Raw genomic sequence first — 72,089 nt, forward strand, 5'->3', positions numbered from 1 at the left:
TGGCGAATCATGAATTAAAGTGTGATATGACTAGTGATCCTGTTTTCCCTGCTACTCTTGTGTTTAATGAACTGAAAACGGTGAATGCCGATCATGAACTCACGCTAATCTGTCAAGATGAAAACATAAATGCGGATCATGGTAACCTGGACTGTGTAACATCACAACATGAATTCTGTCTTCCTGAAGGTCATACACAGGGTGATTTTGAACTGTTTTGCTCCAGCACCATTAACTCCACTCAGGAGTTTGAGGCTGAGATCAGGGTTAATGTGACACCGTTTTCTCCTGTCTCTGTGAACTCATCACTAGATAAGATTTTGGCCCCGACCAATGGTGTTACCTCCCACTCTCAGCCTGAAGTGTCACCTGCTTCAGTTAATGGTTCAAGTACCGTTTTACCCGTATCTGTCTTTCCACTCAATGTAGCTATCACTCTGAAGCCACAGATCACTACGGGTGAGGGTTCCAACACACACATTCATCCAACACATCACAGTCATGCTACCACGGTGCCATTGGTTAGGTCCATACCTGTGTATTCACTGTTTTTCCAGGAGTCAGCTCCTGATGATCTGAGCCTTGTTTTTGTGGATCGAGTGGCAATTCTTGTTTTCCGTAGGGTTGTACCAGCTCCTCTGAGCCGCTACCATCGATTAAATCCAACCAGCTTATGTTGACCTCTCCTGGGGTTACAGAGACAGGGCCATTAACCTTTGAGCCACTTTGGACTGATGCAGACTCTGGGTACCCTATGATTGCTGGCTCAGAACTGGTGGTCACTACCACTGTTCACTTCATGGTATTTTGTGCTAAGATATTAAGCCCTATAGACTGTTTTTCACCTGCTCTCTCTCTCTCTGGGATTGTGCCTCAGCAGCCTGTGTTTCCTCAGCTCCTAGTCCGGCCAGGGGCCTTCATGCCTGTTTGTCCTACGTCTGCTGTTGGACTCCCGGGTGTGCCTATCCGGCACCCTGCGGCGACACCACCACTTCATGCCACGTCAGCTGGGGGTTCAGGTGAACCGCACCAGCCTCATGTCTCGTCAGCTGGAGGACCCGAGGAGCCCGTCCAGCCTCATGTCTCGTCAGCTGGAGGGCCCGAGGAGCCCGTCCAGCCTCATGTCTCCGCTGGAGGGTCCGAGGGGCCCGTTCAGCCTCCTGTCTCCGCTGGAGGGTCCGAGGGGCCCGTTCAGCCTCCTGTCTCCGCTGGAGGGTCCGAGGGGCCCGTTCAGTCACCAGCTGCTCCACCAGCATCCTCATCCACGTTTGCAGCAGCCATGTCTCCGCCCATGCCGTCGCCTGGTCCGGCTTCTGCTTCAGCTCCTGCTTCGCCTGGTCCAGCTTCTACTTCAGCTCCTGCTTCGTCTGGTCCGGCTTCGGCCTCGGCTTCTGCTTCGCCCTCGCCTGGTCCGGCTTCGGCCTCTGTTTCTGTGTCGGCCTCACCTGGTCCCGCGGCTGTGTTGCCGCCGCCCAAGCCACGTTTTACCCCTCGGAATCGCCGGCCGCTTTCCGGGCCGTCAGCTGGACTTCGTTGCCATCGGGGTCGGCCGCCTGAACTGATGAACTGTGACCTGCTGTGCTCTCGACCTCCGGGTCGGCCCCCTGAACCTTTGACCTCTGATCTGCTGTGCTCTCGACCTCCGGGTCGGCCCCCTGAGCTCATGGATTTTGGACTGCTGGACCGTTGGCCTCCTGGTCGGCCCCCTGAACTGCTCCGTCGTCGCCTTCGCCGCTGCCTTCCGTGCGGCCGGCCCCCTGAACTGTTCCGTCGTCTCCGCATTCCACGCGGCCGGCCCCCTGAACTGCTCCGTCTCCTTCGCCGCCGCCGCTGCCTTCCAGGCGGCCGGCCACCGGGTCGCCATCGCCTGTGTCACTGCCGTTGCCTTCCGCACGGCTGGCCCCCTGAACTGTTTCCACGTCTCCACCGTTGCCGTCCGCATGGTCGACCCCGCCGCCCACCCTGGGTCGTTTTCTGTTTGGTTTTGTTTTCCTGTGTTTGGGCTGTCTGGAGCCAGCCCTTACGGGATGGGGGGGGGGGGGGGGGGGGTACTGTCATGGTCCTGGGTCAAGCGACCCAGTATTTGAGTTTATGTATTTTTTGTACTTCTGTTGTGCCTTAGCTTAGTGCACCTAGTTAATTTCTAGATTGCTGTTTAGTCTTGTTCCTTAGTTGTTTATGTCATCTTCCCCTGTACTAAGTCTCCCTGGTTCATGTGTCACGTCTGCGTGGTTATGTTTAGTTCATGTCATGTCTAATCTCCATGTTTCCTGTTTTACTTTCAAAGTCTGTATTCAATGTCAGTGTATTCAGTTTCACCTCTCCTGTCCTGTCGTGATGGTTCATGTGTGTCAGCTGTGCTCCCATGTGTGACCACTTCCCCAGATCATCCCTCATGTGTATTTAGTCTCTGTGTTTCATGTAGTCTGCGTCGCGTCGTCTGTGTTCACACCCCCTGTGTTCCGTATCTCCAGCCATAGCTTTTCCATAGTTTATGTCCAGTTTAGGTTTCTGTTGAGTTATACTCTTATGCTCCCCTCACTCTGGTTTGTTCCTTTTCATCAGCCATAATAAAAGGCTCGCTTTTGTTTAATCAACTCCTGTATCTTTGCTTTTGTTCGCACCTGGGTCCACCACACACATTTCTGCACGGTCTGCCTCCGCAGATCATGACACATTTCTCAAGGGCTTGTGTTGCTGGCTGATGCGATCCACAGTACACAAGGGCCTGTGCTACTGGCTGAGGACATTAACATTACAACATGGCCTGTAGTGCTGGCCAATACCATCCACGTTTCACCAGGGCCAGTGTTGTTGGCTGAGGCCATACACTTTACATCAGGGACAGTGCTTCCTGTGAGGCCATCTTCACCACACCAGGGCCTGTACTTTTGGCTGAGGCCATCCACATTTCACCAGGGCCAGTGTTGTTGGATGAGGCCATCCGCATTACACCAGGACCAGTGATTCCTGTGAGGCAATCGTCACCAGACCAGGGCCTGTGCTGCTAGCCATCCAAATTTCCCAAGGGCCTGTGTTGCTGGCCGAAAACAACGACATTTCACCAGGGCCTGTGGTGTTGCTGGATGAGGCCATCCACATTACACCAGTGCCTGTGCTACTCGTTGATACCATCCCCATTTCTCCAGGGCTTGTGTTGCTGGCTGATGCGATCCACAGTACACAAGGGCCTGTGCTACTGGCTGAGGACATTCACATTACATCAGGGACAGTGCTTCCTGTGAGGCCATCTTCACCACACCAGGGCCTGTACTTTTGGCTGAGGCCATCCACATTACACCAGGGTCTTTGGTGCTGGCCAATACCATCCACATTTCACCAGGCCCTTTGGTGCTGTCCGAAACCATCAACATTTCACCAGGGCTTGTGTTGCTATCTGATGACATCCACAACACAGAAGGGCCTGTGATACTGGCTAATGCCATCCACATTACACCAGGGCCAGTGGTGTTGGCTGAGGACATTCACATTACGCCAGGGACAGTGCTGCTAGCCTTCCACATTACCCAAGGGCCTGTGTTGCTGGCTGATGCCATTCACAATACTCAAGGGCATGTGCTACTGGCTGATGCCATCTACATTACAGAAGGGCCTGTGGTGCTGGCCAATACCATCGACATTTCACCAAGGCCAGTGTTGTTTGCTGAGGCCATCCACATTACACCAGGGAGAGTGCTTCCTGTGAGCCCATCTTCACCACACGAGGGCCTGTGCTGCTGGCTGAAGCCATTCAAATTACACCGGGGCCTCTGGTGCTGGACAATACCATCCACATTTCACCAGGGCCACTGTTGCTGGCTTAGTCCATCCACCTTACACCAGACACTGTGATGTCGGCTTCTACCATCCACATTACACCAGGGCCTGTGCTTCCTGTTAGGCCATCTTTACCCCACCAGGGCCTTTCATGCTCGTTGATGCCATCCACATTAGGGCCTGTGATGCTGGCCGATATCATGGACATTACACCAGGGCCAGTGCTGTAAGCTAAGGCCATCCACATTACACCAGGGTGTGTGGTGCTTACCAATACCATCCATATTTCACAAGGGCCAGTGTTGTTAGATTATGCCATCCACATTACACCAGGTCCTGTGCTGCTGGCTGAGGCCATCCACATTGCAACGGGGCCATGGGGTTGGATGAGGACATTAACATTACACCAGGGACTGTGTTGCTGGCTGAGGCCATTCACATTGCAGTAGGGACTGTGCTGCTGGCTGAGGCCACCTATATTTCACGAGGGCCTGTGTTGATGGCTGATGCCATCCACAATACACCAGGGCCAGTGATTTCTGTGAGGCCATCTTCACTAGACCAGGGTCTGTGCTGCTTGCTGATGACATCGAAAATACACCAGGGCCAGTGATTCCCGTGAGGCCATCGTCACCAGACCAGGGTCTGTGCTGCTAGCAATCCTAATTACCCAAGGGCCTGTGTTGTTGTCCGAAAACAACGACATTTCACCAGGGCCTGTGGTGTTGCTGGATGAGGCCATCCACATTACACAAGGGCCTGTGCTACTCGTTGATACCATCCACATTTCTCCAGGGCTTGTGTTGTTGGCTGATGCGATCCACTGTACACAAGGGCCTGTGCTACTGGCTGAGGACATTAACATTACAACATGGCCTGTAGTGCTGGCCAATACCATCCACATTTCACCAGGGCCACTGTTGTTGGCTGAGGCCATACACTTTACATCAGGGACAGTGCTTCCTATGAGGCCATCTTCACCACATCAGGGCCTGTACTTTTGGCTGAGGCCATCCACATTACACCAGGGCCTTTGGTGCTGACCAATACCATCCACATTTCACCAGGCCCTTTGGTGCTGTCCGAAACCATCCACATTTCACCAGGGCTTGTGTTGCTGGCTGATGACATCCAAAACACAGAAGGGCCTGTGATACTGGCTGAGGCCATCCACATTACACAACGGCCTGTGGTGTTGGCCAATACCATCCACATTTCACCAGGGCCAGTATTGTTGGATGAGGCCATCCGCATTACACCAGGGCCAGTGATTCCTGTGAGGCCATCGTCACCAGACCAGGGCCTGTGCTGCTAGCCATCCAAATTTCCCTAGGGCCTGTGTTGCTGGCCGAAAACCATCCACATTTCACCAGGGCCTGTGGTGTTGCTGGCTGAGGCCATCCACATTACACCAGGGCCTGTGCTACTCGTTGATACCAACCACATTTCACCAGGGCCAGTATTGTTGGATGAGGCCATCCGCATTACACCAGGGCCAATGATTCCTGTGAGGCCATCGTCACCAGACCAGGGCCTGTGCTGCTAGCCATCCAAATTTCCCTAGGGCCTGTGCTGCTGGCTGATGCGATCCCGAATACACAAGGGCCTGTGCTTCTGGCTGAGGACATTCAAATTACACCAGGGCTTGTGGTGCTGGCTGATACCATCCACATTACACAAGGGCCAGTGCTGCTAGCCTTCCACATTACCCAAGGGCCTGTGTGGCTGGTCGAAACCATTAACATTTCACCTGGGCCAGTGTTGGTAGATGAGGCCATCCACATTATACCAAAGCATGTGCTCCCTGTGAGGCTATCGTCACCACACCAGGGGCTGTATTGCTGGCTTAGGCCATCCAAATTGCACAAGGGCTAGTGCGCCCTCTGAGGCCAACTTCACGACAGCAGGGCCTGCGCTGGTGTCTGAGGTCATCTACATTTCACCAGAGCCTGTGTTGCTGGCTGATGCGATCCACAATACACAAGGGCCTGTGCTACTTGCTGATGCCATCCCAATTACACCAGGGCCAGTGGTGTTGGCTGAGGACATTCACATTACGCCAGGGCCTGTGGTGTTGGCCAATACCATCCACATTTCACCTGGGCCAGTGTTGTTGGCTGAGGAAATACACATTACACCAGGGACAGTGCTGCTAGCCTTCCACATTACCCAAGGGCCTGTGTTGCTGGCTGATGCCATTCACAATACTCAAGGGCATGTGCTACTGGCTGATGCCATCTACATTACAGAAGGGCCTGTGGTGCTGGCCAATACCATCGACATTTCACCAGGGCCAGTGTTGTTTGCTGAGGCCATCCACATTACACCAGGGAGAGTGCTTCCTGTGAGGCCATCTTCACCACACGAGGGCATGTGCTGCTGGCTGAAGCCATTCATATTACACCAGGGCCTCTGGTGCTGGACAATACCATCCACATTTCACCAGGGCCAGTGGTGTTGGCTAAGGCCATTCACATTACACCAAGGTCTGTGGTGCTGGCCATTACCATCCACATTTCACCTGGGACAGTGTTGGTAGATGAGGCCATCCACATTACAAAAGGGCCTGTGCTACTGAATGAGGCCATCCACATTATACCATAGCTAGTGCTCCCTCTGATGCCCACTTCATGACAGCAGGGCCTGCGCTGCTGTCTGAGGCCACCTATATTTCACGAGGGCTTGTGTTGCTGGCCGATGCGATCCCCATTACACCAGGGCCAGTGTTGTTGGCTGAGGACATTCACATTACGCCAAGGTCTGTGGTGCTGGCCATTACCATCCACATTTCACCTGGGACAGTGTTGGTAGATGAGGCCATCCACATTACAAAAGGGCCTGTGCTACTGAATGAGGCCATCCACATTATACCATAGCTAGTGCTCCCTCTGATGCCCACTTCATGACAGCAGGGCCTGCGCTGCTGTCTGAGGCCACCTATATTTCACGAGGGCTTGTGTTGCTGGCTGATGCGATCCCCATTACACCAGGGCCAGTGTTGTTGGCTGAGGACATTCACATTACGCCAGGGCCTGTTGTGTTGGCCAATACCATCCACATTTCACCAGGGCCAGTGTTGTTGCCTGAGGAAATACACATTACACCAGGGACAGTGCTTCCTGTGAGGCCATCTTCACCACAACAGGGCCTGTGCTACTGGCTGAGGCAAACTACATTTCACCAGAGCGCATGTTGCCGGCTGTGGCCATCTACATTTCACCAGGGCCTGGCTGCTGTCTGAGGCCATCCACATTACACCATGGCCTGTGCTTCCTGTGAGGCCATCTTCACAACACTAGGGCCTGTACTGTTGGATGAGGCCATCCTCATTACACCAGGTACAGTTCTTCCTGTGTGGCACTCATCACCAAACCAGGGCCTGTGGTGCTGGATTAGGCCATCCACATTTCACCAGGGATTGTGTTGCTGGCTGATGCGTTCCACAAAACACAAGGGCCTTTACTACTGGCTGAGGATATTCACATTACACCAGGGCCTGTGGTGGTGGCCAATATAATCCACATTTCACCAGGGCCAATGTTGTTGGATGAGGCCATCCACATTACACCAGGGCGTCTGCTACTCGATGATACCATCCACATTTCACCAGGGATTGTGTTGCCGGCTGATGCGTTCCAGAAAACGCAAGGGCCGTTACTACTGGCTGAGGATATTCACATTACACCAGGGCCTCTGGTGCTGGCCAATATAATCCACATTTCACCAGGGCCACTGTTGTTGGCTGAGGCCATACACATTACACAAGGGACAGTGCTTCCTGTGAGGCCATCTTCACGACACAAGGTCCTGTGCTTCTGGCTGAGGCGATCCACATTACATCACGCCCTGTGATGTCGGCTTCTACCATCCGCATTACACCAGCGACAGTGATTGCTGTGAGGCCATCTTCACCCCACCAGGGCCTCTGCTGCTCATTGATGCGGTCCACATTACACCTGGGCCTCTGGTGCTGACCGATATCATGCACATTTCACCAGGGCCAGTGGTGTTGGCTAAGGCCATTCACATTACACCAGGGTGTGGTGCTGACCAATACCATCCATATTTCACCAGGGAAAGAGTTGTTAGATGAGGCCATCCACATTACAACAGGGCCTGTGCTACTGGCTGAGGACATTTACATTTCACCAGGGCCTGTGGTCATGGCTGAGGCCAACTACATTTCATCAGGGCCTGTGGTCATGGCTGAGGACATTCACATTACACCAGGTCCTGTGGTGCTGGCCATTACCATCCACATTTCACCTAGGCCAGTGTTGGTAGATGAGGCCATCCACATTACAACAGGACCTGTGCTACTGGCTGAGGCCATCCACATTATACCACGGCATGTGCTCCCTGTGAGGCTATCGTCACCACACCAGGGCCTGTATTGCTGGCTTAGACCATCCACATTGCACCAGGGCTAGTGCTCCCTCTGAGGCCAACTTCACGACAGCATGGCCTGCGCTGCTGTCTGAGGTCATCTACATTTCACCAGAGCCTGTGTAGCTGGCTGATGTGATCAACAATACACAAGGGCCTGTGCTACTTGCTGAGGACATTCACATTAAACCAAGGCCTGTGGTGCTGGCTAATACCATCCACATTTCACCAGGGCCAGTGTTGTTTGCTGAGGCCATCCACATTACACCAGGGACAGTGCTTCCTATGAGGCCATCTTCACCACACCAGGGACTGTGCTGTTGGCTGAAACCATCCACATTACATCAGGGCCATTGGTCCTTGCTGATGTCATCCACATTTCACCAGGGCCAGTGGTGTTGGCTAAGGCCATCCACATTACACCAAGGTCTGTGGTGCTGGCCATTACCATCCACATTTCACCAGGGCCAGTGTTGTTGCCTGAGGAAATACACATTATACCATAGCTAGTGCTCCCTCTGAGGCCCACTTCACGACAGCAGGGCCTGCGCTGCTGTCTGAGGCCACCTATATTTCACGAGGGCTTGTGTTGCTGGCTGATGCGATCCACAATACACAAGGGCCTGTGCTACTGGCTGATGCCATCCCCATTACACCAGGGCCAGTGGTGTTGGCTGAGGACATTCACATTACGCCAGGGCCTGTGGTGTTGGCCAATACCATCCACATTACACCAGGGCCAGTGTTGTTGCCTGAGGAAATACACATTACACCAGGGACAGTGCTTCCTGTGAGGCCATCTTCACCACAACAGGGCCTGTGCTACTGGCTGAGGCAGACTACATTTCACCAGAGCGCATGTTGCCGGCTGTGGCCATCTACATTTCACCAGGGCCTGGCTGCTGTCTGAGGCCATCCACATTACACCATGGCCTGTGCTCCCTGTGAGGCCATCTTCACAACACTAGGGCCTGTACTGTTGGATGAGGACATCCTCATTACACCAGGTACAGTTCTTCCTGTGTGGCAATCATCACCAAACCAGGGGCTGTGGTGCTGGATTAGGCCATCCACATTTCACCAGGGATTGTGTTGCTGGCTGATGCGTTCCACAAAACACAAGGGCCTTTACTACTGGCTGAGGATATTCACATTACACCAGGGCCTGTGGTGCTGGCCAATATAATCCACATTTCACCAGGGCCACTGTTGTTGGCTGAGGCCATACACATTACACAAGGGACAGTGCTTCCTGTGAGGCCATCTTCACCACACCAGGGCCTCTGCTGCTCGTTGATGCCATCCACTTTACACCTGGGCCTGTGGTGCTGACCGATATCATGCACATTTCACCAGGATGTGTGGTGCTGACCAATACCATCCATATTTCACCAGCGACAGAGTTGTTAGTTGAGGCCATCCACATTACACCAGGGCCTGTGCTACTGGCTGAGGACATTCACATTACACCAGGGCCTGTGGTGCTGGCCGATACCATCCACATTACACCAGGGCCAATGGTGTTGGCTGAGGACATTAACATTAGACCAGGGACTGTGTTGCTGGCTGAGGCCACCTATATTTCACGAGGGCCTGTGTTGATGGCTGATGCCATCCACAATACACCAGGGCCAGTGATTTCTGTAAGGTCATCTTCACTAGACCAGGGTCTGTGCTGCTTGCTGATGACATTGAAAATACACCAGGGCCAGTGATTCCTGTGAGGCCATCTTCACCAGACCAGGGCCTGTGCTGCTAGCCATCCAAATTACCCAAAGGCCTTTGTTGCTGGCCGAAAACAACCACATTTCACCAGGGCCTGTGGTGTTGCTGGATGAGGCCATCCACATTATACCAGGTCCTGTGCTACTCGTTGATACCATCCACATTTCACCAGGGCTTGTGTTGCTGGCTGATGCGATCCACATTACACAAGGGCCTGGTCTACTGGTGAGGACATTCACATTACAACATGGCCTGTTGTGCTGGCCAATACCATCCACTTTACATCAGGGACAGTGCTTCCTGTGAGGCGATCTTCACCACACCAGGGACTGTACTGTTGGATGATTTCATCCACATTACACCAGGGCCTGTGCTACTCGATGATACCATCCACATTTCAGCAGGGCCACTGTTGTTGGCTGAGGCCATATACTTTACATCAGGGACAGTGCTTCCTGTCAGGCCATCATCAGCACACCAGGGCCTGTGGTGCTGAATGATGCCAACAACAACAACAACAACAACAACAATCTTTATTGAAGGGAATCATTGCCATGGTAACAACAAATGGTAGTTAAAAAAATGTAGCATTAACAAAGATGAGGAGATACATTTACTGAATACCAAATAAAGACACCTTCAATGCTAAAGATATCACAGGTGCAATGTAATGTTGCTATGGTTTAGATTTTATTTTCTATCATTCATAGACTATGATGTGTTTGTAGCCACATGGACATCTCACACTGATTTCAGGACCTGCAAAGAAAACAACATGGCCACCATGTTGGATTTTTGGAGTCACAAATCTGGGCTAACGTTAGCAAGCTGCATTCAGAGAAACTATGGATTTTGGGACTTGTGAGCCATACTTTTCGCTGGCAGCTTTATCTACATTTAAATTAAATCAATGTCTCTCCCAGAGCTCCAGTTCGGTGGCGTCTTATATGGCTCGATCACCTTACACTGGAATCAAGATCAATGCTTTCAAAGTACAGACATCTACATGCGTTTTCGATCTGGATGGGTAAATATGGTTGTCATCAGAGAGGTGAAGAACAAGAAATTGTTGTTTGCTGAAATGAATGATCACGTGTAAATCTTATATTTTGTTGACTTGGAATTTTACAGTGAATCAGTCCTACAGTTTAAATGAGCCTCCATTGACAGACTAGGTTACTGTGGAAATGCAGGGATTGGCGTGATTTGACCTGTAAGGCAGGGTCAGGAGGGGTGTGTTCACATGTTGGTGCCATATTCTACGCCCTTCTGGCCGCTGTAAAGAAACACAAAAAGGCAGCAGCTATCCGGCATTTTGGCTAAACTCAAAGACGTTCATAAGATGGCTGGAGAGCAAAGGACTGCACTACTGTTTTGACTTTCATGTGTGCATGTCCCAGTAGCTCTGATGTCACGTGAAGACTCTTTTAAAGCAAAGAAACAGATGAATAAAATACTAGCATTTTACTCAGCAAAACTGAAGTGGATGGTTTGTGGATGGTTTGTAGCAGTTAGCAGGCCAGACTATTTGTCATAAAAAAAAATACTCCAAAAGGCACCATGAGCACAAACACAGTTGAGAGGTTCAGTTCAGCCACAGTGTATTAGTGGAAGCCAAAGAGTTCATCAAAGAGGACATGCACCCAAACTTTAAGCCTCAGCAAAACTGAAGCAGTTTAGTTCTGAGAAAGAGTTCAGTTATCATAGACAGAAACTATCCATGTTTAAAGTTGGACATTTTAACATGGGACACCCATGATTCCCAGCCTCAAGTGGCCACTATTGGAACTGCATCTTTCAGCACCTCAGTGCTGCTTTTCTTTTCCAGCCCCAGATGATGTAGCTTTGTGTACCTATCTACACCCTAATTACAAACATTGGTAAAAAAAGAAAAGAAAAGGAAAAAAAAAGTTTTTTCTTAAGTTTCTAACTTTGGCTTGATTCATGACTTCCTCTTCATTGGTCCATACATGATGTAAGTATGTATTCTAGTTGTCAACTAGAAAGTGCATTTTCTGAAGAAACTGCAGTGTGAATGCTTGAATCTGAATGTATGCATTGAAATGAATTAATTGCTGAATTTTAAGTTAAAAAGTTTTAATGAGATAAAAAGAAAAAGAATTTAATCTGAAAACAAAAGTGCTGAAGTGCTAAAAGCTGACGTTTACACAGAAGAAGAAGTTGGAAAAAAGCTGAAAATGTTTTAATTGTAAATTAGAAAAACCTTAGAAATGAGAAAAGAAAATTTAGAGTCAGAAAACCTCTGAATGAATATTAAAAGTTCATATTCTTTGAGTCACTGAATGACTAAAATGTGATCCCTCCACTTGGATCCACACAGTTTAAAAATTTTAAATGTCTGAGCTTTGAAAGACAAGGTGTTGGAAAGAGAACAACGATGGCAACGTTTTGAGGGTAAAATCATACCTGTAGAGCAAACACTGAGGACACAGCAGCAGTTGAAAGAGAAGTGTTTAAGATGAATCTTGGCAGAGTGAGAGACAGAGCTAGTTAAGCAGGCAGGTGTGAGCCTGGTTGCTATAGTGACTGCACCCAATGGCTCCATACACATGCACACAGACATGCACCTCACTTCTGCTGCTTAAAATGAACAGAAAAGTCATGTGAGTGAAGTTGGCCCCCCCACCTTCTTCAAATCCAACAAAAGTGGTATCAAACGTTTGTGCTACGTTTGTGCTGGTTTGTGCTGCAAAAACTTTCATTTGTGCTACTATCATTTTAAAGATTTTAATCAAAATTTCTAGAGGTCATCAGAGGTCAACCAGCCCCCCCCACATTACCCAAATCCAACAAAAGTGGTATCAAACGTTTGTGCTACGTTTGTGCTGCTAAAATTGTCGTTTGTGCCGCTTTCATTTTAAAGATATTAATGAAAATGTAAAGGTTAAAAGGTCAACCAGCCCCCCCACATTAATGGAATCGAACAAAATTGATGTCAAATGTTTGTGCTACGTTTGTGCTGGTTTGTGCTGCTAAAATTGTCGTTTGTGCCGCTTTCATTTTAAAGATATTGATAAAAATTTCTAGAGGTCATCAGAGGTCAACCAGCCCCCCCACAGTAATGGAATCAAACAAAACTGGTGTCAAACGTTTGTGCTACGTTTGTGCTGCTAAAATTGTCCTTTGTGACGCTTTCATTTTAAAGATATTACCAAAAGTTTCTAAAGCTCAACCAGCCACTTTCTTTACCGTAAAGAAATTGAGAGATATTAACCAGCATTGGATATTTTTTTCTTATGATCACACTCTTAAACCTAGTAATCAAACTGCAATAACTTATTTAAAAACTAGGTTAAATATAGCATTTAAAATAATTAATGCATTCGGTTAGAGAAAAAAACTTTATTTGCTGGTAACAAAATACAAAACTACGAGAACAATGTAGTATATATGTTTCCTGTTAGAAAAGGTAAATACATTGAACTGTCTGAGCCTCACAAGTCTAATACAATAACTGAAAAATAACAGCTATTTCCATCATCTAACTCACAAACTAGAAAAGGACTTTCTTTCATGAGATCTTGCCATCATTCCTTTGTGTAGAGCACAGTGTGCGGACATACGCTGGTGTTTTCAGATGCTATGGTTATATCCTTTCTTAGGTCATCATACATCTCCCAGATGTACGGGGTCCTGTTACAGAATGTCATATAATGCCCGAGTGTTTCTGGTGTTGGGCCCTCCTGAAATGTAATGACTGCTTTCAGTGTGAATTTCTCTCCTTGAAGTAGCAGAGTGGATGGGAATTCAGTAAGCAAAAACCTTTTTGGACTGTGAAAACTGTGCTCCAGAGTTTCTGTAGAGCATTTTCCAAGGTCTGTGTCAATCCATACAAGCTCTCTCAGGGTGAAACTGTGACAAACAGTCCCTGTGCAAAGTTGCTTTCCTGATGAATCTGTTTTAAATGCTGTTGGAGATGCATCAGGACTTTCGATTGGTCTTAGGCATGGCGATGTTGGAAGGTTGAGCCCTTGTTCAACAGCAGACTGAAGGTGAGCTATGCCAGAAGCTGAGAGGACTGACAGATCAATGGAAACAAAAGGTATTTGCCTTGTGTTTGGTGTGTAAAGTTTGCAGTACTGGGAGGAACACTGTCTTGTGAAGTGAACACTTGGATTTTCCGTCATTGTTTTTTGAATTACTGTGGACACATGGCACTGTGCATCAACACGATGAACACCAGTCTTCAACTGAACAGGGCAGAATATTGAGCTCAGCACCTCTGCCCTCAATGAATAGGCATGTTGAGTGACACCCTTTGAAGCAAGGGATTTCACAAGCTGGAATACTTAGTTCTCCTCTGAATTATTCAACATGTTTTGAGCAGTACGACTGTCACAGTAAGCGCAGCATAGACTTTGACAGAAGGCATCAAAGGCACAGGTGTTCATGACACAGTGTTGTCCTTTGCCAAGTTTTACTGCACTGTAAAGCCCAACAGTCTACCTGACATATAAAGTTTGTGGATATAACAATTGAAATTCCTCAAAGTTGAAACAACTTAAAACTTTTGTTCTGTTAACGATTCAAACAGTTATAATTGTACATGGCTTAGAAGTTAAGAGTAAATACTGCTTTCTTAATTATGATTTTTGAGTAAAAGGACAGAAGAAAAAAAAATTCAGACTGCAATTAATTTCAGGTGGAGACAGTAAACACAGGTGAGTTGAAAGATCTATTGAAGAGTCCTTTCTTCATGGCCATTAAAACATTTTTAGGTTAAAAGACCCGTGCCATGAATCGCTGTGCGGCAGGCAGGAGTTGACCCAATTCAATTCAATTTTATTTATATAGCGCCAAATCACAACATAAGTCGCCTCAAGGCGCTTCATAGATACAGAGAAAAACCCAACAATCATATGACCCCCTATGAGCAAGCATTTTGGCAACAGTGGAAAAACTCCCTTTTAACAGGAAGAAACCTCCGGCAGAACCAGGCTCAGGGAGGGGCGGCCATCTGCTGCGACCGGTTGGGGTGAGAGAAGGAAGACAGGATAAAAGACATGCTGTGGAAGAGAGACAGAGGTTAACAACAGATATGATTCAATGCAGAGAGGTCTGTTAATACATAGTGAGCGAGAAAGGTGACTGGAAAGGAAAAACTCAATGCATCATGGGAATCCCCCGGCAGCCTGCGTCTATTGCAGCATAACTAAGGGAGGATTCAGGGTCACCTGGTCCAGCCCTAACTATATGCTTTAGCAAAAAGGAAAGTTTTAAGCCTAATCTTGAAAGTAGAGATAGTGTCCGTCTCCTGAATCCAAACTGGAAGCTGGTTCCACAGAAGAGGGGCCTGAAAACTGAAGGCTCTCCCTCCCATTCTACTTTTAAATACTCTAGGAACAACAAGTAGGCCTGCAGAGCGAGAGCGAAGTGCTCTAATAGGGTGATATGGTACTACAAGGTCATTAAGATAAGATGGGGCCTGATTATTCAAGACCTTGTATGTGAGGAGCAGGATTTTGAATTCAATTCTGGATTTAACAGGAAGCCAATGAAGGGAAGCCAAAACAGGAGAAATATGCTCTCTCTTTCTAGTCCCTGTCAGTACTCTTGCTGCAGCATTTTGGATTAGCTGAAGGCTTTTCAGTGAGTTTTTTGGACATCCTGATAATAATGAATTACAGTAGTCCAGCCTGGAAGTAATAAATGCGTGAACTAGTTTTTCAGCGTCACTCTGAGACAGGATATTTCTAATTTTAGAGATATTGCGCAAATGGAAGAACGCAGTCTTACATATTTGTTTAATATGTGCATTGAAGGACATGTCCTGGTCAAAAATGACTCCAAGGTTCCTCACAGCGTTACTGGAGGCCAAGGTAATGCCATCCAGAGTAAGAATCTGGTTAGATACCATATTTCTAGGCTTTTCAGGGCCGAGTACAATAACCTCAGTTTTATCTGAATTAAGAAGCAGAAAGTTAGCGGCCATCCAGGTCTTTATGTCTTTAAGACATTCCTGCAGTTTAAGTAATTGGTGTGTGTTATCTGGCTTCATGGACAGATAGAGCTGGGTGTCATCTGCATAGCAGTGAAAATGTATGCTATGTCTTCTAATGATGCTGCCTAAGGGAAGCATGTATAATGTAAACAGAATTGGTCCTAGCACTGAACCCTGTGGAACTCCATAATTAACCTCAGTGTGTGAAGAGGACTCTCCATTTACGTGAACAAACTGGAGTCTATTAGATAGATATGATACAAACCACTGCAGTGCAGTACCTGTAATACCTACAGCATGTTCTAATAGCTCTAATAGGATATTATGGTCGACAGTATCGAATGCTGCACTAAGGTCTAGCAGGACAAGCACAGAGATGAGTTCACTGTCAGAGGCCATAAGAAGATCATTTGTAACCTTCACTAAAGCTGTTTCTGTGCCGTGATGAGCTCTGAAACCTGACTGAAACTCTTCAAATAAACCATTCCTCTGCAGATGATCTGTTAGCTGTTTGACAACTACTCTTTCAAGGATTTTTGATATGAAAGGAAGGTTGGAGATTGGCCTATAATTAGTTTCATCAGTTGTTCAGTTCTTATAAAATGTTGTATAATTGTACCAAATCACTGAGGATACATCCAATGGGTAAATCACAATCAACAATTTTACTGTGATATTTGCTCGTGTTTAGAGAATCTCCATTATCTTTGTTACTGAGTTTCCATTTTTGTAGGGCCAAATTTGTATTAAAAATTAATATTTTCATATGATGTGAAATGACTCAATCATTTCTAATTTTTAGAAGAAACCATTCATTAAGTCCCTTAAGGTGAAGATTTCATATATTGATAATGATAAAATTAACACAAATTAAAGGTTTCACTGATAAACACACAATTTTTCCTTGCTTTAAACCCCATGTTCTATATAGATTACAGCTCTGATCTGGAGAACACTATTTTAAAATACTGTGTAGGGTTTTTGTCAAATGATTAAGAAACAGACTCTCTGTCACAAGAGACAGAAAGGTTGTATCTTAAAAGAAAAGTCTCCAAAATTTGGTAGAGTCTGATGTCATGCAGTTTCATAAACATGTATTCTCCCCAAAGAATGACACCTGAAAACTTTGCGTTAAATGAACTGAGGCAGCAGGTGAGGAGTAAGTGAGGCAGCAGGTGAGTAAGTGACGGAAGTGACGGACAAGGTAAGCGACTCATGTTGTAACTGACGTCAGACGCCGGAGATTTTGGCGGAAAATTAAAGCAAATGGTAGTTTAGATTTGAACAAATTCATTTAAGCTTCAGCATTACCAAATACACTTATCAATTGTCTTATAACTAACACTATTTGTCTAAATAATCTCCAACACCCTGGAGAACAACGAGGAGAGTTTAGAGACTCTCCAAGATTATATTGATCAGTGCTTTTAGGATCTCGTGATGAAGAAGACCCCGTGTGCAGCTTCCCCGGCCAAACCTGAGACGCCGTCGTCGAAAAGACAACGCCCGGCAGATTCCCCCGGCTCAACATCGCCAGCCGGCAAAGATATTGTCGACATACTGGAGTCAATCGACAAGCGATTGTCCAGTTTCGACGCAAGGCTGTCCTTGGTGGAGATTCTTCACCGAGAATTTAAATGCTTGCGAGAATCCCTGGAGTACAGCCAGCAGCAGGTGGAAACGCTTGCTGCTGAAAATGCCACGCTAAGGGAGTCGGTGAAATGTCTCACAGATAATGTTACCCAGCTCAATAGAGAAAATAAAAAAATAAAAGAAACAGTTATCGATCTACAAGCTCGTAGCATGCGTGATAATCTGGTATTTTCTGGTATTCCAGAAGCCGCTGGAGAGGACGCGGAGACCACGGTAAAAAGCTTCATCAAAACCCACCTGAAGCTGCCGGAGGACACTGTGAAGAACATCGTCTTTGATCGGGTACATCGCCTCGGCCCCATTCGGGCTACGGCCGGGAGACCATGTCCTATCGTGGCCAAATTCGGCCACTTCAAACAAAAGCAACATGTGAAAAGCCGCGGCAGGGAATTAAAAGGAACGGACTTCAGCGTGAACGACCAGTTCCCCAAAGAGATCTTGGAACGACGCAGGGTCCTCTTCCCAATCCGACGCGGCTTCATCCAGAAGGGCTCCCGCGCTGTCATCGCTGTGGACCGGCTGTACGTGGACGGACAGCTCCACCGCGACCCCAACATCACTCCGTGGCTGTATTAACCTCACACCAGATAAGAATCAGCTACACCATTTCCCTATCCACTCACACTAACTTGCATTAACATCTGTTTAACTTACCAGTATCAAATCGCATCTTAAAGTGTGATTTCATAGCAGAATTAACACCGTCACTCTCCGTCAGTGATTTAATTGGAATGTTTACGTTTTGTTTCTGTTTTTTTTTTTCTTCTCGTTTTTTTTTTTTTTTTCCTCCTCTCTTTTCCCCCTCTTGGTTTTATGCTGCTCACCCCTGTCCTTGGTTTCTTTCTTTATTCCTTTCACTGCCTCGATCACCTGCTTCGACACTCATCCACAAACATCCTTTATTTCGACACATACGCACCATGCGCTCAACGGCAGCACATTTACATCAGTCAGACAGCGCACACAGTCATATAAGATACACACACACTTAAGCCAAGCCTACTCATATTAGTAACTATGCATACACAAAGTCAGACTCAGGGAGCATCTCGCCACACATTTTTTCTCTCTCTCCTTCTCTTTATTTATGAACAAGTGACGTATTCTCTCCACCTGTCTAAGCGACGCACACAGCATACATCCCTAGTTATACACAAACATCTATGGGTACACTGAGGTTCATTACATGGAATATAAATGGAGCTGGCTCCAGAGAAAAGAGGTTAAAAATATTTAACCAACTCAAAAAACTACAGGCGGATGTTGTCCTATTACAAGAGACCCACAGACCTCTTAGAGGTTCGAATGAACTTAAAACACCTGAGTTTCCCAATGTGTTCTCAGCTTGTTATAATTCTAGACAAAGGGGAGCAGCAATTTTAATACATAAAAATATTAATTTCACAGTACTCGATACAGTTATAGATCCAGAGGGTAGATTCTTAATCATTAAACTATCTATACGTGATAAAAAGCTATGTATTGCAAGTGTATATGGTCCAAATGTTGATGATCCCTCATTCTTTCACGGTTTTTTCAGTGCACTCTCTGAACACTTAGATGGCACACTTGTTCTTGGAGGTGACCTCAACCTTGGACTAAATGAAGACATGGATAGGCTCAATACAGCGGGAACTCAGCGTAATTGGCAGTCAACAAATATAATCAAACAGTATATGAGCGACTTTGGTCTTTGCGATGCATGGCGCTCCCTTCACCCCACCAGTAAGGAATATACTTTTTTCTCACATGTCCATCACTCCTACTCTCGTCTGGATTATTTTTTGGTCAGCAGCTCACTGCTGAACGACATTTCAGACACTGAGATTCACCCTATAGCTGTCAGCGATCATGGTCCTGTATCTTTAACACTAATGCACAAGAATAATACTACGCCAAGAAAAAACTGGAGATTTAATATATCACTACTTAAAGATGAAGACTTTATTAAATATTTTAAAAAAGAGTGGACTTCATATTTGGACTATAATGACACTCCCGAAACATCAGCTTCTGTTCTATGGGAAGCAGGGAAAGCTGTGATGAGAGGTAAAATAATTTCTTTCTCATCACATAAAAAGAAAAAAGAAAACAAAAATATTCAGGAATTAGAAAAAAACATCAAATCACTAGAAGAAGCCTACGCGTCCCACCAAGATCAGGAAACATTGAACAAAATACGCAAAACAAAACTAGAATTAAATGAGATAATTGATAAAAAAACAAAATTCTTAGTACAAAGACTACGCCTACAAAATTATGAACATGGTAATAAATCCGGTCAATTTCTAGCAAACCAGCTAAAAATAAATAAAGAAAAAACAACTATATGTGCTGTTCAAGATTCATCTGGGAACACATTATATGAACTGATACAAATAAACAACATTTTCAGGGATTTCTATAAAACGTTGTATTCACCACAAATAAACCCATCTAAAAAAGAAATTGATCAGTTTTTGGACAACATAACTCTTCCAAAATTATTGGACACTCAAGCAATGGCACTGGATTCACCACTGACACCTGGGCCCTATTTCAGGAAGCCGGTTTAGAAAACTCAGAGTGAAAAACGATACTCAGGGTTGAGTAACCCCGAACTGTCCAACTCGGGGTTATTCGGTTTCAGAAAGGCTGATAACAATTAGTTCAATCAACGCGGAGTTGCTTTAACCCCAAGTTAAGCGCGCGCACGAGGATACATAAAGCCCTGATTAGTGGAGCACAGATTAAGCGAGTCACCATGGAGACGGAGGGAAAGAAGGCGCGGTCAATGTATTTTACAGCGCTTGAGGCCGAAATTCTGATGGCATCATATGCCGATAACATGCAAATTGCGCGGAAAAAAAGTAACACAGCCTCAGCTGCAAAAGAAAGGGAGCATGCATGGCAAAACATAGCCGACAGAGTCAATGCGTGAGTGTTAATTTAAACATTGATCTAGGGATTTCCACCCATTTAACACGTTATTATATTATATATATATGTTTTTTTTTTATTTCATACATTTTATTTTGTGATGTGATGTGAGCGCAGGTGCAACCCAACAGGCCCCAAACGTTCCTGGCAGCAAGTAAAAATGAAATATAAAAATATAGTCCCAACAGGTAAGGTGTAATTGTATTATGAGCCATAGTGCTTGGTCTGTTTGTCCTATGTAAATCAATTGCAGTTAGAGGCTACATTAACTTTCTTTCTGTAAGCACTTATTGAAATTATCTGAGCACATTACAAGTACATATTTGCTTACTCTGTATGCTCAAATGTGACCCGTTATAGCCAACAGAAAAAAAGCGGAGGCCCGAAAAACAGGTGGGGGTCCTCCACCACCACCACTCACAGAGGCTGAGCAGTTGGCTTCCACATTTGTGATAATGTTGGCAGCATCACATATGATCTTCACACTGCAGAGAACACAAATTAGCATCCATTACTATAATGAAATAATTTGTTAGTTTGAAATGCTACAGGGAACTATGTACCTGTACATTAATGCTGTGGAAAGACTTCCTGTTCACATAGTCTCCTTCATTTACTGAAGGAGCAATGATTGGAATGTGAGTGCCATCTATACAGCCAATCACGCCTGGGAACCGTGAGAATAAATGTAAAATTTAAGTAGTAGCTCAAGTATCACCACATCATGAATTAAGTTTCGTTCATCCTGATACCTGCAATTTTGTGGCATCCCTCTGATAAATCTTGTGGGTCTATGACCGGGGAACACCACAAACGAGTACAGGAGACGTTTCAGTGCAACTGTAACATTCCTGACTGCGTGACAGACGGTAGCCTTGGAAACGTGCTCAGCGTCACCAATATTATACAGAAAGCTCCCGTTTGCAAAGAACCGAAGTGCAATACAAATAATATGTACAGAACTGAGAGAATGTCCGCGATGTGTCACATGAGCAATATTAGGCCTGAGGATGTTATTCAAATAAATTATAGATTGTGCTGAAAAACGGTAATGTTCACACAGGAAATAATCAGGAAATGATAAAATGTCCGAACGCGCTCTAATCACTCTCTCCCGGCGGAGAGCTCTGTGGAGAATTTGGGCTTCAACATCTACTGGCTCTTCAAGGAAGGAGCACGCCATGTCTGACACTTCCTACAGTCAGGTTTCCGACAAAGAGGCGGAGAACGTCAGGGTTAGTTGAAGTAAACCTGCTAGGGGGCAGGTTAGCTTCACGGAGTGTGTCGTCATAGTAACTCACTCAGAATTAATCTAAACTCGCTTTGTGAAACCGAAAACCCAGAGTTTTCGTTAACTCAGGGTATACTTACTCAGAGTTTGCACTAAACCGGCTTCCTGAAATAGGGCCCAGGTGAACTCCAGGAAGCTCTGATAAGTATGCACAATAATAAGGCTCCAGGTCCAGATGGCTTTCCTGCAGAATTCTACAAAGAATTCTGGTCGATTCTAGCACCAGTTTTCTACAGAACGTTGTTGGAAATTAAAGAAAAGGGCAGACTTCCATCAAATATGAATTCTGCAAACATTAATCTCCTGCTAAAACCAGGCAAAGACCCTGTATATCCCTCAAGCTATTGTCCAATATCCCTTATAAATGTAGACCTTAAAATAATCTGCAAAGCTCTCTCAAAGAGACTGGAGAAAATAACCCCCCTCTTAATTCATCCTGACCAAACTGGCTTCATAAAAGGTAGGCACTCATCAACAAATACACGTAGATTACTTAATTTGATAGGCTACTCATACAGTAAAAACCTAGAAACTACAATATTCTCTTTAGACGCAGAAAAAGCATTTGACAGAGTTAACTGGAAATTTCTATTTGCAACTTTACACAAATTTGGTTTTGGATCCTCTTTCATAAACTGGTTAAAAATATTATATAATTCCCCAACAGCTTGTGTTAGAACAAATGACCAGACATCCTCCAGCTTCTGTCTCTTGAGGGGCACCAGGCAGGGATGCCCACTCTCCCCTTCACTATTTGCAATTTTTATTGAACCACTAGCAGCAGCAATTAGACAGAATTCAGTAATTAAGGGCATAAAATGCAAGAACGTGGAACATAAAATCAGCCTTTATGCGGATGATGTGTTACTCTTTCTCCAAAATTCACAAACCAATATCTCTGGGGTGATTGAATTGATAAACTCTTTTGCAAGAATATCAGATTACTCAATTAACTGGTCAAAATCTACAGTCCTACCGATTAATTGCTCCTTCCATAATTCCTCTTCTACACCACTGCAATCGGGAAATATAAAATATTTAGGTATTAATGTTTCTCTGCTGTCCAGCACTCATTACATCAGCTTAAACTTGTTCTCAACGCAGACAAAACAAAGCTCATGTTGTTTTCTAAATCAAGGAGACGAGCCCAAACAATCCCATCAGTAACCACTCTTGAAGGTAATAAAATAGAGTTGGTTCACACCTATAAATATCTGGGAATCTTAATTGATGACTCGCTTACCTTCAAACCACATGTAGAGAATCTTGTGAAAAACCTGAAGTTAAAACTGAGATTTTATTTTCAAAATAAGTTGTGTTTCTCTTTTATTACAAAGAAGCGGCTTGTTGCTGCAACATTCTTGCCTGTGCTGGATTATGGTGATATTCTATATATGAATGCTTCTGCTCAATGTCTTCGAATGGTTGATTCTGTGTATCATGCTTCTCTGAGGTTCATCACTAACTGTAAATTTCAGACTCACCACTGTGAGTTATACTCTCAGGTAGGATGGTCTGCTTTGGTAAGTCGGAGGAACTCTCATTTATACAGTTTTATATATAAGGCGATACTTGGGTTGCTGCCTTCTTATATATGTTCCCTGCTTGTAATGAAACATGCTGGTCGGTATTCTCTTCGTCCGCATGGTTACTTGTTGCTTTCTGTTCCATTTGCCCGAACTGAACTTGGTAAAAGAGCTTTTGTCCATTTAGCACCCTCGGCCTGGAACAAACTGCAGAAGGAATGGAAAATGACTGAATTCATTTCATTAAGTGATTTTAAATCTAAACTATGAATCCTTGAGGCCAAGTCCATAACATGCAACTGTTTCAATTAGATTGATTGTCATTTTAACTGACTTTTTATTTTATTTGAATTTTATTGAATTTTATTTTTATTTTATTTGTATTCTTTCACTTATTGTTGCATGTGTGTTGTTGCTGCCTGTGTTTGAGTAATTTCTGTAACTGTGAGACATCTGCTGCTGCCTATCTTGGCCAGGTCTCCCTTGAAAAAGAGGTTTTTAATCTCAATGGGATCTTCCTGGTTAAATAAAGGTTAATAATAATAAAAATAATCTCCCAAGCTTGCAGATCTAACTAAATTAAACCATATCCCACTTTTAAAGAAGGTAGAAGATGATCTGGCTAGATGGAAATGTCTACCCATATCACTCATGGGAAGGGTTGCCGCTATAAAAATGATGGTCTTACCAAAAATAAATTATGTATTCTCAATGATCCCAACTAAACCGCCACAAGATTGGTTCAGATCTCTAGATTCATGTATGTCCAAATTCCTTTGGAAAAATAAACCCCCACGTATAAGCTTAAAAACACTACAAAAGACCAAGGATAAAGGAGGACTAGAACTGTCTAACTTTCAGCACTACTTCTTAGCCAACAGGCTTCAGTTTATCTCAGGATGGCTAAAACACACCCTCTTAGATGAACCTTGGCTAGATGTAGAACAAGCACTTTGCAATAATCTAGAGATCTCAGACCTACCATTTATCAGCTCAAACATCCAACGACATGAATGCTTTAAAAGCATCAACATCAGCTTTTCTCTGACAGCATGGTGGGAGTTTCTAAAATTGACGGCGTCTTCATTAATCCCATGCAAACGTACACCTATCTGGAACAACCCTGACATATTACAAAACAATAATATGATAAACTTTTCAGATTGGAGTGATAAAGGAATCAAATATTTAGAACATATACTAGAAGGAACAGAATTTATTTCATTTGACGGACTAGTTACACAATATGGGATCAACAAGAAAAGATCTTTAGAATATCAACAAATTAAATCCATAGTAAAAAAGAAATTTAAACCGGGTCAAGTTGAACTACAAACACCACCAAGTGTGGTTCAATTTCTTACTCTTAAACCCCCCAAATTATTATCCAAAATATACAGAATGCTTTCTAAAACAGATGAATCAATATCACTTCCTATTGCAAAATGGGAAGCGGATTTATCAGTTAACTTAGACCTAAACTTCTGGTCTCAGATTTGCTTAAAAACCTTTCATCTAATTAGAAATCCCAGTCTTCAATTAATTCAATACAAAATATTACATAGAGTGCACTATACAGGTCATCGGATGTTCAAGATGGGCTTTACGTCTACCAACAACTGCTCACACTGCCAAACCAATTCACTGGACAATTATATCCACGCTCTTTGGTTCTGTCCACCAGTTCAGAAGTTTTGGCGCGAGATATGTGAAGACTTATCGAAGTGTCTGAAATGTAACATTCCAACTTCCCCCTTAGTGTGTTTGTTGGGCAGCTTAGATAATGTCACTTCAGAAAAGAATATAGCCCATATGGTTTTCACTGCCCTATGCATAGCCAAGAAAACGGTCCTCATGAACTGGAAAAATAAAAATAATCTTAATTCTAACCAATATAGAAATTATCTATTAGATTACATTAGTCTTGATACAGCCTCTGCCACCACATCAGATCAATTGCTCTGGGCTCCTTTGATCAGCTCCATCACCTAGTGGGGGTGGGGGGTCATAGTTTGGTCCCGCCTTCACTGTTGTGATTGGTGTGGGGGTAGGGACAGGCTTAGGGCGTCGGGGGGGTTCCCCGGAGGCATCTTCCTTGGGGGGCTCAACCGGGGTAGCGGTCATGTCCGGTTAGGGGCTCTGTTGGCTCTCAGGTGACTGTTTCCTCGCGGCTGCGTGCAGCGGGGCTAGGGGAGGGTCTGTGCTGACGGACGTGGGTTACTGACCTGGTAGCCTGGCTGCCCCTGGGTGGGTCTGGGATGGGCGTGAGGTTCTGGGGGCGCTCCATCTCTGGGCTGGGACCCGGACCGGGCCTCGGGGGCTTGGGTCCTGGTTGGTGTGTTGCCGGGGTTGTGGGCGGGTGGGTGCATGGGGGCCCAGCCCTGGAGCAGGGTGCCGCCGGTGCGTCGAGCCACCTGGGGGGCTCTTCAACTGGTGGGGGAGATTGTCACATCTTGCAGGAGCTTTCCTCTCCTCAGGAGCTCCCTCTGCAGGAGGGGGAGATACAGGAGAGGTGGAGGAAGATCTCAGCCTGGGTGTTTATTGTCTTATGTAGTCTGGAAGATGAGTGGATGGTGGGGTGGGTGCAGTTTTCTCTGTGGTGGGGTTGGGTGGACTGTCCCGGGCTCTGTGGGGCCGGGCGGCGCTGCTGCACTGGGCCCCGGTCTGGATGGGCCTGGGCCCCCTTTCCCTGGCGGATCGCGGAGTATGGGGGTGCCTACTGGGGTCAGCGGGGGAGCTGGCCCCAGGGAGGGGTCACTTGCCCCTCCCTTCCTTCCCTCCCCATCTCCAGCTGCCTCCCTCTTCCCGCTCCACCACAACCACCCACACATGCAGGGCCTTGGAGTAGGGGTATGTCACCAGGGTGCAGAGGAGGCTACCCCCCCTCTGTCCCCTTCTGGCTGCCTCTGCCTCAATTTTATCCCACAACTTAGACATTCACATTACTCACACTCTCATTACACATACATATAGGATCTTGGGGGTGGGCACGATACACGGAGTCCAAAGTACCATCAGGGTGTACACCCCACCCCTGGCATCGTTGCCCACCTCTCAATTTTAAATACACGTAGACATTGAGGGCTAGCAGGAGGGACCATGCGCTTACCTGCTGCTCTCTGGCAGGTAGCTCCAAGCCCTCCTGGGTTTTAAATGCACCTTAGAACACACATGCATCAACACTACAATGAGCGGGTGGAGGGAGGTTTGGAGTCTTCTCTCACCCCCATTCTCTGCGACCTGCTGGAGCAGGGGGGCTAGGACTAGGAGGAGGAGTTGGCCGTCCGACTGCGGTCTGGAGTGTGGAGCCTTCCTGCTGCTGCGGAGTCGGGGCGGTCTGCCTCCCCCCACCGCAGGGAAAAGGGAAACACCACCTGGGTCTGGGTGCAGTTCCCCCCTCCAGGGGCGGGGGCACCTAGACCCGGTTTGTAGAGTACGCTTGGGGAGTGTGATCGTGTGTACAACGTCTCTTTATGTCTGTCTCCACGTTGGTTGAGTGTGGAGTAAGTGCATATGAGAGCATGAGGGTGGGAATGGATGTTTGTATCTGTGTGTGCCTGTATGTCTGTGTCTATATGTCAGGTTGGGTGTCAGGCGCCACCTCTCTGGGGACATCTCAGGCCCTCCAAGGTTTGGAGGCCTATCTCCCCCTACCACCACTTCCCCTGCCAGTGGCGGACCCCCTCAGACATCGGTGCGTTGGTGGTTCTTTGTGTCCGGGGATGGGCGTCCAGGTACACACCGGCTCACTCCTTGGCGGCCGCTTATCGGGGCCTGGAGCCTGGGGCTCGCTAGGGCCACTTCGGAGGTGGGGTGCCCCCGGCCTCTCTGCCTGGGGCTCGGTCACTCAGGCGCAGCTGGCTGCCGGCGGAGCTCACGGGCGCGTCACTGCAACTCCCCCTGGCTTCTGCTCCGCGGCTGCTGAGTGAGCCCTCATCTGGGACTCTCCTCAGCTCTTTCCGGGACAGTGGCGCAGCTGCCCCTCTGTTGGTCTTCCTTGGTCTCTTGTGTTCTGGGGGCCTCTGGATGTCTGGAGTTTGATCTCCTCCACACCTGCTTCATGCCCTGGAGGACGGGGCTGTGGCCCCCCCACACCCTCTAGCAGATTATTACATGAAGGAACCTTTTAAAAAACAAAAAACAAGCGCGTCCATGCTCACAGGTGTACACACGGGTGATCACACCCACAAACTACACCCTTTTTGGCTCCTACCTCAAAGCACACTGTGTTCTGTTGATCTTATGTGCTGCACAATAATGTTTAACATTTAGTATTTACTGTCATATTCCCATATATCATTGTGATGTTGTTTATTCTATTACTCTTGTTCTCTTCTGCTTGCTTTCTTTTTTTTTTTTCTCAGCAGGTGATCCAGGTGATTGATATATGCATTTTTTTTTCTCTGCCCGTTCTGTTGGTTTTTGTCTTTTGCCCTTCTCCCCCGTCCCTCTTCTCAGCTGTTTCTCTTTCCCTCTTTCTTTCTCCCCTTCTTTCCCCCAGTCAAGTCTGTCCCGTATTCAGTAAGTGAAAATAAAATAAACAATAAAAGGTGAATCAAATGGACCATTACGGCAAGGCTGGGATGGTCAGTTTGGTAAAGTAAATCCGTTGGGCATCTTTCTTTGCCTTTAGACAACAATTCTGATGGCAAAAGAGCCAAACGGGACAGGCCAAAAAGAAAAAAAAAAAAAAAAAAAAAAAAAGAACTTTTCTTTTCCCTTTTTAGGAGGCGCCTGATATCAACGTGAAACGCACTGCAGTACTTCGTGCCCTTCCTGTATGTCTATGTCTGTGTCAATTTTGGGCTCCTGAGAGGGGTTATCATCCACTTCCTGCTCCACAAAGGCTTTGTGTGGATACTGACGCTTCACTGTACCATCCTGTCTGGCAACCTCTGCTTCTTTTCGTATTTGTTTTGCAGAACAGATCCGCATGTTCCCTTCAATAAAACCGAGATGACGTGCAATGAATTTATCTATCCTTATTGGGAGATTTTCATGCTTGAACAGACCATGTTTAATGTTCTTGAACTCTGCTTCAACATTAGCTGAAGTTGCAGTGAGTTTTTCGCTCTGAAATAGGGGAACCATTTCTCCAGTCCAGAGTGGTAGGTATCCTCCCAATCTAATTAGGTGTGGGACAAGCTCAGGTAGATAGTGCATATTGTCTCGATAACCATGATCTTCAGCATGGCACCTGCTCCCCTCACAAATATCTGCCACCCACTGCCTTAAGTCGGTGTTTATTTCTGTGCATGGATCCAATCTAATGTCTTCTTCTTCCTTGTCATCAGAAACAGATATAGTCTCATCTGCAATTTTTCTTTTCAGATTTGATTTGGACACTTCTGACATAATGGGGTTTCCAAAACTGTCACAGCCTTCTGTCTCACTTAATGCCACAATAGCAATGCTGCGTATTAGGACCTTTGCTTCGTCCAAGGATTGGGACTTGACAAGTTGTGCCATTGATCGCACGTAGAAATCCCTCACCTGATGAGGCTTTTTTCTCAAACAGTCCCACTGGCAAATCATTTTGAATAAGTGTGTCACATCCACTCTAATGAAACATTCAATTCAATTCAATTTTATTTATATAGCGCCAAATCACAACATAAGTCGCCTCAAGGCGCTTCATAGATACAGAGAAAAACCCAACAATCATATGACCCCCTATGAGCAAGCACTTTGGCGACAGTGGGAAGGAAAAACTCCCTTTTAACAGGAAGAAACCTCCGGCAGAACCAGGCTCAGGGAGGGGCGGCCATCTGCTGCGACCGGTTGGGGTGAGAGAAGGAAGACAGGATAAAAGACATGCTGTGGAAGAGAGCCAGAGATTAATAACAGATATAATTCAATGCAGCGAGGTGTGTTAATACATAGTGAGTGAGAAAGGTGACTGGAAAGGAAAAACTCAATGCATCATGGGAATCCCCCGGCAGCCTACGTCTATTGCAGCATAACTAAGGGAGGATTCAGGGTCACCTGGTCCAGCCCTAACTATATGCTTTAGCAAAAAGGAAAGTTTTAAGCCTAATCTTGAAAGTAGAGATAGTGTCCGTCTCCTGAATCCAAACTGGAAGCTGGTTCCACAGAAGAGGGGCCTGAAAACTGAAGGCTTTTATTCGATTCCATTACTGGGGGGGGGCTGGTTGACCTTTTGACCTTTACATTTTCATTAATATCTTTAAAACAGATGCAGCACAAACGACAATTTTTGCAGCACAAACACAGCACAGTTGATTGACACCAGTTTTGTTTGATTCCATTAATGTGGGGGGGCTGGTTGACCTTTTGACCTTTACATTTTCATTAATATCTTTAAAACAGAGGCAGCACAAACCAGCACAAACGTAGCACAGTTGATTGACACCAGTTTTGTTTGATTCCATTAATGTGGGGGGGCTGGTTGACCTCTGATGACCTCTAGAAATTTGTATGGATTTCTTTAAAATGATAGCGGCACAAACGTAAATTTTTGCAGCACAAACGTAGCACAAATGTTTGACATAAATTTTGTTCGATCCCATTAATGTGGGGGGGGGGGGGGGGGGGGGGGGGGGGGGGGGCTGGTTGACCTTTTGACCTTTACATTTTCATTAATATCTTTAAAACAGAGGCAGCACAAACCAGCACAAACATAGCACAGTTGATTGACACCAGTTTTGTTTGATTCCATTAAAGTGGGGGGGCTGGTTGACCTCTGATGACCTCTACAAATTTTCTTGAATATCTCTAAAATGATAGCGGCACAAACGTAAATTTTTGCAGCACAAACGTAGCACAAATGTTTGACATCAATTTTGTTCGATTCCATTAATGTGTGGGGGGGGGGGGGCTGGTTGACCTTTTGACCTTTACATTTTCATTAAGATCTTTAAAACAGATGCAGCACAAACAACAATTTTAGCAGCACAAACCAGCACAAACTTAGCACAGTTGATTGACACCAGTTTTGTTTGATTCCATTAATGTGGGGGGGCTGGTTGACCTTTTGACCTTTACATTTTCATTAATATCTTTAAAACAGAGGCAGCACAAACCAGCACAAACGTAGCACAGTTGATTGACACCAGTTTTGTTTGATTCCATTAATGTGGGGGGGCTGGTTGACCTTTTGACCTTTACATTTTCATTAATATCTTTAAAACAGAGGCAGCACAAACGACAATTTTAGCAGCACAAACCAGCACAAACATAGCACAGTTGATTGACACCAGTTTTGTTTGATTCCATTAATGTGGGGGGGCTGGTTGACCTTTTGACCTTTACATTTTCATTAAGATCTTTAAAACAGAGGCAGCACAAACCAGCACAAACGTAGCACAGTTGATTGACACCAGTTTTGTTTGATTCCATTAAAGTGGGGGGGCTGGTTGACCTCTGATGACCTCTACAAATTTTCTTGAATATCTCTAAAATGATAGCGGCACAAACGTAAATTTTTGCAGCACAAACGTAGCACAAATGTTTGACATCAATTTTGTTCGATTCCATTAATGTGGGGGGGGGGGGGGGGGGGGGGCTGGTTGACCTTTTGACCTTTACATTTTCATTGAGATCTTTAAAACAGATGCAGCACAAACAACAATTTTAGCAGCACAAACCAGCACAAACATAGCACAGTTGATTGACACCAGTTTTGTTTGATTCCATTAATGTGGGGGGGCTGGTTGACCTTTTGACCTTTACATTTTCATTAATATCTTTAAAACAGAGGCAGCACAAACGACAATTTTAGCAGCACAAACCAGCACAAACATAGCACAGTTGATTGACACCAGTTTTGTTTGATTCCATTAATGTGGGGGGGCTGGTTGACCTTTTGACCTTTACATTTTCATTAATATCTTTAAAACAGAGGCAACACAAACGACAATTTTAGCAGCACAAACCAGCACAAACGTAGCACAGTTGATTGACACCAGTTTTGTTTGATTCCATTAATGTGGGGGGGCTGGTTGACCTCTGATGACCTCTACAAATTTTCTTGAATATCTCTAAAATGATAGCGGCACAAACGTAAATTTTTGCAGCACAAACGTAGCACAAATGTTTGACATCAATTTTGTTCGATTCCATTAATGTGGGGGGGGGGGGGGGCTGGTTGACCTTTTGACCTTTACATTTTCATTAAGATCTTTAAAACAGATGCAGCACAAACAACAATTTTAGCAGCACAAACCAGCACAAACTTAGCACAGTTGATTGACACCAGTTTTGTTTGATTCCATTAATGTGGGGGGGCTGGTTGACCTTTTGACCTTTACATTTTCATTAATATCTTTAAAACAGAGGCAGCACAAACCAGCACAAACGTAGCACAGTTGATTGACACCAGTTTTGTTTGATTCCATTAATGTGGGGGGGCTGGTTGACCTTTTGACCATTACATTTTCATTAATATCTTTAAAACAGAGGCAGCACAAACGACAATTTTAGCAGCACAAACGTTTGATACCACTTTTGTTGGATTTGAAGAAGGTGGTGGGGCCAACTTCACTCACATGCTTAATGGCTCAAAACACCTTATGCAATTATAAACTGATACGCACCTACTGGCATGCCCCTTTTAATTTCTTCATAAATGTTATTTAATGTTATTATTACGGCAGCACGGTGGTTAGCACTGTTGCCGCACAGCAAGAAGGTCCTGAGTTCAATTCCACCATCACGCCAGGGTCTTTCTGTGTGGAGTTTGCGGGTTCACTCGCCATGTTTGCGTGGGCTCTCTCCGGGCTCTCTCCAAAGACATGCAGCTTGTGGTGATAGGTTAATTGGTTAATCCGAATTGCCCATAGGTGTGAATGTGAGTGCGAATGGTTGTCTGTCCCTGTGTGTTGGCCCTGTGACAGACTGGCAACCTGTCCAAGATGTACCCTGCCTCTTGCCTTATGACAGCTGGGATAGATTCCAGCACCCCCTGCGACCCTTAAAAGGATAAGCAAATGGATGGATGGATGGATGGATGGAATTTTATTAATATCTTTAAAATAATAGCACCACAGACAAAATTTTTTGCAGCACAAACCTGTGACATCAACTTTTGTTTGATTTGGGTGATGTGGGGGGGCTGGTTGACCTTTTGACGTTTGCATTTTCATTAATATCTTTAAAACAGAGGCAGCACAAACGACAATTTTAGCAGCACAAACCAGCACAAACACAGCACAGTTGATTGACACCAGTTTTGTTTGATTCCATTAATGTGGGGGGGCTGGTTGACCTCTGATGACCTCTACAAATTTTCTTGAATATCTTTAAAATGATAGCGGCACAAACGTAAATTTTTGCAGCACAAACCAGCACAAACGTAGCACAAATGTTTGACATCAATTTTGTTCGATTCCATTAATGTGTGTGTGTTGGGGGGGGGGGGCTGGTTGACCTTTACATTTTCATTAATATCTTTAAAACCGAAGCCGCACAAACCAGCACAAACGACAATTTTAGCAGCACAAACCAGCACAAACACAGCACAGTTGATTGACACCCATTTTGTTTGATTTAATTAATTTGGGGGGTCTGGTTGACCTCTGATGACCTCTAGAAATTTTGATTAATATCTTTAAAATGATAGCAGCACAAACGACAGTTTTTGCAGCACAAACCAGCACAAACGTTTGATACCACTTTTGTTGGATTTGAAGAAGGTGGGGGGGCCAACTTCACTCACATATGTTATGTCTACTGAATTCTCATTTTTCATGCCTGTGGAGTTTATTATATGGACGTGGTGACAGTGTAAAGACAGCCTGCTCTTCTGATTTAACTTTTCAAGCATTCACACTAATTAGTGTTTAAACCTCCCATGGTTCTATATCTGGGGATGTGGCTTTGGTTTGCACTGATGAAAGCTTATAGTTGAAATGTGTTTGACGGTAAATGGTCAATAAAGAAGACAGCATTTTGTTTTGTTTTTACACAATGATTTTGTCATGTGCTGTGTGCAGGCAGGAACTGTGGACCCAATGTGCAGACACTTGGAGGTAAAAGTGTGAACTCAAAACAGCTTTAACGCTAAACACAAATATAACAAAAGCAAGAATACCAAAAGAAACTTACACAGGCAGCCAAACAGAACACACAGCATAGGATGAGGGAGATCGCAACAAAGACCAAAGAAAACTCAGGGCTTACATACCCAGAGAGATCTATCAGGGAATGGGAGACAACAGAGAAACACAGCTGGGACAAATAAGGGTAGCGAGACAAGGGAAGCAAATCCAGATACATTAACATGAGACATGGACTTTCAAAGTAAAACAGGAAACATAACACAGACAACGCGGACTTGACGAGGGGATACAGCACACAGGGGGAGACAGAACAACTATGTAACACAGAGACAGAAACCAGAAGACAGAACTCTAAGAAACCAAAAGACTAGAAATGATAAATAATGGCAAAATCAAAGTTCAATAATAATGTAAAACTCAAAATTTTGGGACAACAAACCCAGGCACCCTAACAGATTTATTTTTACAGTTAATTTTTTTCTATTTAATTATTTAGTTATAGTCCACCATACCTCTGATCCCCTGTCAAGCCATCCACCCCCTTTTTAATGGTGTATCTGATTCAGGGTCATGAAGGGCTGGAGCAGCTGTCACAGACTGAGCAAGGTACACCCTGTACAGGTCACCAGTCTATGGCAGTGTCCCACTGTGTGTATTTTAAAAAGTACCGCATCTTAAAAACCACGGCTGCAGATAGATGGCCTTGGCAACTCTTCACTACATTATGAGGGGGATTTTATTATAGCAAATGACAAAAAAAATGGACCACTCATGATCTATTCAAAATACAATCTAGAGATGTTTTAGTCCCTTAAAGAGAGCTAATTATGTTTGTTTCCAGCTCCATACTTTAATTTGTGCACTACAGCAAATTTGTGTGATTCATTGCTGAAAATATGCTTATTTATCCTATACTGAGTCTTGGTGCAGTCCTTCAATTTATCTTCCATTTGAAATATGCCAGTTTAGCTGTCCTCTCTTTGAGCCAACCTTTGTCTTATTGGCTGCTCCTCAGAAGTTTTGAATAGCAGGTGGGTGGTACTTCTGTGCTTGGAGAAGGGATTACTTGTACATATACTGACCTCATTATTTGAAACTTGGCCCATGTTCGATATGAGCATTCACCATTTATATATACACAATATCTGTTGGTGTGTGTGTGTGTGTTAGAAAATATGGAAAAGGAATATTAAGTATTGGTCGAGGAGTTTGATTTCCAAACCAAATGCAAATCTTACTTTCATTCAGCAGTCCACCTTTTCTCAAAGCTCAGTTAAAGACACTTTTGACAATGTCATCTGGGTTGTAGCTTTGTTCCTGAAGATGTGCATGTCTTCAGGAATGAAAAGAAAGAAAGAAAGAAAGAAAGAAAGAAAGAAAGAAAGAAAGAAAGAAAGAAAGAAAGAAAGAAAGAAAGAAAGAAAGAAAGAAAGAAAGAAGTCCAGGAGATCTGAGTAGTTATTATGTCTGATGAAAAGAACAATCGAAAACAACCAAGGCACTTTGTCTTCAGGTATTTGTATTAGGATCAGCACAGATTTCACTCTCTGGCTTTATTTATAGCATAATAAGACATTTTACTTTTAAAAATCAAGGACACCAACAAGGCAGATAGGGCACATGCACTGGGGCCACAAATGTCCCAGGTTTAGTCCGTAATTCAATTCAATTTTATTTATATAGCGCCAAATCACAACAAAAGTCGCCTCAAGGGGCTTCATAGATACAGAAAAAAACCCAACAATCATATGACCCCCTATGAGCAAGCACTTTGGTGACAGTGGGAAGGAAAAACTCCCTTTTAACAGGAAGAAACCTCCAGCAGAATCAGGCTCAGGGAGGGGAGGGGGCCATCTGCTGCGACCGGTTGGGGTGAGAGAAGGAAGACAGGATAAAAGACATGCTGTGGAAGAGAGCCAGAGGTTAATAACAGATATGATTCAATGCAGAGAGGTCTATTAACACAGCGGTCCCTAAGCGCCACGGACCGGTTCATGCCCGACAATATTTTTACGGACCGGCCTAGTACCGGTACCGTAAAAAAGATTTATTCATAACACACGTGAAAAGACCCAGGAAAACCGAGTTAACGATAAAAACGATAACAAAATAACGCTAAAAGAACGATAAAAATCCTGAGAACCATACATTTCACACCTGAGCCTCAACTCTCAACTCTCGTGGCCCGGTACCAAACGACTCACGGACCGGTACCGAGGCCCGGGGGTTGGGGACCGCTGTATTAATACATAGTGAGTGAGAAAGGTGACTGGAAAGGAAAAACTCATCATGGGAATCCCCGGCAGCCTACGTCTATCGCAGCATAACTACGGGAGGATTCAGGATCAGTGCTCTAAGTGCTCTAATGGGGTGATATGGTACTACAAGGTCATTAAGATAAGATGGGGCCTGATTATTCAAGACCTTGTATGTGAGGAGCAGGATTTTGAATTCAATTCTGGGTTTGAAGGGAAGCCAAAACAGGAGAAATATGCTCTCTCTTTCTAGTCCCTGTCAGGACTCTTGCTGCAGCATTTTGGATTAGCTGAAGGCTTTTCAGTGAGTTTTTTGGACATCCTGATAATAATGAATTGCAGTAGTCCAGCCTGGAAGTAATAAAAGCATGAAGTAGTTTTTCAACGTCACTCTGAGACAGGATATTTCTAACTTTAGAGATGTTGAGCAAATGGAAGAACGCAGTCTTACATATTTGTTTAATACGTGCGTTGAAGGACATATCCTGGTCAAAAATTACTCCAAGGTTCCTCACAGCGTTACTGGAGGCCAAGGTAATGCCATCCAGAGTAAGAATCTGGTTAGATACCATATTTCTAGGCTTTTCAGGGCCGAGTACAATAACCTCAGTTTTATCTGAATTAAGAAGCAGAAAGTTAGCGGCCATCCAGGTCTTTATGTCTTTAAGACATTCCTGCAGTTTAACTAATTGGTGTGTGTTATCTGGCTTCATGGACAGATAGAGCTGGGTGTCATCTGCATGGCAGTGAAATTGTATGCTATGTCTTCTAATGATACTGCCTAGGGGATGCATGTATAGTGTAAACAGAATTGGTCCTAGCACTGAACCTGTGGAACTCCATAATTAACCTCAGTGTGTGAAGAGGACTCTCCATTTACATGTACAAATTGGAGTCTATTAGATAGATATGATACAAACCACTGCAGTGCAGTACCTGTAATACCTACAGCATGTTCTAATCGCTCTAATAGGATGTTATGGTCGACAGTATCGAATGCTGCACTAAGGTCTAGCAGGACAAGCACAGAGATGAGTCCACTGTCAGAGGCCATAAGAAGATCATTTGTAACCTTCACTAAAGCTGTTTCTGTGCTGTAGGAGCTCTGAAACCTGACTGAAACTCTTCAAATAAGCCATTCCTCTGCAGATGATCTGTTAGCTGTTTGACAGCTACTCTTTCAAGGATGTTTGATATGAAAGGAACGTTGGAGATTGGCCTATAATTAGCTAAGACTGCTGGGTCTAGAGATGCTTTTTGAGTAAAGGTTTAACTACAGCCAGCTTGAAGGCCTGTGGTACATAGCCGATTATTAGAGATAGGTTGATCATATTTAAGATTGAAGAATTAATTAATGGCAGGACTTCTTTGAGCAGTTTTGTAGGAATGGGGTCTAAAAGACACGTTGATGGTTTGGAGGAAGTAATTATTGAAGTTAACTCAGAAAGATCAATTGGAGAAAAAGAGTCTAATATAACATCAATGGTACTAAGAGTAGCTGTAGATAATATTACATCTGTGGGATGATTATTGGTAATTTTTTCTCTAATGATAAAAATTTTATTTCTGAAGAAGTTCATGAAGTCATTACTAGTTAACGTTAAAGGGATGGTTGGCTCAAAAGAGCTCTGACTTTTTTCTGATCATCGAGGCTAAATGATGATCCTCTAAATTTGTGACACGCCATTTCCTCTCCAGCTTACGAGTCATCTGCTTTAGGCTGTGTTTGAGAATTATACCACAGAGTCAGGTACTTCTGATTTGAGACCTTAGTTTTCACAGGAGCTACAGTATCCAGAGTTGTATGTAGTGAGGAGGTGAAATTATTAACAAGATAATCGACCTCTGTTGGAGTAGTATTCAGATAGCTGCTCTGCTCTATGTTGGTACAGGGCATTGAAGATGATAACAGTGGTTGGATTATATTCTTAAACTTAATTACAGCACTTTCAGAAAGACATCTACTTTGATAAAGTCTACTTTCCACTGCTGTGTAATCAATTATTTCAACACGTTCTCACTCCCAACTCGTCAAACGTGTGACGCATGGTCAGGCCCCCTCTGCTGCACATATGGACGCGCAGGGTACCCCTCTGGCGTCGGGAATTGACGTGAAGGGTCCTCCGATTGAAGAGATTTTGTCGGTATATTTAGACATTTTCCAAATCACATTGTAACGACCTATACTGAACACAATAAATTATATAATGCAGGCAACTATCTGAGAGAAAAGTACTGCAGATAAAACTAATTACAGGCTGTTATTTGTGTATCGGTTCTTGCATTGACGGAGTGAGCGATGTATGTTGGGTAATGGCACAGCTAGCGATTGGGTGAATTTATTGCACCGGTTTTATAAACTGTTCTACAATCCTTTTGATATTTGGAAATCTGTCGATCATTCTGCTACAGCTGTAAGATATCTTCTCCAACTCCTCTGAATACATGCAGTCATTTTACCGTCTGCTTTGGCTAATCACGCTCTTACGTATTAAATTAAATTAAATGCCTAATAAAAAAGCTGGCCTCACAGGGAGCACTGGCCCTGGTGTAATGTGGATGGCATCAGCAAGTAGCACGGGCCCTGGTCTGGTGATGATGGCCTCACAGGAAGAACTGTCGCTGGTATAAAGTGTATGGCCTCAGCCAACAACAGTGGCCCTGGTGTAATGTGGATGGCCTCAGCCAGCACCACAGGCCTTGGTGTGGTGATGATGGCCTCACAGGAAGCACTGGTAGTGGTGTAATGTGGATGGCATCAGCCAGTATCACAGGGCCCTGTGTTTTGTGCATGTCATCAGGCAGAAACACAAGCCCTGGTGTTATGTGTATGGCCTCAGCCAACAACAGTGGCCCTGGTGAAATGTGGATGGTATTGGCCAGCACCACAGGCCCTGGTGTGGTGATGATGGAATCACAGGAAGCACTGTCCCTGGTGTAATGTGGATGGCCTCAGCCACCAACACTGGCCCTGGTGAAATGTGGATGGTATTGGTCAGCACCACAGGCCCTGGTGTAATGTGGATGGTATCAGCAAGTAGCACAGGCCCTGGTGTGGTGATGATGGCCTCACAGGAAGAACTGTCCCTGGTGTAATGTGGATGTCCTCATCCAACAGTACAGGCACTGGTGTGGTGAAGATGGCCTCAGAGGAAGCACTGTCCCTGGTGTAAAGTGTATGGCCTCAGCCAACAACACTGGCCCTGGTGAAATGTGGATGGTATTGGCCAGCACCACAGGCCCTGGTGTAATGTGGATGGCCTCATCCAGCACCACGCACCCTGGTGTGGTGATGATGGCCTCACAGGAAGCACTGGTAGTGGTGTAATGTGGATGGCATCAGCCAGTATCACAGGCCCCTGTGTTTTGTGGATGTCATCAGGCAGAAACACAAGCCCTGGTGAAAAGTGGATGGTTTCGGACAACACCACAGGCCCGGGTGTAATGTGGATGGCCTGTGCCAGTAACACAGGCAGTGGTGTGGTGAAGATGGCCTCACAGGAAGCACTGTCCCTGGTGTAATGTGTATGGCCTCAGCCAACAACAGTGGCCCTGGTGAAATGTGGATGGTATTGGCCAGCACCACAGGCCCTGGTGTAATGTGGATGTCCTCAGCCAACACGACTGGCCCTGGTGAAGTGTGCATGATATTGGTCAGCACCACAGGCCCTTGTGTACTGTGGATGGCATCAACGAGCAGCAGAGGCCCTGGTTGGGTGAAGATGGCCTCAAGGGAAGCACTGTCCCTGGTGTAATGTGGATGGCCTCAGCTAAGAACAGTGGCCCTGGTGAGATGTGGATGGTATTGGCCAGCACCACAGGCCCTGGTGTAATGTGTATGGCCTCATCCAAAAGCACACTCCCTGGTGTGGTGAAGATGGCCTCTGTCATGAGGCTGAACTGAGGGTGACACTGGAGACTGAGCTGACAGTGACACTGGTGACTCTGGAGACTGAGCTGAGAGTGGCTGCGGGGTCTAAATACACTGGGAAGTAACGAGGAGAATGAGACACAGAAGGAGAGCACAGCTGGGGGAAATTAGAACTGACGAGACAAGCAAAGCAGGACACATTCACATAAGTCACGGACCTTCAAAGTAAAACAGGAAGGATCACACAGAGACGCGAACTTGACACCGTGGAGACAGCAACTAAGAAACATAGAGACATAAACCATAAGGCAGAGGACTCTAAGAACCGATAGACACGGAGGGGAACTCAAACATGCAGACACAGACTTACAGAACAGAGGGGACACAGAGAAATGAGAAGGGCAAGGGATCGAAACTAGAAACTATAGAATAACTCACACCAAGTACAATAATACAAAAATCACAAAGAACTAAAACGCTGGGTCAGGAGACCCAGGACCCTGACAGCCTCACAGGAAGCACTGTCCCTGGTGTAATGTGTATGGCCTTGTGATGTAGCATAACTTAAGCAGCAAGGAAGGTGATAAGTAAATAGCATTAGCAGACAATTGAAGTTCTTTTTAAGCATACTTTATTGCTAGCATCTCCCCTTTACCATAAAACAATCAATCAGGCATGCAAAAATCCCACTGGCTTTATACAAGACTTTGCCCACACCTGACCTCGTTAGTCCCTACCATTGAACAAAATAGGTCAAACCAAATAATACAATTCTAAACAAAGAACAGGAATAAAGTCATGCATGAAACTGACAAACTCATTTACTCAACTACATAGTTTGTAAAGTAAAACACTGCATACAATATAACTCAAAAGGCTACTTTAAAGAAAACAAACAATACTATACAAAATGAAAAACCCTCCATTTGGTTACACCCAGTGATCCAATCATTGACCTCATGACCCTATATAAACAGGAAGTAGTGGGCGGCCCTTCCCATACACCTGTCTCACATATAGGACCTGCAAGCACAACATGGACACCATGGTAAGTATAACCAAAGCAACATAAAGAAACATAATTTACTAGACATGTGCCTGTAAACAGAAGAGAATTCAGATGATCTGATGGTTAGTAGTGTTTGCTTTAAAACACATGCATTGATGTAAAGAATGTAACTACTGCTACCACAAACAAAACCCGGGATATTGTGTGTTAAGAGAAGTTACACCAGCAATGTCTAAATTAAAGCATTATGGCTGACTGTAAAATAACAGAACACAGAATAACAATATACGCAAGTGACAAATGGCAAATGAATTCTGTCCTAGCCACTTCGTCTCATTCTCCCCCCCCCTTAAGTCCGTTACTCTTCATAGGAACGGGAAAGAAAGCCTGCCACAACATTCTTTTTCGCTGCTCTATACAGAATCTTAAAACAATATGAATATGGCTGCAGTGAAAGATACCACCTCGTGATTCTTGCGTTGGTGTCTCTCATTCTGCTCATCCACTGTAAAGCTCAATGATCGGTTTCAAGCACAAATTCACCTCCCAGTAGATAGTATCTCAGAGTGTCCAAAGCCCATTTTATTGCCAAAGCTTCTTTTTCAATTGTGGAATACTTCATTTCTCTGGGGAAGAGCTTACGGCACAGGTCTTTGGTCCTCTCCATCACCTTGCAGCAACACAGCTCCCAGCCCAACTCCTGAAGCATCAGTCTGTACAATAAACGGGCACGTAAAGTCTGGACACTGCAACACAGGCTCATTACACAAACAGTTTTTCAAATCCATGAATGCAGCCTCACACTCTGGAGTCCATTTAATTTTGTTGGGGCATGATTTACGAGTTAAATCACTAAGAATAGCTGATCTGGTAGAGAAATTAGGGATGAAACGACGATACCAGCCAGCTAAACCCAGGAAGGATCTCAACTTTTTCTTTGTAGTTGGAGGAGGACAAGAGGCAAAAAGCTGTTCTTTTTTATTAGGCAAAAACATTTTCGGCAAAAAAACATTATGCAAAAACATTTTCGGCAAAAAAACATTATGCAAAAACATTTTCGGTGCTGTTAAGGAATTCACAGCGACTCACTTGTTTATTTTTGAGAAAGTTTATTTTTTTATCATATCAGATGAGCGGCAGTGACGTCAACGTACTCGATCGTTGTTCTTTTTTATTAGGCAAAAACATTTTCGGCAAAAAAGCAGTATGCAAAAACATTTTCGGTGCTGTTAAGGAATTCACAGCGACTCACTTGTTTATTTTTGAGAAAGTTTATTTTTTTATCATATCAGATGAGCGGCAGTGACGTCAACGTACTCGATCGTACCACAGGTAAGTGCGAATCTGAATCTGTAGATTTTTTAAAATTATTTTTCTTATTTAAAACCAAAAAGAAAACCCCGAAACAGTGAGCTCACAAAGCTGCTTTTAGCAGTTCCATGGGTTAAGATTAGCAATTTCGTGGAACAGCGAATGACTTAACATTTAATAGCATATATGTTACCACACCACATGTGCTGTAAGTTAGCTAAATTCATTTCTGTTAGCCAATCAAGTTAAGCTTATCATATATCATCATCCAGGGTACAGTGATAGAGAAGTGTGTGCTGACGTTTGCTGTTGTTGCCACTTTGTAAAGTTTGAGGGTTCTAATAAGGGTCAGTGTTGCCAGATTGGGTTGATGCTGAAATTGAAGATAGACGTTATCTATCAATCTAGCTCTCTCTTTATGGCTCTCTCTCTCATTCTGGCTCTCTCTCTCTCTCTCTCTCTCTCTCTCTCTCTCTCGATTTTAAACTTAATAACAGCATTACATAATCATTAAATAGCAGACCGATCATCTATGCTGCAAATGAAATACAAATGGACACTAAACAGGGTTTATCTAAATCGTTACAATAGGGTTTAATGTATATATTTATTTATAAGGTGCTTCTGAATTCTGAATACTTTTTTTTTTCTAAACAGGTTCTTCATCAATCAGCCTATTATTGATTGATTCCTTCCTACATCTGCTTTTTGAAAAACTCCTAAAGGCACTTTTAAGAGCCACGTCAGTCTGTTTGTATCTGTTCTTACTGCTGTCCTTATTGGTCTGTCTCTCTGTTTCTATCCGCATTTCTGTCTCTTTAACTCTTCAGCTTTTTTCTTGTTGTCAGTGTGCTGGTTAACCTATAATTTGCCTTTTGTCTGTCTGCTGCCTTTTCTGTCTGTAATTATTCTTTGTTTCAACATGACACGCCCCAAATTCAGGCCCTGTACATTTTGCCAGACTCCCAATCAGGCAAGCAGAAGAACCTGCTATGTCTGCTTCGGAAGTCTGTCCAGCAAAAAGAAGCTAAAAGAAAAAGTAGAATCATTGGATAGCCAGTGGGCAGAAGTTGTCTTGAAAAACAGAAATGTTTGCCGGATAATTGATTCTGCCCGTATTGCAGTAAGTAAAAATTTTTTTGTTTCATATATTATCATTAAGTTGTTATAAGATGTTGCTGGCACATTAACACAGCTCATCATATGTGCTTTTGAGAACATGCAACAATATTTTATCTACATTTTGCTAAAGACAAACAATTACTTTAACTGTAATACATCAGTGGTGGCTGTATGTATTCATATCAGTATGAATGTGTAAATGGCCTGTATTTGTATAGCGCTTTACTTAGTCCCTAAGGAACCCAAAGCACTTTACACTACATTCAGTCATCCACACACTGGTGATGGCAGCTACATTGTAGCCACAGCCACCCTGGGGCGCACTGACAGAGGCGAGGCTGCCAGACACTGGCGCCACCGGGCCCTCTGACCACCACCAGTAGGCAACGGGTGAAGTGTCTTGCCCAAGGACACAACGACCGAGACTGTCCAAGCCGGGGCTCGAACCGGCAACCTTCCGATTACAAAACGAACTGCCAACTCTTGAGCCACGATCGCTGTGTGTGAATGCTTAAATGGAAACTTCTAAGAAGCTGGTGTGAATATGGGTTAATATTGCATGTTGTATAAAGCACTTTTAGTGCTCCACGAGAAAACGCTATATAAGAGTCATTTCGTTTACCATTTAACAACAGGCTGTGTTTGACTAATTTGTGCCAACTATTTTTTTTATTAATTTCAGGTGCAGAAACTTGAGTCTATAGGCTACAAGCCCATTTTATTCATTGGTAAAAAAGACAAGAATTCACATAAGTGGGTAGCAGATGTTATTACCCATTTGGACCCCACTTCTACTACAAGAAATTTCCTGGAGAAGATGCAGAGGGCTTATGAATTTATACTGTCTAAGGGTAAGAGTGAAGTCTGTTGCATACTTTCAGTCCAGTTAATTAATGCTAATTTATATAGCAACTTTTCACAACAAATCGTCTCAACTTGCTTTCACAATCAGAATACTTCATTAATCTTTAAGCAAATTGTGTATTTTAAGGTCATTAAATAACCATTGAAGGATATGTTATCAAAGGCTTCGTTCACACTGCAGGTCTTAATGCTCAATTCAGATTTTTTTGTCTGCTCGTTCACACTACAAATAAAATGTGACAGCAAACGCGCTCTAGTGTGAACGCCCAAAGCGGCCGCATGCGCAAAAGAAGACGTCACACACATTGCGCTCTGTTTAGACCCAGACCAAACAGTATTTTTTGACTGATGGCCCTTATTATAAAGACTTGTTTGAGACTTTGTTTCCCAATTTTGCTTTAAGTTATTTTGTTATTTACATATGGCCTAATAATGATCCTTATTGCTGTTTTAGAGAGGAGCGGTGCTTCAAAGGGTAGTTTCAGACTTCTGTCAGAATCTGCAAATAAAATGTTCACGTTTCTCCAACGTTGTCTTCCCAACAGTTTAGCTGGATGGCCAGGAAGCGTTCATGATGTCTTCTGTGGTGCTTCTCTGGCGCTGATAATTGGCGTCTGTCTTGTGTCAGTGACGTGGAAGATCGATTTAATGTGACAGGACCGTTCAAACAGCAGTCGCTTTCTAAAATATCAGCTATGTATCGGATTCAGTAACACATACGAACGTGACCCAAATTGGATTTGAAAATATCGGATTTGTGCCGTTCACACTGTCAGACCATGATCGGATATGGGTCGCAGAGGGTCAAAAAAATCGGATTTGCTGCGCTTTCGCCTGCAGTGTGAACATAGCCAAAGTGTAGTTCCTGCTAAATATAAGGCCTTTTTTGAAAAATATTTTTATGAAAGTAAATATGTTTTATAGGAACCTCCACACCAGTGCACCCCAATACCCCCACAGAACAGCAGCTTGTGCAGTCCAAGAATGCCACCAAGGAGCATTGTGCCGACAAACAGACCCACATCAAAGAACACACAGAGATCCCCAGTGAAGAACAGGCAGAGACCCTGATCAACAAGCAAGCAGAGAGCCTCGCCAAGGAGCAGCCTGAGATGACCACCCAGGAACCTCAATCTTCTAGGCTCCTCGAGGAGCACCCAAAGAGCCTGTCAGACGAGCAGACAGAGACTGTTTTTGTTCTCAATCTTGTTCCTTTATCTCCTTCTTCTGTTCCATGCTCCCAGTCTTTCCAAAAAAAGAAGAGAGACAGAAGCACCTCACAAACAACCTCTCCCACCTCTCCACCACCTTTTAAACCCGCAGACCAGCCATCTCTGCAGTCTCTTCATCCACCTGCTAGCCACGCGATCTCCCAGTCCTTAAGTGAGGGTGGCCAACATGAAAATAAGAAGAGAAAGAGTAAGTATTGCTTTGCATGTTATGTCTTGAGATTTTTAAGTTTCTTACCCAAAAATGATACATATGTTGTCCTAGAGAACTAACAAACCATTGCAAAGTATTATTCACTAGTTATTTAGCTGCATTTTGGTGTACACTATAAAAAGACTATAATTAAATATGGTCAATCCCTTACTTTAGTTAAGAGGACTTTGTAATTCAACTTGATTGGATTGAGAAAACTAAAACGCACTTTGAGAGAACATTTTAGTTTCTCTCAACAAATAGTGTATGCATTTATATAAACAAGGTCTGGTGGCACTCAATTGCAAAATGAAGGGTGAATTTTTTTGTTAATTTGTTGGTCCTAAGTGAAACTAAGTTTTTACACAGAATTGATTCACAATTTATGGTATGTACTTTAAAAAAAAAACTCAACTGAGGTGGGTTCACTTTTTGACCCCAGAGGACAAATGGAGTATGGCAATCAGGAGGATATTACAGATTTTCACTTGTTGAGTGAAAACTCATATTTGATTTCTTGTGTATACAGAGTCTTATGTTTTTTTTAAATGTAATTTTTCATTTCTTAGGCTGTCGAAGATGTAGTAGGCAGAAGGTGTTCCAGTTTGAAGAAGTCACTGAGAGCAGGATAAATGAGGTAATACTTAAAATGTTTTAATTTGCTTTTCAGTAGACTTTTTACAGTAAGCCTATCTCAAGTTGTTTTCATCCATGCACTACAGCCATGAACTGTGCTACATGGGTAAATTCAAATGTACTTTTGAGATTAGTGAAGGGAAATGATTAATGGAATTACATTAAAAGATTGTATTGTATTTCATGTGTTTGTTCTTAAACAATTCTGCAAAATTAATCACAGACATTGAATACTGCTACATCTTGCTACAAAAACCTACATGGCTAACATAGAAATGACTGTATATGAGGAAGGATCATATTTTTTTCTGTGTAAGCCTATATCCTCAGTTGTTCTTGTTGAATCAGGATCATAGAAAGCACAATTTATAGATCCTGATATATGCTGACCAGCCCTGTCTCACTATAAATAGTAGATAATCATGTGTAGTTTGAAGTGTTTAAATGGACACAATTCAAACAATTCATAATGGGATGATATTGATTATGTCAGTGTATGATGTATCAAGTACGTCAAACTTTCCGAAGAAAAGAACATAGCCAGAGTCAAAAACAGATAGACGCAGTTAACTAAACCTGTGATCAAAATAATTTTTTGTGAATGCCACAATTGGATACATGCTTTTCAAAATCCTATTATTATTTTTTTTATAAACAGAAATGCCTTACATACACATACCTACACATCTATCAAAGTGTGTTTACATGGGTCTGTGTGTGTCTCAGGTGTGCACACTGGATTACACACAAGCTTTATGAAGACACCTATCCATTAACCATGTTATTTAACGATTGCCTCTCTGATTCCTTCTGTCTAGGGGAACACAGAAGTAAAAGTGCGTTGGTTGCCTTGCTCTGTTTGGTAAGAAGCTCTTGATATTTCATTCTCTGAGAATGTTCTGTTTCCATCTATTACCTTTTTGGAGCACAAATGAAAATGGAAAACCAGGTGTTTTGTCACGTCTTACTTCTCGCTTTTTTTCTTATCCTATCTCAATTATTTAATCAATTAAGGATTATTGCAAAGTTTTTTGCCATCTTTGTCGAATCATAAAATAACAAATTTAATAAGAAATATATTTGAAACTGTTCAGAAAACACACGTAGTGTCTCACTTAGATGCAAAAGTACTGGGAATAATTCCAGCTGGACTGTGCTGGGGCCATAAGAGCACTCACATTAATTGTAAGAAATATATAAAAGCTATCAGGATTTTGACAAAGTGGAGAGAATTTGTCCATGTCTTACACAGATTTATGTGTGCCAAAGGATAAATCGCCTAAGCAGTGGAGGGAGTATTCAGATTCTGAACTTTCCAAAGAAGTACTAATATCACACTGTGAAAGCTTTCAGTTGTTTTGCATACTGTATTTCTAGCATTACAATTGTGTGACAGCAATGAATCTCTACAAATTAAAGAGTAAACAACAGCCTTTATAATAATCCAAAAGAAACTAATTATCACATTTGAACAATTTTTATTTTCACTTCACAGAAAGGATATTATGAACTGTTCAACTGAAAAACAATAACTAAGTCTTTCATATGTGTCGAGTGTAACTGTACAGTAGTGTTTTGTTTGTAATCCATCTAAATTACAAATAGTGTAGCAGAAGTTGAAAATATCCATAAAAATGACAATTTGCATTTTGGTACAGTACTTAAGGAAATGTCTTTATCATGTTCCACCTCTGGTGTTAAACATAAAAAGCACGAAGTAATCCCCAACACGATATTAATGTTTTTGGTGTTGTTTCTTTCAATAATTATATTTTCCAGTGGGAAAATCTGGGATGACACGTGGGAGCCAGCCAGTGAATTTCAACACCACTTTGCCATGCCAGATGTGCCACCTCCTTCAGCCACTGAGGAAGTCTTTTTATGATGTTGTGATGTTTGTTTTTCCATGTTACAAACAAGTAAGATATAATGTCTGAAAACTGAAGTTGTGTACTGTCTACAAGGAACACTTTCAGAAATATGTGGAACCAAAGGTCCATACATCCAGATGTCACATTGATCTTCTCTGTTCACAGACTGGATATGTTCATTTTCAGCAGTTTGATTGTTTAGAAATGTTAGACAAATATTTATACTTGTTAAAATGCATTGTGTTACGTAAAAAAAGACTTTATATTATGTTGTTAACTACAATAGTAGTTCTGTGTTCTTAACTTGAATGTTTTTGTACAGCATTTATATTTGCTACATTCTTTAAAAAGTGAGTGTAGGCTGTGATAATTGTTACGGTGAATATGACCCACAGCTAGCAACTCAATCCATAAAACCCATAAGTCTGTTTCCCTTTGTTTCTCATATGAAGTTGTTATTGTAAACAGGTGTTCTGTTTAGTTTAAAGTATGAAGGCTGGTGAAATTGTACTGAGTACTGTCAATGAAAAGTAAAATAAAAAATCAAAGGTCTATTGAGATATGAGAACTTGTAGTACTGTTTGATGTTGAGACTGAAAGTTTCCATTACTAGTAGTATCAACTTTCATAATTTTCTTAGATGCTCAACATTGACTTGGCCTTGATCCACCTACACTGTTATATAACTTCATTCTCTATGCAAATATTATTTTTTCTGCTTTGCACATATAATGTATACATAGAACACAGAAAATGTCAAATTGCACTACCAGTAATCATTTCAAGTGTGATGTCCCCACAAATAATAAGCATGTTAGATTATGTACACATTTTCAAATTAAAATCAACATTGAATGTGGCTTTGTCCCATTACCACTGACAACATTCTTTTGAGTATTTTAACTACATTGATTATTAGAGGTTTAAGTCAACCCTCTGAGCTCTAACAGCACTTAACCCTGTATATTGGGACTATGTCGTTTTTGGCTTTAGAATATTACTAACAAATATTGGCCGTCATAGGAGAAAGAGAATTAAGCTGTTTCTGTAGAGAGATACGACCTGAACTACTATTTAGGGTTAGGGGCCAGTACAATAGCAAAACTGCTTAAAGAGATTGGAGCCAGAGGACAGGTGCTGCTGCAGGTTATAAGAAAATTAGCTAACACTGCTGAGTGGGCCAATCACTGGCTGTGGTTAAAGAGGGCTGAGATCACTTGGGCAGTCAGCTATCCGCAACACACATGCCCAGAATTGATCAAACTGTGGTGGAGCTACCTAAGCAGGGGGCATCAAAAGGGTAGAAAACATAACACTATAATTTGTACTGTGATAGACCTGAAGCCTTGTTGACTGATACAGCTGTTTCAGGGCTCCTGGGGCTGTGCAGTTAACCTCATGGTAGTGAAACATAAGGCAGGAATGAAAAAACGTTTTGCTTCTACCCTCAGCTCTTTTTCCTGTTTGTGGGAGGCAGTGGAGATGTAGAGGGTACAGCCCGATCTGGGCGCGGAGGTATGGGATGCCAGATCACATGCCCCAGTTCCGGCTCTCCTCTCTCCTATGTTATCTCTTTTCTCTTTCACCTTTTCTATCTCTTTAAGAAGTGAGGCTCTTTAAGCACTAAAGACCTAAATAGTACTTATCGTTTTGCAGTGAAGTGATAGAAGAAAATAAATTGTAGAAAACTAAATAGGAAAAAGTAGAAGAGAAATAGCAATTTCACATCAACCAGTGACACACCCCGGGGCCTGATCAACCCTGGCAGGGCCTCCATTTATGAGGGTGTCTACTGGTAAGGGCCAAAACACCCAATGAATCCAAGGCCCACTACTGATGATGTGTCACAATATTTTTATATTATAATCTGGATTTGGTCTTTAATCCCTAAACCTAACCAAGAACTTTAAAAGAAACTAAAAAATGGCAAATATCTTTTGATAAAAGACCAAAAGACACTGTGAAGTTGATGCACACAACGATTTGTCCTCCTGATGAAGTTTCAGGACTGCCTTTCTCCATAGTGGCCATCCATCTATTCCTTTTGTGGAATAAATGTATGTGCTGTATGTGTCACAAATACCTAAATTTGATCTGGTGTGGGCTATAGTATTGAAAGGGTTGCATAATAAGAAATTGTTTTTGTTTGTGAAATAGATTTCTACGTTCTTTTTCACAAATTACTTACATGATTGGCAGTCATTGATAGGTTTGTAGCTTGAACCCATCCGCTGGAACGTTGAAGACAATATAATTACACTGCAAAGCAAGACACAAGTAGGCAAAGTTCTTCATGTTACTCGTGCACGGGAGAGACCGGACAGAGTGCCGTTCCTTCACTTGACCCCAGTTGCTCTCGTCCGTTCTCCCGTACCACTGCCCTTTTATTGAGGTTACATGAATATGCATAGGTTCATTAACATATGACGTCTACATACACACAAAGAGTACCTTGCCTGTGTGTGTGTGTGTGTGTGTGTGTGTGTGTGTGTGTGTGTGTGTGTGTGTGTGTGGACTGCTGATCAAAATGTGTGTGGACTGCTGATCAAAGGGTCAAACATCCTTGGTCAGGAAGAGGGTAGCCTCACCCTAGATGGTTCATCCTAGATAACACAGTAAGGAAGTCCAGCAGTTCATTTATACACAAAAGCACTTAGACTAGAACAGACGTAGCTACGTTAATCCTACCATAAAACAATTAAGCAAGGTACGAACTTTCCCATGCTCCCAGGATGTAGGTGTGCATTCTAGTGTGGAATGCACACCAAGCCTCTGTAGCCTGTTAAAGATCACACAACCTATCACTACACAATTGATTATACACCTCTAAGCATCTATGGTTAAATATTTCTAAGCATAAATGACAATCAACAATACAAACTCTAACAGTCATTTTCAGTTTTTACATATCAAGTCTACAGTCATAACTATATTAAACAGAAATGTGTTTTATGTCTTTGTCATGGAAATATAAATGTTGCTAAATTTTAACTGTGGTGACAAAATGATCCATTGAAACTGCATGAAAACATCAAACTGACAGTTATTTTTCAACTTTATTTGATTGTGGTCATTGGTAATATAAAAACAAATAAACTACAGTGATACAGACAACTTAATGAAATTTGGTGGGGGTAAAATGACAATGATGTTGGTCCACCCTAAGACACTGTAGGCTTAGTAACCACTGGATCAATTAATACTCTAAATTTAAAAAAAAATATGGTTGAGCACATCGCTGTACAACTGGAACTAAACAAAAAAAGTTATATATCCAAAAGTTAATTTGTGGATCAGGGTTGTTGTGACAGAATCAGCTGAACTGCCTACTGTACTGTAGTATGATTATTTTAAAAATAAGCACAAGTACTAGTAATGCACTCAAACATTATTGATACTGTTGATATGAATGATACATACCATGAAAATATCCTTAACATGTACATCAAAATACTCAAGAATGAAAACTCTCACCTGTGACAAGCATACTTGAAATTTGCTTACAAAGTTCTATCAATCACATTTCAATATGTCTTGTAAATTCTGTGAGCCAAAAATATATTACAGTAACTTAACATGACAAAAATGTAAAAAGTACAAAATCTCCCTCTGATACATAACAGTGTACTATTATGTATTACCAAAATGCATGTTTAAAAACAGTGTAACAGGGTAGTTTTTAGCTCTACGAATGACATTAAATAAAAATGTGCCAGCTGTCTTTGTAAAAAACTATATGCATTGATGTGATGAAGTCTTGGGAATGCACTGTCAATGACTGGTCTATGGCCAACTTGAAAAAATTGGGGCCCCCAGCATTAAACCTGCAAGGTAGCAAGTTGATATAACTTTGAGGACAAACTGATATATTACAGATATTTATTACCGACTTTAATCAGAATATTCAGAGTCACTGTAAAAGTCATCGTCGGAAGTATGATCAAGGTTAATGTTCTTTGCTCCTGACAAAACTTGCATGTAACACTGTCTTGCGTGCAGCTTGTTTTGTTTCACATTCTGTCGTTTTCTGAGGATGATGCTCTGTAGACCTCTCAAACCCTCCTCACTTAGGCCACAATGCGAACCTTAAAAATAGAACATATAATTTAGTCTGCTTTAATGCCTTAAGAAACAGTCAGTGTTTTGTATGCATTACTTAAATACATACTTTTAAATATCTCACTGGAAAACAGGCCGGACAGCTCTTTCAGGATATCATCATATTTTGAAAGAGATTTCCAGTGATGGTCCATCTCTGTAACAAGAATCTTCTTTTCCTCCTCAAGTCTTCTTATTGCCATGATGATATCGAATGCCCTTCTCTTTGTTGTAAGGCTGACAGAGTCTGAAATGCATTTATAACAAAGTTATAAATCAATTCACAAAGAACGTCTGAAGTCATAAATGATTTTAGGTCAACACCTGAAGCTTAGGGTTTCATTATATGTCAGATATGCTGAAAGTAGACAACATATATGTACAACTACCGCTGTGTGCCCGCTGCCACGGCCAGCTTGTGTCACCAGACAGAATTTCTTCCAAGCACAGAGTTTCTTTGTCTGGAAACATTCTGTTGTATTTTTCCACAGCAGAAGTCAAGATTCCTTTCTCTTCTCTGATCTTGCGACGAATCTTGGCACGGGCTTTATTTCCATCGGTGTCTTTGTACAGACGCTGGGATCGTCTCTTTATGCTCGCTACGAGCACTTTGATTCTGCTCACCAAGGGATCAATATCACTTGTGCTTGTTGTTGCTGCTTAGAAGAAATAACACAGCTATACTTACATAAAGTCATTGTACAATTGCATCACATTTTTGAATCAGTTTTTGCTCACCTTCTGCCCAATCCTTTACATCACTGACCCATTCATCCAGTTGACTGTCAGTCACTGCTAATTGGACTTTTAAGGACTCCAGGTTCTGAAGCTGGGTTAGAAGAGCTTTTGTGGCCTACATTGTCAATTTGAGATTAAAAAACAAACAAACAAACAAAAAACACTAAACACATGTTTACTCCAAATAATAAGAACACAGAGGAGTAATCATCTAAAAATAAAGTAACAATATCATTACCTTCTGATATCGATGGGTCAGAGAGGTGGCCAACTGGTCTAGCTTTTGTTGATTCCAGCGCATGGCCATAAGAGTTAGCATGTCACTCCGTCCTGCAAACACAGAAAACGTAGTGTTACCACTTTCATCATAATTACACACTTAAAATCTAACTAGTGCAGGATTTGCCTTCTCACCTGCTTTGGACATATGTTTTGTGGTAACTGCAATCCTTGACAAAAAGGCATTACATTGCTCTACCTCCTCCCCTAGAGTCAAACCAGCCCCATCTTGATATGCTCCACTCCATTTCACCTGAAAAAAAAAACACACACACACACACACACACACACACACACACACACACACACACACACACACACACACACACACACACACACACACACACACACACAGAGATAAAATACAAATTACACAAAATGTTGATGTGCAATTGTTCAGATAAAGTCATTAAAGTCAGAATTTCATACCTCACATTTGAAATCGTGGGCTTTAGCATGAAAGACTGAAAGAAATGGCTTCATGCTAAGAAGGTGCTGGAGCTCTGGACAGCTTTTTGTTACTCTTTCAAGATATGGCCAATACTTGCAGGTAACATCCATACAAAAAAAAGTGATATGTCTATTGGCCAGCTTTTGTTGCAGGTACAAGGGATAAGCAAAAATTTCACCCCTGTACATATTTAGAGCACGGAGCAGCACTCCATGCCTACACACTGCAAGCTCCGGTCCCTCCTCATCCACCTTGCTGCTGGATCTTTGGGAGGTCTCTCTGGCTGCTGACCACTCCCCTCCACAAACACCTCGTCCGGAGACCTAAAATGCATTAAATAGCTGGTGACAATGTCTTTTCACAATCTCTTCAACAGAGTGTTAAAGGTTAACATAATTATGTCTATGTAATTAGAGCGTTCAATCTTACATGTCTGGATGTGCTGTGTATGTAGTCCACAAATCTTCCCACATCTTCATCCTTTGCTATGAAGGCGTCTTCAAAGATGCCCAGTTCCTCAGATCTGAACAAAATAGCAATACAGTATACTTTATGGTGTCATACAAAGTAAGTCCAAAGTTAATTGGTGCACCTTATAGTCACATTGTCTGAAACAAACGTTGGTATTACACATATTTTGCTGTACCTGGCTGCATTCTTGAAACGGTAATGCTTGCGGTTTCCATCCACTGAAATTGCAAGCATGTCTGGGGCACATGCATGACATGTGAAGGGATCCTCCTTTAAAATCTTGTCTAATTCATATCTCACGGCTTCCCACTCAAAGAAACTTTTCTTAAAGCCATCTGCAGAGATCTTTCCCGTCTGGTTTAAAATGAAAGACATAAACAGAAAACTACGCTACAAGTGACTTTTAAATCCTGAATAACACAGAAGAACCATACTGTAAAGGATGCATAAACTAAAATGCTCACACGGCCAAAGTGGAGAGTTCGTTGATCAAGCATTTTTAAAAATGCTTTGCAGGAGAGTCCGGGTGATGCCATCTTCATTTCTTCAAATGTGAAGAAGACATCTGTTGCGTACAAAGTAGAAAAGTGAAGGGTAGCGGGCCAGTAATCACTTAGATTTAGGTCATCTACTCCAGCAGTCCAAGAAGTTTCACATGTCTCACACCTCAGCTCTGGCATGCTGAGATTGTAACGTCCTAGAAAAGTGAAAAACTCATGACTCCAGAGTAAAAGTTTATTATCTTTGGGTTAGGTCTTCTTTTTGTCTCAGAATATACTGCAACAATGCTTGTGAGGGTTTAGTTTTAGGTGAATTATTTACAGATGGTTGTCAGTCAGGACAAAATGAAGTTCTTCTTACCATTCATTGTGACCACAGCAACAACCTTTCCTGGTCTGACCCTCAAACACTCTGGTGGACAGCCGCAGATTGTGACTGGGCTCTCCACAGGTACAAGTCGTGCTAAAGAAGTCAACATGTATGCGTAACATATGATTTAAATAAGTTTATTAACTATGAAGTAAAACGTTGAAATGTGACTAAGATATGGTAGGACCAACTGAGCCTTACTTGAAACAATAAAAAAAACCAACTTAACAGCTCAAAGCTAACAGTGTAGTTGAGAGCTGAGGAAGCATCAACTTTTTTAAAAAATGAGATAGAGAGAGAGAGCGTAAGGGAAATGTATAAACAGTAAACATAATAAGTTTAGTCACAGAACTTACCATCATGGCAAAGGGTCTTATTTACAATGTAAGTTGTTGGAGGCAATGACTTAACTTGATTGGCTAACAGAAATGAATTTAGCTAACTTACAGCACATGTGGTGTGGTAACATATATGCTATTAAATGTTAAGTCATTCGCTGTTCCACGAAATTGCTAATCTTAACCCATGGAACTGCTAAAAGCAGCTTTGTGAGCTCACTGTTTCGGGGTTTTCTTTTTGGTTTTAAATAAGAAAAATAATTTTAAAAAATCTACAGATTCAGATTCGCACTTACCTGTGGTACGATCGAGTACGTTGACGTCACTGCCGCTCATCTGATATGATAAAAAAAATAAACTTTCTCAAAAATAAACAAGTGAGTTGCTGTGAATTCCTTAACAGCACCGAAAATGTTTTTGCATACTGCTTTTTTGCCGAAAATGTTTTTGCCTAATAAAAAAGAACAACGATCGAGTACGTTGACGTCACTGCCGCTCATCTGATATGATAAAAAAATAAACTTTCTCAAAAATAAACAAGTGAGTCGCTGTGAATTCCTTAACAGCACCGAAAATGTTTTTGCATAATGTTTTTTTGCCGAAAATGTTTTTGCATAATGTTTTTTTGCCGAAAATGTTTTTGCCTAATAAAAAAGAACAGCTTTTTGCCTCTTGTCCTCCTCCAACTACAAAGAAAAAGTTGAGATCCTTCCTGGGTTTAGCTGGCTGGTATCGTCGTTTCATCCCTAATTTCTCTACCAGATCAGCTATTCTTAGTGATTTAACTCGTAAATCATGCCCCAACAAAATTAAATGGACTCCAGAGTGTGAGGCTGCATTCATGGATTTGAAAAACTGTTTGTGTAATGAGCCTGTGTTGCAGTGTCCAGACTTTACGTGCCCGTTTATTGTACAGACTGATGCTTCAGGAGTTGGGCTGGGAGCTGTGTTGCTGCAAGGTGATGGAGAGGACCAAAGACCTGTGCCGTAAGCTCTTCCCCAGAGAAATGAAGTATTCCACAATTGAAAAAGAAGCTTTGGCAATAAAATGGGCTTTGGACACTCTGAGATACTATCTACTGGGAGGTGAATTTGTGCTTGAAACCGATCATTGAGCTTTACAGTGGATGAGCAGAATGAGAGACACCAACGCAAGAATCACGAGGTGGTATCTTTCACTGCAGCCATATTCATATTGTTTTAAGATTCTGTATAGAGCAGCGAAAAAGAATGTTGTGGCAGGCTTTCTTTCCCGTTCCTATGAAGAGTAACGGACTTAAGGGGGGGGAGAATGAGACAAAGTGGCTAGGACAGAATTCATTTGCCATTTGTCACTTGCGTATATTGTTATTCTGTGTTCTGTTATTTTACAGTCAGCCATAATGCTTTAATTTAGACATTGCTGGTGTAACTTCTCTTAACACACAATATCCCGGGTTTTGTTTGTGGTAGCAGTAGTTACATTCTTTACATCCATGCATGTGTTTTAAAGCAAACACTACTAACCATCAGATCATCTGAATTCTCTTCTGTTTACAGGCACATGTCTAGTAAATTATGTTTCTTTATGTTGCTTTGGTTATACTTACCATGGTGTCCATGTTGTGCTTGCAGGTCCTATATGTGAGACAGGTGTATGGGAAGGGCCGCCCACTACTTCCTGTTTATATAGGGTCATGAGGTCAATGATTGGATCACTGGGTGTAACCAAATGGAGGGTTTTTCATTTTGTATAGTATTGTTTGTTTTCTTTAAAGTAGCCTTTTGAGTTATATTGTATGCAGTGTTTTACTTTACAAACTATGTAGTTGAGTAAATGAGTTTGTCAGTTTCATGCATGACTTTATTCCTGTTCTTTGTTTAGAATTGTATTATTTGGTTTGACCTATTTTGTTCAATGGTAGGGACTAACGAGGTCAGGTGTGGGCAAAGTCTTGTATAAAGCCAGTGGGATTTTTGCATGCCTGATTGATTGTTTTATGGTAAAGGGGAGATGCTAGCAATAAAGTATGCTTAAAAAGAACTTCAATTGTCTGCTAATGCTATTTACTTATCACCTTCCTTGCTGCTTAAGTTATGCTACATCACAAGGCCATACACATTACACCAGGGACAGTGCTTCCTGTGAGGCTGTCAGGGTCCTGGGTCTCCTGACCCAGCGTTTTAGTTCTTTGTGATTTTTGTATTATTGTACTTGGTGTGAGTTATTCTATAGTTTCTAGTTTCGATCCCTTGCCCTTCTCATTTCTCTGTGTCCCCTCTGTTCTGTAAGTCTGTGTCTGCATGTTTGAGTTCCCCTCCGTGTCTATCGGTTCTTAGAGTCCTCTGCCTTATGGTTTATGTCTCTATGTTTCTTAGTTGCTGTCTCCACGGTGTCAAGTTCGCGTCTCTGTGTGATCCTTCCTGTTTTACTTTGAAGGTCCGTGACTTATGTGAATGTGTCCTGCTTTGCTTGTCTCGTCAGTTCTAATTTCCCCCAGCTGTGCTCTCCTTCTGTGTCTCATTCTCCTCGTTACTTCCCAGTGTATTTAGACCCCGCAGCCACTCTCAGCTCAGTCTCCAGAGTCACCAGTGTCACCGTCAGCTCAGTCTCCAGAGTCACCCTCAGTTCAGTCTCCAGTGTCACCCTCAGTTCAGCCTCATGACAGAGGCCATCTTCACCACACCAGGGAGTGTGCTTTTGGATGAGGCCATACACATTACACCAGGGCCTGTGGTGCTGGCCAATACCATCCACATCTCACCAGGGCCACTGTTCTTAGCTGAGGCCATCCACATTACACCAGGGACAGTGCTTCCCTTGAGGCCATCTTCACCCAACCAGGGCCTCTGCTGCTCGTTGATGCCATCCACAGTACACAAGGGCCTGTGGTGCTGACCAATATCATGCACACTTCACCAGGGCCAGTCGTGTTGGCTGAGGACATCCACATTACACCAGGGCCTGTGGTGCTGGCCAATACCATCCACATTTCACCAGGGCCACTGTTGTTGGCTGAGGCCATACACATTACACCAGGGACAGTGCTTCCTGTGAGGCCATCTTCACCACACCACTGCCTGTGTTACTGGCACAGGCCATCCACATTACACCCGGGCCTGTGGTGTTGTCCGAAACCATCCACTTTTCACCAGGGCTTGTGTTTCTGCCTGATGACATCCACAAAACACAGGGGCCTGTGATACTGGCTGATGCCATCCACATTACACCACTACCAGTGCTTCCTGTGAGGCCATCATCACCACACCAGGGTGCGTGGTGCTGGATGAGGCCATCCACATTACACCAGGGCCTGTGGTGCTGGCCAATACCATCCACATTTCACCAGGGCCAGTGTTGTTGGCTGAGGCCATACACTTTACACCAGGGACAGTGCTTCCTCTGAGGCCATCTTCACCACACCAGTGCCTGTACTGTTGGATGAGGACATCCACATTACACCAGGGACAGTTCTTCCTGTGAGGCCATCATCACCACACCAGGGCCTGTGCTACTTGCTGATACCATCCACATTACACCAGGGTCTGTGGTGCTGACCAATACCATCCACATTTCACCAGGGCCAGTGTTGGTGGCTGAGGCCATCCACATTACACCAGGGACAGTGCTTCCTGTGATTCCATCATCACCACACCAGGGCCTGAGGTGCTGGCCAATACCATCCACATTTCACCAGGGCCACTGTTGTTGGCTGAGGCCATACACATAACACCAGGGACAGTGCTTTTCGCTGAGGCCATCATCACCACACCAGGGCGTGTGGTGCTGGATGAGGCCATCCACATTACACCAGGGACAGTGCTACTCGTAGTTGCCATCCACATTACACCCGGGCCTGTGGTGTTGTCCGAAACCATCCACATTTCACCAGGGCTTGTGTTTCTGCCTGATGACATGCACAAAACACAGGGCCCTGTGATACTGGCTGATGCCATCCACATTACACCACTACCAGTGCTTCCTGTGAGGCCATCATCACCACACCAAGGCCTGTGGTGCTGGATGAGGCTATCCAGATTACACCAGGGCCTGTGGTGCTGGCTGAGGCCATCCACATTACACCAGGGCCACTGTTGTTGGATGAGGCCATACACTTTATACCAGCGACAGTTCTTCCTGTGAGGCCATCATCACCAGACCAGGGCCCGTGCTACTTGCTGATGCCATCCACATTACACCAGGGCCAGTGCTCCCTGTGAGGCCATCTTCACCACACCAGGGCCTGCTTTGCTGGCTGATGTGATCCACAATTCACCAGGGCCTGTGCTACTGGCTAAGGCCATTCACATTAAACCAGGGTGTGTGGTGCTGACCAATACGATCCATATTTCACCAGGGCCACTGTTGTTGGCTGAGGCCTAACACATAACACCACTGACAGTGCTTTTGGCTGAGGCCATCATCACCACACCAGGGCGTGTGGTGCTGGATGAGGCCATCCACATTACACCAGGGCCTGTGGTGCTGGTCAATACCATCCACATTTCTCCAGGGCCAGTGTTGTTGGCTGAGGCCATCCACATTACACCACTGCCAGTGCTGCCTTTGATTCTCCATCGCACTGCACTCTGTCCTCTCACACCTGGACAACAACAACACCTACGCCAGAATGCTGTTTATAGACTTCAATTCAGCATTCAACACAATCCACCCCTCACAACTCATCAGGAAACTGACAGACCTGGGCATCAGCTCCCTCATCTGCAAATGGTTACTGGACTTCCTGACCAACCGCCCCCAACATGTCCGGCTGGATAACCACTGCTCATCTACCATCACAATGAACACCGGTGTACCACAAGGCTGTGTGATGAGCCCTTTCCTCTACTCCCTCTTCACCCACGACTGCAGACCTGCTGATGGTTCCAACACCATCATTAAGTTTGCAGATGACACCACGGTGATTGGCCTCATCAGTGACAACGATGAGGCCGCCTACAGGGAGGAGGTGGATCGTCTGGCTGAGTGGTGCGACACAAACAACCTGCTGCTTAACACCGAGAAGACCAAGGAGCTCATCGTGGACTACAGGAGGAATGCTGACCCACATCCACCCATCCACATTAAGGGGACGGCTGTGGAGCGTGTGAGCAGCTTCAAGTTCCTGGGAGTCCACATCTCCGAGGATCTCACCTGGACGACCAACTGCTCCAAGCTGGTCAAGAAGGCTCACCAGCGCCTCTTCTTCTTGAGGACCCTGAGGAAGAACCACCTGTCCTCAGACATCCTGGTGAACTTCTATCGTTGCACCATCGAGAGCATCCTGACCAACTGTATAACAGTCTGGTACGGGAACTGCTCTGCCTCGGACTGGAAGGCGTTGCAGAGGGTCGTGAAAACTGCCCAGCGCATCGCCAGAGCACCACTTCCTGCCATAAAAGACATCTACAGGAAGCGGTGTCTGAAAAGGGCTGGGAAAATCATCAAAGACCCCAGTCACCCATCACATGGACTCTTCACCCTCCTGCCCTCTGGGAGGCGCCACAGGAGCCTCCGGACTAAGACCACCAGGTACCGGAACAGCTTCTTCCCCACAGCTGTCAGACTCCTGAACTCTGCCTCCTGACATCTGACCCACGTTAAACTCATGGACTGAACATACACACACCCACAATGGACAACTGTACCCTCAAACACACAATAATAACATGGAGTGAACCACCACTCACAACCACTAGCACTTTATATAGCCTCTGTAGTATTAGATTATTCTGTTATTATATGTTACCTTATATATGTAATCAAAGTAGTTGAATTAGAATACTGCTGTAGATCACATTATACCCTTTAATATAGAGTGTGTGAGCTGTATGTAGTGTAGTTCTCATTATACTTTTGAGTTAACAGAACATATTCACATATTAGTTCATTAGATAAATGTGCATCACTCTGTATCCTTGATCTGCTGGGAATGTGTTACACTGTTTTCTTGACATGCTTAATTGTTGAATCATGAAGAGAAGGTTGTAAGCAGGAGACTCTGTGTCTAAAGACAGGGGAGATAGATAGACCACATTCCACACCCCCACCTTACAGAAAGCAGAGAAACAACTGCCGAGGTCATAACTTAGGCGCTGTAACAGAGAAAAAATGTGATGTTTTGGCTTTTACGACTAGCTGGGGGCCACTAGAGACTATAAAAAGCTGAGCAACCCGTCACCATTTTGAGACATGTGCCTGACCCTCTGGTAGCATCTCTCCCGTCCGGACGTTGTAATGCTCTGACTGTTGAATTGTATGGAAATAAATGATTGTTGATTGAGCATTGATACACCGAGTATTGTCCCTCCTTCAGCCCAAAGATTCAAAGAATTGGGAGATTTCAACAACTTGGTGCCGTGTGACCCGGATCTTTGGTGTGCTGAGGAGGTGTAGATTTGGCCTTTGGTGAGATCGTGGGGCAAAGTGAACAGAAGGCCGGCCTAAAACAGAAAGGTAAGCACAGCCTGTTGTATTATAAATACCAAATGTGCATATTGGGCTTTCCAAATTAATCTGTTCGCTGAGTCACATGTATTTTCACAGTAAATTTGTCGGTGTGTGGTTTTTGGCGCAAGATACTAACAACATAAGTTGAGGCTGAATTCCAGTGTGTTAAATAAACTGCTTCTACCGAGATACTAATAACATACTACGTTGGACTAGTTGCAGTAAACTGCTTCTACCGAGATACTAATAACATACTACGTTGGACTAGTTGCAGCCACTTTACCTTCCACATTTAATTTTGTCTAATACTGGCTTCTGTAGCAATAATACGTTAGAATTTCTTCTGAAGACGCGGCCATTAGTCCAGTACATTGAAGTCGAGGTTTGTTTATTTTGTTTATGGTGCCAGTGACGTCCTGGCTTTTGCCGGCTATGAAATAGAAGTTGATTTAAGGAAAAGCAGATGCTGGCTTCACGGTGCAGTTGAACGCTGGCAACGCGAGAGCGAAACACGTCCGTAGGTTTGGTTTATGATACGGCGTGTTCCGGTGGTGCGGCCGTGAAGTGCAGTAGTGGTTGGTGCTAGTTTTAGTACATTGGATAGAGGTTTGACGGTGGTTTGTGGCGTCAGTCGAGTTTTAAGGGCTGCGGTCATAATACAAAGTAAAATTTTAAGTACATAGAGCAACACCTGGTTTATGATGTCAGGTATAACTTCGGGGATGCAAGCATCACTTTTATGATGCGACTTTGCCCCGTTGTGGCGGTCATAAGCGCAGAGAAAGGGGTATTTTGGTCTATGGTGCAGTGTGCTTTAAGAAGATCTAATAGTTGAGCTCAGAGGTTTCTGTGCAAATTTCTGCTGATGAGAGGCGCTCTCTGTGTGTCACACTGATGGTGTAACGCGCTGTGTGTGTAAGGCGCGCTCTGGCCGTGGTTGAGGCGCGCTCTGAGTGTGCTTTTTGTGTGTGTGAAGTCTGAACACAGTGACAGTGACGGTTGATGTGTGTGATTAGGAGGACATTAGAGCAAATACACATTTTAGGATCAAAGGTTGATGCCTAGTGTACCTGTGGAACATTTTGCCCTAGGAGTGGCGACCCTCCTGTCCGTGGACGCGTGGCCAGGACCGGCGTCGTCCGGGTGCCGAGGTGGTGACTTGGGGAGGTGAGGGCCCCCGCATAGCTACGGAAATAACACTGGAACGGCCGTGTAATCACGGGTTCACATTTATTCCGGACTAGAACAAGACACATTTTGCGAACAAAGGTTGAGTCTAGATTAGTAAAGAAATATAAAAAGGTTGAATTCCTCGTTTCAGTGGTTGAAATTGTTGTGTGCCTGTCCCCTGACGAGTGTGAAATTAAAATAAAGAGGGAATTTGGAGCCACATAGAGATAGACGGGCATAATTGGGTGTATTACTCTGTGGTGTAATAAAAATAAAAAGGAGAGATAGTAAGAAGTGTGCAGTGGAGAATTATGGAGGAGTACAGAGAGGAATGTGTTGGGAGACTGGCGTACAGTTTACGCTGTCAAGGTAGGCGGGTTGCCTGCTTATCTGTTTAACAGTGATGAAAATGAAATTAAATAAATCTCTTAGTGTGTTAATACAGGAAGCTGCGGACCTGGACCAACTGCCCCCACAAGCACAGCGGCCGAAGCAAAATTATAGGTAATGGGAACCACACCCAGCACGAATCAGCGGCTGTGAAAAAGACAGCAGCGAGGAGAGAATTAGAGGAGAAATTAAGAGAAGTTTTAACACATAAAATTGGGGCCAACGGACTTGTGGAGGTTGGGAAGGCGTCCGGAGCATCACAACAAAAAGGTGAAACAAAAACACACACAAGCAGAGAAATCTGAGAGAAAGGCTCCTTTTAAGGTAACGCCTAGTTTGAGAAAAGATAAAATTAACCTGCTTTTATACAAATGCACATACACGCAATGAAGAAACAGCTTACACTCATGAACACGTGAAGATTTTCCAGCAAGGTTAAAGAAAAATTAACATACTTAAATGATGAAGTCTATACATTACTGACAAAGAAATCCTCTGGGTTGCAGGACAACAATTTAACTAAAAAAAAAAAAAAAAGGAACACTGGTCTAACCAACCAGGCAAGACGCAACAAATTTAGTGGTAAAAAGAGTCAAATTGTGACATGTTTTCTGTTGATTGATTAATAAAAGTGATTACTGAATGAAAGAAAATTCCTTTTTTGGGTTTTTAAACATGATCTTAAGAATTTTAATATGTACTTGTGTTGTCCTGTCAACTTGGTGGGTTAGGAGTTGATTATATCAATAATAATAATAATAATAATAATAATGGATACTTTATTGATCCCCATGGGGAAATTACTTGTTTTTCTCTGCATTTGACCCATTCACTCAGTGAAGCAGTGAGAGAAAAAACAAAAAAAAAAAAAGGGGGAGAGAAGGCTGACACAGGGCCTGGTCCCGGTGTGTCTCCCCTCTGAATAACACAGCCAACACAACATCATTTTCCTGTTCGTTTGTTTTTGTTTTGTTTTGTTTTTGTTTTTTCTATACATATTTAATTACAGGCTGCTTTGCCGGCCCTGAAAGCCGAGGCTGACTGGACTCCTGCTCTCCCCCATACGTGACACTGACCAAATGCTGCAACAGCTGGACCCACAACAACGACCTGAGAATGTCAACAGACCTGCAGGAATGTGATCTCATGCAGCCGAGACGGAGAGCACTAAACCGAAGGCCCGTTTCACTACACGGGGGAAAATTCCCAGACTGCGTCAGCTGACAGAGCTGTGACGAGACGCCCGCCAAGCCCGAATGAAAAGTAAGGCCGAGCGAAAGAATGCTGACCTTGATAACTTTGCATTCACACTGTGCAGGACAGTGATGGACCAACACGGATGATCGGGTGGCGAAAAAGGGCGTGACCGAGACAAGAGGAGTAACTGAGGACAGAAGGCACCTCAGAATGGACAAAAACACAGAAGAAGATGCAGGTTTCACCTGCAGTGAACATCGACACTGGAGAAAGGACTGCCCCAATTGGGGTCAGAACCAGGACGGACTGAATTTTGAGCAGCAGCAGCAGCAGCAATGGTCGCAAACAAACTGAAAAGGAGGGGGGCAGGACCCCAGGGCATGCTTCAGGCCGTGGTTTACCCAGAACACCAGAACAGGAAAGTGATGAACACAAACACCCACACAAACACACACATCTACATGCACTGACTCAGAATGAAGAGAAACAAACACACACACACACACACACACACACAGATTCAGAATGAAGTGAAATACACACATGAACACGTGCACTCGTTGAGTGAGTGAGAAATGACACACACACACATATACACACACACACACACACACACACATACACACACACACACACACACACATTGGAATGCTGATTCACTGAGAAGTGATCCACATACACACACACACACACACACGCTGATGCAATGAAGAATGCTTTGCTTATGCTGATATGCAAAATGCTGCACACAAACATCCCAATGCATAATTTTTATGAGGAGCCATTGATTACTTAGAATGTGTTATATGTCACCTAGAAGGCATTTATGTAGATTTTAGGAATAAGCTCTAAAACGGTTTGGTTATGAAAACAATGTCTGTGCGTGATGTCTGTTTATGGCTCAAGGCCTTGACTGAATTCTTTGCTGTGCTTCACACAGCCCCGATGAGGAACAGTGGCACAGAGTGAAAATGATGAATTAATAGTGTAAGTTTAGGTTGGAGTACGGCATTTTCTGTGATTGAGTTTTAATTCAAGGAGGAACAAAAGGTGTTACGGCACCTGAGGTTCTCATTCCCACACAATATTGTCCCGGCAGGAAGCAAAATGTTCCTGTGAATTTCTGGTTGATTGTTTGGTTTTGTTTAGCGCTAGTTTGATGTTATCAGTGAGCTTTGGCTTGTGTTCTTTCTCGTAAGCGAGAGAGGGATAGTTTTATGCTTGGACATGTCTGCAACGGGCCCTAGTTTGTGTTATTTTAGTAGTATTTTGTTGGTTATGTCTGTTTTCGTTTTTGTTACAGTGCACTGAGATAAGAAAATCTGAGAGGTGTGATCCACCGGTGGTGATATGTTGATATTTTGTGAGTTTATGATTTAACAATCAGCTCTTTAAACCAGGCCTGAAAGATTGAAATTTAAAGCGCTATGAAATATTCTTACAAAAACAGTTGCAAAGTGTGCTTCTCCATGATTGTAATTGGCTTGGGAGAAATTCACTTATAGGGAACACTGAGAAGTTCTGAGTCTAAAAGGATTGCACCGAGTCAATCCGGCCCAAAAAACAACAAGGAATTGTTTTCCTTTAAAATGATGACGTCATCTTGCTGGTGATGGATGCTCGAATAGGTTGCGCGTGAGACTCCATTATCAGCAACATCTGGTATGAATGTGTATGGAGGTATGCATGTGAATGGACTGTGATGGACTGACGACTAAAAGCTTTGACTGACTTGATACTGAGACAATGACTGCACCCACTTTAGGATTAGTAAATGCCAATAAACAATTCACCCAGCCGACAAGAGAAGGGTGGATACTTCGCTTTGTTTTGTTTTGTTTTTTCAGGAGCAGGAGGATAAGAGAGACTGGAGGAGGAGACTCTAGCTTCACATAAGTATGAACTGCAGACTTAACACTGTGGTTGCTGATTTTGAGTTACTGATGTTTGCATTAAGAAAACTGTGCTATATTAGCTGTGTTTTGATTAAGGTATCATGTTATATTATTGGGAATGCCAAATGCTACAGTGGAGATAACTATTGATATCACTCATGACTGGAATATGTTACTATTAACCACAGCAGGCCACTGTAAAAAAGTCAATTAAATTTTATAGAGGAAAATCGCCAAAATTTAACAATACCTATGAATGACTGGCCACATTCAGAATAGAGATATGCAATAATAAACATTGGTCCACGTGATTTAGGTTCTCACTTGAAATAGTAAGTTATTAAATGTAGAATATAATCGACAGGGACATTTGATAGGATGTGGTACTGAAAAAGAACAAGAGCAAAGTAAATAAAGAAAATATTGTGTTTAGTTTGGATAAATTCAAATTAAAATGTACCATTACACTCAGAGGATCAATATGGAATAAAACATATGCAAAATTTGTAGGAAGTACATGACTGATAACTGTTCTGTCCTGAGCGTTTGTTTCCAGAGCACCCACTTGACCACACCAACAGTTTCTCGCCACCGAGGAGGGGTACTTGCAAAAAGAATAAAATAAAAATCTGAGTTTAACAAAACATTTTAAATGTAAATATCAAGCTTACCTTTCTTTTTCCATGAAATGTGCTTGTGGGCACGCCAGCCATTTTGAAAAGGTGGGCAAAACAATTGGCAAGGCCACACCCCCACACATGTGATATAATTTTAAAGGTACTGTTGCCCTCTCTAAGAAACATCAGGACTTAGAGGAGTGGCAAGTAGAGTATGCGAGCTACAAGCAAAAACTAAAATGTGTACTACAGTGTGCAAAAATGAAATACTGGGTCATCAGGGGGTCATGAGGGACATTTATAAAACTAAAAGTCCCACTAACTTTAAAGTGCACTTGAAAAGCTCACACAAGAAGGTTAACCTAGCTTACCTAGAAGACCTCATCAGGGGGAGCACACTCCCCCTCCTTGAAGAGCTCACCCACTCAACCCGCATCCCCAGAAAACAGCTAACCCCAGATAAGGCAGCGTGATGTATCCCGAGACAACAGGACTGGGACATCTAAATAAAGGTGTGAAACAATCGCCTTCAAAAGGTTATCAATTCACTTCAACCAAAATTAGGACCACACGGTGCGGCAAGAGTTAATAGTTATTAGTCTCAACACCCAAGGATAACCAGAAGAGCATGACTGATATGATGGAACTGGGATTTTGTTACACTTAATTTTTGCAAAACACAAATAAAACTAAATTGAAACTAAGGATTTTCAGAAAATAAAAACTAAACTAAACTAGCAAACAATTGGTAAAAACTGATTAAAACTGATGAAAATTGCAAAACTATTACAACCCTGGTCCAGACTAAGATGGTGTTGGACATCTTCAGGGCAGAAAAGGGTTGGTGTGACCAAGGTGTGGTTTGGCTTGTTGTATGTACATTTCAAAATGTTACAGCTCTGGATGGACCAGTTACCAGGGCATGGAAGGATGACAGACTTTATTACATGAGGAGAAGGGACATTTTCGGGATCGAAGATCCTCAGGGATGACAAGGCTGGAGCAACGGTACTCGAGAGAAGAATTTCTGATACTTTCTGAGCTATGATGTCACCAACCTTCTCTTTTAATTGTCTAGCTCCAATGAATTGACACATGGGAGTGTGTCAAAAAGGGGGAAGTTGAGTCCGAACATCAAACAATGGTTTTATGAACATCTTATGACGTTATTTCTGTGTTTAATAATTTAGCTATGGTAAAACTTAAGCTTATAATGTGTTAGACTTAGAAAGGGTTCACTAATTTTTGATTTCTTTTACACACACATAGATTATGATTAGAATAGGTCCTGAACATAATATTTTAAACCAAATTTGAATCATTAGAAGAACAATGGATAACAATATTAGATTATCAAGGCTAGGGAGAGAGGTGTTTTGGTTTTCTGTCTCTTGCAGAGAAAGGAAGAGACACCAGACGGGGACACGGAGATGTGAGGACCCTTCACAGCAGAGACAGATGTAGGGACAGCCGAGACAGCAACTGGGGTCAAGTGTCATGACGTTTGGGCTCCTGGAGAAGATGGATCCCACAAACACAGCAATAACCATGAAGGGGTTGGCGAAAACCAGGAACACCAGACCAACGAGGTTCGAGAGGCTCTTGGCAAAAAGGGGGACACGCCGGTGAACCCAAAACACACAGATCCTTGTTTGAAATCGGGGCAGAATAATCCCCAGAACTGTGCAATGACTAAAGGGTGGTCTAACCCCGGAGGTCGAAGAAAGAAGCTGAGAATCACCCAACTGGAAGACACTGGTAGCTGCAGCAATAAAAATAAAGGTTAAAAGCTCCTTAGACAGAGGTTCTAGTCTAAGTACATTTGAAAGGTATAAGGTGGCATTAAAATGGGAGTGGAAAACTGGAGCACCAAAATAAAGCTGTGGGAGAATTGGGGAGTGATGGGAGAGTCATCTGTAACTGCTGTTATGGTTGTAAATCTAACTTTGCTTGCATCTGAACTGCGTGAACACAGAGGTCATCCCACATATGGTCCACCCGTTAAAGGGGGACAGAGGGCCTCAGGATAAAGAAAACCTGGACCTTGCGACCCTGGAGTGTATGTTGTAAGTGATCTCTTTCAGAGATTAAAAGGGGGAATTATTAGATTATTCTGTTATTATATGTTACCTTATATATGTAATCAAAGTAGTTGAATTAGAATACTGCTGTAGATCACATTATACCCTTTAATATAGAGTGTGTGAGCTGTATGTAGTGTAGTTCTCATTATACTTTTGAGTTAACAGAACATATTCACATATTAGTTCATTAGATAAATGTGCATCACTCTGTATCCTTGATCTGCTGGGAATGTGTTACACTGTTTTCTTGACATGCTTAATTGTTGAATCATGAAGAGAAGGTTGTAAGCAGGAGACTCTGTGTCTAAAGACAGGGGAGATAGATAGACCACATTCCACACCCCCACCTTACAGAAAGCAGAGAAACAACTGCCGAGGTCATAACTTAGGCGCTGTAACAGAGAAAAAATGTGATGTTTTGGCTTTTACGACTAGCTGGGGGCCACTAGAGACTATAAAAAGCTGAGCAACCCGTCACCATTTTGAGACATGTGCCTGACCCTCTGGTAGCATCTCTCCCGTCCGGACGTTGTAATGCTCTGACTGTTGAATTGTATGGAAATAAATGATTGTTGATTGAGCATTGATACACCGAGTATTGTCCCTCCTTCAGCCCAAAGATTCAAAGAATTGGGAGATTTCAACAGTAGAAACTATCTACACCCTCACTTATCTTAACTGCACTACTGTATAGCTCTGTGTAAATAATCATTCTGTACATTCAATAATCTTTAATCCTACAACTGTTTACAACTTGCATAGTTCCCATTTCTGTATAGCTGTATATCTCAGATTTCTGTAAAGTTATTTATTTCATATTCTGTATAGTTTTTCATATTTATATCCTGTTCATAGCCTGTACATAGCTTGTACTCACTACAGCCTTTACATACTTAGTTATAGAATATTCACAACATACTTCATACCGTGTACATTATAACATACCATAATAGACCCATTTCTGTAATATACTCACATATCTATACTATTGCTAATATATATTGTAATATATCTATATCACTAAAGCACTTCTGGATGGATGCAAACTGCATTTCGTTGCCCTGTACCTGTGCATGTGCAATGACAATAAAGTTGAATTCTATTCTATTCTATTCTATTCATTCATCACCACACCAGGGCCTGTGGTGCTGGCCAATACCATCCACATTTCACCAGGGCCTGTGCTACTCGTTGATACCATCCACATTTCACCAGGGGTTGTGTTGCTGGCTGATGCGATCCACAACACACAAGGGCCTGTGATACTGGGTGAAGATATTCACATTAGACCAGGGCCTGTGGTGCTGGCCAATACCATCCACATTTAATCAGGACCACTGTTGTTTGCTTAGGCCATACACTTTACATCAGGGACAGTGCTTCCTGTGAGGCCATCTTCACCCGACCAGGGCCTATGCTGCTCTTTGATGCCATCCACATTACACGCCTGTGATACTGGCTGAGGACATTTACATTTCACCAGGGCCTGTGGTCATGGCTGAGGCCAACTACATTTCACCAGGGCCTGTGTTGGTGGCTGATCCCATCCACAATATACAAAGGCCTGTGCTACTGGCTGATGCCATCCACATTACACCAGGGCCAGTGCTCCCTGTGAGGCCATCTTCACCACACCAGGGCCTGCGTTGCTGGCTGATGTCATCCACAATTCACAAGGGCCTGTGCTACTGGCTAAGGCCATTCACATTAAACCAGGGTGTGTGGTGCTGGCCATTACCATCCATATTTCGCCAGAGCCAGTGTTACTGGCTGGGGCAGACTACATTTCACCAGGTTCTGTGTTGGTGGCTGATGCCATCCACAATACACAAGGGCCTGTACTACTGGCTGATTCCATCCACATTACACCGGGGTCAGTGCTCCCTGTGAGGCCATCTTCACCACAAAAGTAACTGTGTTTCTGCCTGAGGCCAACTTTACCAGACCAGGGCCTGTATTGCTGGCTGAGGCCATCCACATTACAACAGGGCTAGTGCTCCCTGTGAGGCCAACATCACGACAGCAGGGCCTGCGCTGCTGGCTGAGGCCATTTAAATTTCACCAGGGCCTGTGTTGCTGGCTGAGGCCAACTACATTTCACAAAGGCGTATGTTCATGGCTGAGGCCATCTACATTTCACCAGGGCCTGTGTCGTTAGCTGAGGCCAACTACATTTAAACAGGGCCTGTGTTGCTGGCCGATGAATCCAAAATACACCAGGGACTCTGCTAGTCGCTGATGCCATCCACATTTCACCATGGCCAGAGCTCCCTGTGAGGCCATCTTCACAACACCAGGGCCTGTGCTTTTGGCTGAGGCCATCTTCACCTGACCAGGGTCATTGCTGCTGGCTGATGCCATCCAAATTACACCAGGGACAGTGATTCCTGTGAGTCCATCTTCACCAGACCAGGGCCTGTGCTGCTGGCTGATACAATCCACAGTACATAAGGGCCTTTGCTACTCGTCATCCACATTACCCATGGGCCTGTGTTGCTGGCCGAAACCATCTACATTACAGCAGGGCCTGTGGTGTTCGCTGAGGACATGCACAATACACCAGGGCCTTTGGTGCTGGCCAGTACCATACACATTACACCACGGACAGTGCTTCCTGTGAAGCCATGTTAACCACACTAGGGCCTGTGCTGTTGGCTTAGGCACTCCACATTTCACCAGGGCCTGTGGTGCTTGCCGATACCATCCATATTTCACCAGGGACACTGGTGTTGGCTAAGGCCCTCCACATTACACCAGGGAATGAGCTGTTGGCTGAGGCCATCCAGATTACACCAGGGCCTGTGCTGCTGGCTGATGCCATCCACATTACATCAGGGCCTGTGGTACAGGCCAATACCATCCACATTTCACTAGGGCCTGTGGTGCTTGCCGATACCATCCACATTTCACCAGGGCCAATGTTGTTGGCTAAGGCCATCCACATTACACCAGGGTCTGTGGTACTGGACATTACCATCAACATTTCACCAGGGCCAGTGTTGTTTGATGAGGCCATCCACATTACAACAGGGCCTGTGCTACTGGCTGAGGCTAACCAAATTTCACCAGGGAGTATCTTGCCGGCTGAGGCCATTTACATTTCACCAGGGCCTGTGTTCAAGGCTGAGGCCAACTGCATTGCCATCCACAATACACAAAGACCTGTGCTACTTGCTGATGCCATCCCCATTACACCAGGGCCAGTGGTGTTGGCTGAGGACATGCACAATACACGAGGGCCTTTGGTGCTGACCAGTACCATGCACATTACACCAGGGACAGTGCTTCCTGTAAGGCCATGTTAACCACACTAGGGCCTGTGCTGTTTGCTTAGGCACTCCACATTTCACCAGGGCCTGTGGTACTTGCCGATACCATCCATATTTCACCAGGGACACTGGTGTTGGCTAAGGCCTTCCACATTACACCAGGGAATGTGCTG

At 43.7% G+C, this 72,089-nt stretch overlaps 2 protein-coding genes across 6 annotated transcripts; one reads left to right on the forward strand and one right to left on the reverse strand.

The window, feature by feature from the left end:
- The first annotated feature begins 40,238 nt into the window (after positions 1–40,238).
- Positions 40,239–48,174, forward strand: LOC112436301 (uncharacterized). 2 transcript variants are annotated; one of them, XM_076885446.1, is made up of 8 exons: positions 40,239–40,432; positions 41,686–41,725; positions 42,362–42,827; positions 43,509–43,677; positions 44,615–45,109; positions 45,682–45,749; positions 46,567–46,610; positions 47,528–48,174. In XM_076885446.1, the coding sequence occupies exons 3-8, from the start codon at positions 42,627–42,629 to the stop codon at positions 47,631–47,633; spliced, it is 1,083 nt and encodes a 360-aa protein (XP_076741561.1). In that variant the 5' UTR covers positions 40,239–40,432; positions 41,686–41,725; positions 42,362–42,626; the 3' UTR covers positions 47,634–48,174. The 2 variants fall into 2 exon arrangements, with proteins under 2 accessions (XP_076741561.1, XP_076741563.1); XM_076885448.1 differs by having other exon boundaries at positions 40,240–40,432; positions 42,647–42,827.
- Positions 48,175–50,637: 2,463 nt separating this feature from the next.
- On the reverse strand, positions 50,638–56,647 carry LOC112435300 (uncharacterized). 4 transcript variants are annotated; one of them, XM_076885460.1, is made up of 13 exons: positions 56,454–56,647; positions 55,161–55,200; positions 54,518–54,619; positions 54,121–54,221; positions 53,832–54,010; positions 53,615–53,708; positions 53,164–53,508; positions 52,870–52,987; positions 52,694–52,785; positions 52,456–52,570; positions 52,101–52,376; positions 51,788–51,964; positions 50,638–51,704 (listed from the first exon to the last, which is right to left on the reverse strand). In XM_076885460.1, the coding sequence occupies exons 1-13, from the start codon at positions 56,463–56,465 to the stop codon at positions 51,511–51,513; spliced, it is 1,845 nt and encodes a 614-aa protein (XP_076741575.1). In that variant the 5' UTR covers positions 56,466–56,647; the 3' UTR covers positions 50,638–51,510. The 4 variants fall into 4 exon arrangements, with proteins under 4 accessions (XP_076741575.1, XP_076741570.1, XP_024659438.2 ...); XM_076885455.1 differs by having other exon boundaries at positions 50,639–51,704; positions 52,101–52,373; positions 54,121–54,353; XM_024803670.2 differs by having other exon boundaries at positions 50,639–51,704; positions 52,107–52,376; positions 54,121–54,353.
- Positions 56,648–72,089: the final 15,442 nt, after the last annotated feature.

This window comes from Maylandia zebra, linkage group LG1, assembly GCF_041146795.1.
Source record: "Maylandia zebra isolate NMK-2024a linkage group LG1, Mzebra_GT3a, whole genome shotgun sequence".
NCBI lineage: Eukaryota > Metazoa > Chordata > Actinopteri > Cichliformes > Cichlidae > Maylandia > Maylandia zebra.

Bases quoted from the DNA above. Each gene is read 5' to 3' on its own strand.
- LOC112436301 (XM_076885446.1), top strand. From the start codon at position 42,627: ATGACACGCCCCAAATTCAGGCCCTGTACATTTTGCCAGACTCCCAAT. The intron at 42,828-43,508 runs GTAAGTAAAAAT...TATTAATTTCAG, and splicing joins TTGATTCTGCCCGTATTGCA to GTGCAGAAACTTGAGTCTAT. The intron at 45,750-46,566 runs GTAATACTTAAA...CCTTCTGTCTAG, and splicing joins CTGAGAGCAGGATAAATGAG to GGGAACACAGAAGTAAAAGT.
- LOC112435300 (XM_076885452.1), bottom strand. The intron at 53,509-53,614 runs GTAAGATTGAAC...AATGCATTTTAG, and splicing joins TACACAGCACATCCAGACAT to GTCTCCGGACGAGGTGTTTG. The intron at 52,786-52,869 runs GTGAGAAGGCAA...CTGTGTTTGCAG, and splicing joins AAAACATATGTCCAAAGCAG to GACGGAGTGACATGCTAACT.